This window comes from Lactuca virosa, chromosome 1, assembly GCF_052849685.1.
Source record: "Lactuca virosa cultivar CGN04683 chromosome 1, Lactuca_virosa_CGN04683_v6, whole genome shotgun sequence".
Taxonomy (NCBI): Eukaryota; Viridiplantae; Streptophyta; class Magnoliopsida; order Asterales; family Asteraceae; genus Lactuca; species Lactuca virosa.
Genome location: NC_136426.1, coordinates 24,191,105 through 24,263,193, shown reverse-complemented (window position 1 = coordinate 24,263,193; position 72,089 = coordinate 24,191,105). Strand labels below are relative to the sequence as shown.

At 37.5% G+C, this 72,089-nt stretch overlaps 2 protein-coding genes and 1 long non-coding RNA gene across 4 annotated transcripts; 2 read left to right on the top strand and 1 right to left on the bottom strand.

Annotated features, from left to right (window-relative positions):
• Positions 1-41,915: 41,915 nt before the first annotated feature.
• On the top strand, positions 41,916-44,305 carry LOC145150566 (cytochrome P450 Tp4149-like). The gene is made up of 2 exons (XM_079075285.1): positions 41,916-42,869; positions 43,461-44,305. Exons 1-2 carry the CDS (start codon positions 41,970-41,972, stop codon positions 44,064-44,066), a joined length of 1,506 nt encoding a protein of 501 aa, XP_078931411.1. The 5' UTR covers positions 41,916-41,969; the 3' UTR covers positions 44,067-44,305.
• A 9,775-nt stretch (positions 44,306-54,080) lies between these two features.
• Positions 54,081-55,052, bottom strand: LOC145104088 (uncharacterized). Its single transcript, XR_013707000.1, has 3 exons — positions 54,960-55,052; positions 54,779-54,868; positions 54,081-54,444 (listed from the first exon to the last, which is right to left on the bottom strand). It is a non-coding gene; the product is annotated as an uncharacterized LOC145104088 (long non-coding RNA).
• A 1,494-nt stretch (positions 55,053-56,546) lies between these two features.
• Positions 56,547-59,066, top strand: LOC145104080 (uncharacterized). Of its 2 annotated transcripts, XM_079041363.1 has the most exons (5): positions 56,547-56,679; positions 56,774-57,392; positions 58,349-58,543; positions 58,634-58,832; positions 58,919-59,066. In XM_079041363.1, exons 2-3 carry the CDS (start codon positions 56,958-56,960, stop codon positions 58,469-58,471), a joined length of 558 nt encoding a protein of 185 aa, XP_078897489.1. In that variant the 5' UTR covers positions 56,547-56,679; positions 56,774-56,957; the 3' UTR covers positions 58,472-58,543; positions 58,634-58,832; positions 58,919-59,066. The 2 variants fall into 2 exon arrangements, with proteins under 2 accessions (XP_078897489.1, XP_078897493.1); XM_079041367.1 differs by lacking the exon at positions 56,547-56,679 and having other exon boundaries at positions 56,697-57,392.
• Positions 59,067-72,089: the final 13,023 nt, after the last annotated feature.

The window sequence follows — 72,089 nt, the reverse complement described above, 5'->3', positions numbered from 1 at the left end:
CGGATACACATAACCGATTGTTTGTTTACTCTGGGTTTTATATAACTTATATCCATTTAGTACTCATAGAAAGGATTGTAGAGTCATTTTTACTTATCTTTCACCAAAGCTGGAAATATAGGATTTTCTGGAGGAACAATCGAACTTTTCTAAAACAGAACTTACAACTTACTACAACTTTCTTACAACTTACATTACATCACTAAAATCTTATGAACTCACCAGCTTAAATGCTGATCTACTCTTTCAAAATAACTTGTATTCTCAGGAGACCAGTAGACAGATACGCGCTCTGGGATTTAGAAGTTGGAGCATAATAGCTTCATGTCTTGTTTGTTATTTACTTTGTAGTCTATGTTATGTGAACCACATACTTTGTAAACACTTTCTTTCTAATGAAATGGTTGTTTATTACTTTGATTACTATCATGCATGACTTGTGATAGTAAACATGACGTCCTCCGCCCCCGAACGTTTCCGCCGTTCCGGTTTTGGGGTGTGACAGATAACTTGATGAGGTTTCTCTAAATGTTTTATGAATCATTATACTAAAATGAAATTTTTGGTCTTGAATTTTAGGATGTTACAAGTACGCCCTGCGTACTCCTAAGTATGCCCGGCGTACTCGAAGATCACCCGCGATCAAACTCATCACTACGTGTTGCATACTCAAATGTTACGCCCCGCGTACTAGCCTAAGTTCCAAAACACCCCTAACTTCATTCAGTCATAACTCCTTCCTTCTAAGTCCAAATTCGACGTTCTTTATATTCACAGAATGTCACGAGAAGCTCTACACTTCTATCAACTCATCCTAGCCTTAAAACTTTCCGAACTAAAATCCAAAATCCATAAAAGGCCGATCTGACACTTTACCGATATACCCTTTGGCTCCAAAACAGAAACCAAACTCCTGGGTCATCAAATCTACATTACCGACACCCAAATGGGTCTAAATCCCTCTTTCCCAAAGGCCCTAATCCTTATGATAACCGATCTGCAGTTCACAGCCCCAAATTAGGAGACGATTCGGAACAGGGTGTTACAACTCTCCCCCACTTAAATTAGACTTCGTCCTCAAAATCACTACTTACTATCTTCCAGCTACTTCAAACAACTTGGACACTTCCTCCACAACCCAAATACGGACGAAGGAAACAACTCAAGCATACAATAATAATCCAAAACTACAACTGAACCCAACCTTAGCAGGGATCTCGACGGATGGATCTTACCCCACTAGCATTCAACCCCAAAGAATAACCATTAATACTTTTCCCGAAGTCCGAAATCCTAAAACCCCGTCCGACTCCCCGATAGACAGCCCACTCTAAAATACTGCCACTTCAACTCCACTCTGAATTCCAACTGATCATAACACTTCCAACCCTTGGTTATCTTGTAGATTCTACTGAAAACAGAATCACTGACCATTTCTTGCTGTCGAAAACTTTTCACTTGACAGAAGGCTTAGATAATCCTTCGAAGAAAAGACTCATCCCTACTACAGTTAGAATTAAACGAGAGCTACGCAGTAGGGTCAAATCAATTACTCTGAGATTATTTAACCCATCCACCAAGTGACTTAACATCTTCACTTAGTAACAAACGACTCCAAACATGAGTCCCAAACACTAGTACCACCTTAGGCTCATCTTGCTGTCCTATAAATACATTCCAGATGGAATCGAGACCTCCCTGGTCTCATACTTACCTACCAATTAACCACGAGACTAATAGTCTCACACAGTCTGTCACACCCCCAAACCGGAATGGCGGAAACGTTTGGGGGCGGAGGACGTCATGTTTAGTATCACAAGACATGCATCATAGTAATCAAAGTAACAAATAACCATTGTATTAACATTAAAGTGTTTACAAATGAAACATGTCACACCCCCAAACCAAGGATGGCAGAAACGTCCGGGGGTGGAGGACTTCATGTATAGTATCATAACAACATTTGCAATAGTGATTAAAGTAAACACAACCAACATATATATAATTGAAAGAGTTACATCATCGTATGAATTACATGTTTCCAAATCAATTACAATATGTTGACAAACTGTAAAATGTTTGACGCCTTAACGTCCCATCCTCAAAAGCACTTGGTCATCTGTTTAGTGATTTCCTGAGAATACAAGTTGTTTGAAAAAGTGTCAACACAAAGGTTGGTGAGTTCATAAGCTTTTGTTTTGTATTGATAAAAACCTCTCTCTTGTAAATGTAATGTTTGTTCCAGAAAAATCCGATATTTTCCTTAATGTGTAATTGTAGTCTTAAAACCCAAAGACCGGAATGTACAAATGATTTATCATATTTATAGTACAACAATGCAAGTTTAAATTGACATAAACTCGTTCGATTTCAATGAAATCCCCGTAAATTCCTATGTTTGTTAATACTTTCTGTGAGTTATTATAACCGTGCTATGACCTAGTTGGCCTGAAACGACGTTCTTCAGGCGTCGGAAATGTTATGACATTTGTCACCCCAGACCTGCCGGTCTAACTGTTGCATGCAGTTAAGGTGTAGGTTTGTCAGACCCAATATAGATCTATACGCAACTATCACGCTCTCCCTCCAGGAGACTTTGGTTACAAAACAGGACTTATTTGTAAAGTGAAGCGAATCTCTCACAAAGTCATTAACGGAATTACGTGTTGTGTAATGAAAATACTCTCTGTATAAATGTACCCTTTTGAAATGTATGCATTATGCAATGTATCATAAACTATACCTATTATAGTTTATCAAAACAAGGGTAGTAGTAGTAATGTATGTAAACTATACTTAACATAGTTTATCCAAATGTTTGTATGTAATGGATGTACTTTGATTATAACAATTTATTATTTCTATGCTTTATCTAGCAAAAATCCATTTGTTAACTGTTGTATGTCCTTATACTAAGACAAAATGTCATATAATACAATAACATATAATCACATAAAGATATACACCTTGCTCAACATGTTACAAGGTGTAATGAAATTGATAGCATTTTTCTGTTGTTAACAATTTCTATTACTGTTCTTAGAAAATTTGTAGAAAAATCATCAAAGGTCCAAATCCGAATCCGTAAATTCTGAGAGTTTGGAAAATGAGTCTAGTTTGTTCGTAAATTTTCTCACGATTTTTAGTGACCTTCAACTTAGGTGAAAACGTCCATAATCACAGACTGGTCCGGATTGGTTCTTGAAATGATAGGCAATTTTGTAAAAATCACCATAAATTGTAGAAAAATCTTATGGAGATGTGCAAGTACCCATTTTAAAGCTAAGAACTTGAGCTACTTGAAACTTATATAGTTTTGAAAACAAAAATGTTTAAGTTGACCAAAACAGTCCGTGAATGGAGTCCAACTTTTCTGATGAAAGCTGTTAGAAGAATTTAGTTGTGTTCTTGGTGTTTTAACTTGTATTCCCCCCCTTAAAACATAAGAAAACATGAAAATGTAGGGGTATGAACTCACCTTATGTGATTTCAGTAGATGAATGTTGGAGAAGGGAAGTGTTCAACTCAAGAACACTGGAAGATGCCTTGAAGATTTTCGAGAATCTAACATCAAAGTGATGGAGTTTGTGTAAGCAATCGATGATTGGAGTAGAATGAAGTGTAATAATCACAAGGAGGATGAATTTTACTTACCAAGAGTAGAATAAAGCTTGATGATCAGCCTTGGAGTCTCGAATTAGAGAGAAAAAGTTTGAGAGAAAACTTGTGTTTGATTTTTGGTGAAATGAGTGCAAGTGAGTGAAAATGAGGAGAGAGGTTGATTTGCTCCAGCTCTTAGAACGTGGGAGGGGCTGATGATTGATGGAAAAGGACAAGGAAGTGACTAGGGATGGTGGGGGAGGTGTGACTGGTCATAGAGTGGGTGTAGGTGGTTGCTTGTGTCATAAACTAAGGAAAAGTCAACACTCCACCTCTTGTACTTTACCCACTAAATCTTGGATAAGATTTATCCCGAAAAACGTGATTAATTAATAAATATGGGGCCTTATATGTTAACATAAAGTTTTGGGTGAAAATCCCGCGTTAGAATAATTAAAATCGGGCTTAGAACGCAAAACTAGTCGAAAACCGGGAAGAAAATGGCAACCTGCGAGACCTCTCGGTGCTAGGCCGAGGTTCGGTCCCAAGGCTGCTGGGCCCGAAGGCGAAACGAGGCGAAAGGAGTAAGAAGCGAAATGGACCGAAAGGCTTAGGAGCGAAGGCGAAGGTAGAGTTCGGTCCGAGAGGCTTCGGGTTCGGGTCAGGCGAGGTTCGGTCCGAAGGGCAGGTTCGGTTCTTGGGGTTCGCTTCTCAGCAGTTCGGTCCCTTAAGGGGACTTTCGGCCCTAAGAGGCTTCGGCCCTATAAGGTAGGTTTCGGGTCCTTAAGGGTATTTTAGCCGTTTTTACCCCGTTTTAAGCGGTTTTTGACCCGGTTAAGGGTCGGGATGGCCCAAATGATTACAAAAAGTTACGGGAACTTTTGAGAGAGATTTGGGAGAGATTTCGAATAGAGAGAGATAGAGTGAAGGACATTTAGAGAGGTTCCATTTATGACCTTTTTGAGCATCCGGCTTCGCAACGCAAGGTACGTAAACCCCGTTAAGCCATGATTTAGTGTCCTACACACTCCCGATGAGTGTGCAATAGTGTTTTATCGCTTTGTTTCATTGTTTAGCACTATCGAGGCTAAGGAAAATTAAATACACGAATTTTCCAATTGATGTTTTCTCTTTAAATTAGCGAACTGTTCAGTGATTACATAGCGTAAACCCTAATATACAAGGGTTGACTGAGTTGACTGGTTTGACTTGTTGACTTAGTGTGACTTTGACTTGACCAGAATTTGACGGTTGTCACAAAACATCCCAAAAACACAGTCTAAATATTTCGTTTTTAATTCATTGTGAAAACCATAATATCCAATCTCATAATAAAAACTATAAGTAGTATGTCTCAAAATATCATAACAAATGTCACATATCAAATATCGTGTCAAAATATCGTATTCAATTATCAGAGTCTGACTCCCAGGCTGAAGACTGTGGTGTGTGCCATGCGATCATCCCGAGCCCTTCCCAGTGCTAGTGGAAGTACCTGAAACCAAAACTGAAAACCGTAAGCACGAAGCTTAGTGAGTCTCCCCAATCTACCACATACCATCTACACATAGCATGCAACTAGGAGATACGGGCATCGCCCACACTCGTGGAGATACGAGCCTCGCCCACACTCCGCTAACTGGGAGATACGGGCCCCGTCCACACTCCGCTATCTAGGAGATACGGGTCCCGCCCACGCTCCACTGACTGGGAGATACGGGCCTCACCCACACTCCACTATCTCTGAGGTACGGGCCTCGCCTACGCTCAGCTACTTCAAGATACGTGCCTCGCCCACGCTCGGCTATGATGAGATACGGGCCTCGCCCACACTCAACTACTAAACCCAACATACAAGTATCACACAGACAACATGTAAAGCTAATCTATTGTTCATACTTCATAATCAACTACTACTATGAGATACGAGCCTCGCCCACACTCTGCTAGGATAAGACACGGGCCCCGCCCACACTCAGCTACTATCATATCATACTACGGGCCGGCCTTGGTGCCGTAGACCCGTTCCTACTGAAGGAGAACTCACCTCGTATAACTGGCTGCTGATATCCCGAGTGAGAAATCCCTAACTGCTGCACCGGCAACTCCCGGCTACAATCACATCACACTCTGAATCAACTGATGATTCCTCATGGAGTAAATGACCAATTTATCCCTTGGTCAAAGTCAAAGTCCTGGTCAAAGTCAACTTCCATTTGACCTGACTTGCCGAGTTGGGCCACCAACTCGCCGAGTCCCTATCCTTTCTTCTATTCCTCAACCCGACTCTACTCGTCGAGTTTAGCAAAGACTCGACAAGTTCTCATTCTGTACTAACATTGAGTCGTCCTTCATCTGACTCGCCGAGTTGTATGAACAACTCGTCGAGTCCTCCTCCATCATAAGACCAAGTCCAGTCTATGACTCGCCGAGTTGTATGAACAACTCGTCGAGTCTGTTCTTGCGGGTAAGGAGATTGCCCTGGACTCGCCGAGTGTGTTCTTGCACTCGTCGAGTCCCATGATTCCTAGATTATGACTATATCTTAATACATTGAAACACTCCTCTGGACATGTCCGAAACTTGCTAACACTCGACTGAGGTTCTTTTGAACCACAACAGAAAGGGGACTCAAACACTGGACTCGCCGAGTCTCAAGAACAACTCGCCGAGTCGATAATGTCCATGCCTTATATCTCGATTTCTGACGTACAACACTAATCCAAAAGGTAGATCTGGGCTTCTACGACTGATCTGGCATGTAAAGTTATGAACTTTACGTGTATGCATGGGAGTATATGCTTAAAGGACCCAAAAATGAGGTCTAAAGGGGTGCATGGGATATCATGGCCATAAAGCTTGCATTCTCATGCCATGAAATCAATTCCAGAACCTAGATCTAAAGGTGAATCGACTTGGGACGACCAGGTCTCAAGGATTAAGCTAGTTGGACCCAAAACTCCATAAAAATGACAAAAAGAAGATCTATAGAACTATAAGTCAAGTTTTAAGCTTGATTACCAGAAAGTGTAGCAAAAGAGGGCTAGCTTCTGGATCCACTTCTTCTCCTTTGAACCTTCTCTCTTTCCTTCTTCTCTACCACTTCAAGAAAGCACAAAATTACTCAAAATAGGATGGAAACACTCAAACTCACCAATGGAGGGCTAGGGTTTTAAGGAGGAACGCTCTAGAGGTGCTGGAGGCTGGGATGGGGGTTATAATGACGTTTAAATAGGGTCCAAACCCTAAGAATTAGGGTTTCATCCAAGCTGGCAGACTCGCCGGGTCGGGGATGGACTCATCGAGTCGCCCCACTAAGTCCACGTGTAATCCCGCTTCTACTCGATGAGTCGGGGCTACTGACTCGTCGAGTAACACTTAAGAAAAGGAAATTCATTATTTAAATTACATACCAGGAACGGGGCGTTACAATTCTCCCCCACTTATCTTAGACTTCGTCCTCGAAGTCTACTGTCTCTATAAACATCTCTGGGTAGTGCTCCCTCATCTCCTCCTCAAGCTCCCATGTCCACTCCGAACCTTTTCGGTGCTGCCACTGCACCTTCACTAGCTAAACCACCTTGTTCCTTAAGGTCTTCGTCTTCCGATCCAAGACCGAAATGGGTCTCTCGATGTAATTCAGGCTACCATCAACCTGAATATCCTCCAATGGTACAACTGTTGACTCATCCACCAAGCACTTCCGCAACTGAGAAACATGGAAGGTACTGTGGATCTGGCTGAGCTCTGCGGGAAGATCTAATCGATAAGCAACCCGACCCACCCGGGCCAAAACCCTGAACGGACCAATGAACCTGGGGCCCAGCTTGCCCCGCTTCCGAAACCTGATAACACCCTTCCAGGGTGACACCTTCAGGAGGACCATATCGCCCACCTGAAACTCCAAATCCGAATGCCGCTTGTCGGCGTAACTCTTCTGCCGACTCCGAGTAGTCTGGAGCCTGCTCCGGGCTTGTTGAATCCGCTCTGTGGTCTTGAGTACTACCTCCGTACTCCCCATGACTCTCTGACCGACCTCACCCCAGCAAATTGGGGTCCTACACTTCCTCCCGTAGAGCATCTCGAAGGGAGGTCGGTCTATACTGGAGTGGTAGCTGTTGTTATACGAAAACTCTACTAACGGAAGATACGTATCCCAACTGCCACCGAAATATAACACACATGCTCGAAGCATGTCCTCGAGAGTCTGAATCGTCCTCTCGCTCTGACCGTCCGTCTGAGGGTGGAAAGCGGTGCTGAAATGGAGACGAGTACCCATCTCGTCGTGAAACCACTTCCAAAACCTGGAAGTGAACCGGACGTCTCGGTCTGACACCACCGAGATAGGCAATCCATGACGTGCCACTACCTCTCGCACATAAATCTCGGCCAACTTCTCGGCCGAGATACTCTCCTGGATCGGTATAAAGTGCGCGCTCTTGGTCAATCGATCTACGATGACCCATATCGCATCAACCCATCGTGCGGTCATGGGAAGCTTAGTAATGAAGTCCATAGTGATATCCTCCCACTTCCACACGGGAATGTCTAGCGGCTGCATCTTGCCGTACGGCCTCTGGTGCTCCGCCTTGACCTTCCTGCAGGTCAAGCACCTCTCAACGTACCATGTGATGTCCGGCTTCATGCAGGGCCACCAATAATGCGGACGAAGATCCCTGTACATCTTCGTCGCGCCTGGATGGATGGAGAACCGAGACTTGTGGGCCTCATCCATCAGCACTTGCTGTACTCCTCCCCAGTACGGTACCCAGACCCTCCCATGCAGGGTCAACAATCCCCGACTGTCATAATCAAACGAAGCCACTCGACCAACTATCCTCTCGCACTTCTGGCGCTCCTCCTTTAGGCCCTCGACCTGCGCCTCCCTAATCTTCTCTAACAGTGGGGTAACTACTGTCATCCTCAGACATATATCTCGAATCGGAGCTGCTACCGCCTTGCGGCTCAGGGCATCGGCCACTACGTTGGCCTTGCCCGGGTGGTAGAGGATCTCACAATCATAATCCTTTACCACGTCTAACCATCGACGCTGCCTCATGTTCAGATTCGGCTGATCCATGAGGTACCTCAAACTCTTGTGATCCGTGTAAATGGTACATCGGACCCCATAGAGGTAATGCTGCCAAATCTTGAGGGCGAATACTACAGCCCCCAACTCCAAATCATGCGTCGGGTAGTTAGCCTCGTGAGGCTTCAACTGTCTCGAGGCATAAGCTATCACATGCCCCCGCTGCATCAACACTGCTCCCATCCCTGTGATCGAAGCATCACAATAGACTGCAAAGTCATCTACTCCCTCTGGCAGGGTAAGAATCGACACTTCGCACAGTTGCTGCCTGAGCGTCTCAAAGGCTGTCAGTCGGGTCAGCATAACTGCTATCTTGGAGAAATCCTGGATGAATCTCCGGTAATACCCTGTCAAACCCAGGAAGCTCCGAATCTCGGATGGAGTCCTCGGGACCTCTCACTGCATCACAACCTCTATCTTGGCTGGATCAACTAATATACCCTTCTGTTTGACAAGGTGTCCCAAGAACTGCACCTCGCGCAACCAGAACTCGCACTTGGAGAACTTTGCGAAAAGTCTCTCCCTCCTCAAGGTCTCAAGCACCTCCCTCAGGTGTTCCTCATGTTGCTCCTCAGTCTTGGAATACACCAAGATATCATCAATGAATACTATCACAGACCGATCCAGCATCAGTCAGCACACACTGTTCATGAGGTCCATGAACATGGCTGGAGCATTGGTGTGACCAAATGACATCACCACGAACTCATAATGACCATAGCGGGTCCTAAAAGCGGTATTCTGCACATCATCCTCTCTGACCCGCATCTGGTGATACCCGGACCGTAAATCAATCTTGGAAAACCAAGATGCTCCCTAAAGCTGATCGAACAAATCATCTATCCTCGGGAGTGGGTAACGGTTCTTCACTGTTACCTTATTCAGCTCCCGATAATCAATGCACATACGGTGCGACCCGTCCTTCTTCTTCACAAACAGGATCGGGGCTCCCCATGGTGAACTACTCGGCCTGATAAAACCCTTGTCTAGCAGCTCTTGCAGCTGCATAGACAACTCCTGCATCTCGGGAGGAGCTGACCGATACGGTACCTTGGCTATCGGAGCCGCACCAGGAACCAGATCAATCCGAAACTCAACCTGTCTCTCCGGAGGTATTCCAGGAAAATCCTCTGGGAATACGTCCGGGTACTCTCGTACTACTGGCACATCGTCGACTGTCGTCTTACCCTTATCCCGGGTATCCATGACATAAGAAACATATCCCGCACAACCTTGCTGAAAATAGCGTCTCACTATCGCTGCCGAACAAAGAATCGGTCCGCGCTGTGGCCTCTCGCCCTGAATCACTAACTCTCCCCCACTAGGAGTGCAAACCCTCACTAGCTGCAGCTCACAATCAATCACTGCCCCATTAGGGCTCAGCCAATCCATACCCACTATAACCTTATTCCCTCGCAGGGGAATAGGAACCAAATCCACTGAGAACTGCTCATCAAATAACTGTAGTGTACATCCTCTATGAACTCTCGCGACCCTGACGGTCCTGTCATCGGCTATCTCAACCTCAAGTGGGCAATCCAGCTCCCCTGGAGCTCTGCTAAACCGCTTGCTAAGCGCAAGCGAGACAAATGACCGGGTAGCCCCCGAATCAAACAATACTGTAGCTGGAATGCCACTCACTAAGAACGACCCTATACACAAACACATAACATAAGCAATAATTAATAAGATGGTAATAAGAAGATGGAGAAGATACATACCAGTAACCACATCTGGAGTCGCTCGCGCCTCCTCTGCTGTGAGCTGGAAGGCTCTGCTTTTCGCCACTGGCGCCTCAGCCCGACCCTGACGGCCGTCTGTAATCCTCAAAGTAGCAGGGGCAGGTGTCGCCACCTTCCCTGCTGCTGCTAAGCTCGGACACTGGGACCTCTTATGGCCCCTCTGATTGCACTGAAAGCAAATCAGATTAGAAAGTGATGTGGTAGTAATGGTAGAAGTAACAGTACAATCCCTGCTCATATATCCTGTTCAGCTGCATTTGAAGCAGCCTGAACTCCCTGCCCTGCACGCCCCATCATGCGACCTACCACACTTGCCGCAGCGGCCTCGGCCCTGCTGGCCCTTCCCTCAGGAATCTGTCTTGGGCCTTTTTCCCAAACTATCCGAACCAGACACCACCTCTGGTTTCCTCTTCCTCTCCATCTCAAGATCAATCTCCCTCTCACGAGCCCTCGCAATCATGTCATCCAGCGTTTTACAGCTGGACCGACTCACAAACTGTCTGATATCACTCCTCAACATCTCATGGTACCGGGCCTTCTTCATCTCCTCGTCTGCCACGTACTGAGGAACGAGAAGAGCCCTCTCCCTGAACTTGGCGATAATCTCTGCCACTGTCTCCGTCGTCTGCTGGAGATCCTAGAACTCCCTAGCAAGCTGCTACACCTCAATAACAGGTGCGAACTCGGCCCTGAACCGGGCCATGAAATCCGTCCAGGTCATAGCATCAAGAGCTACATCATCCCCAATGACATGTCCGACCTCCTCCCACCAATCACGTGCCCTGCCCTTTAGAAGACAGGACGCAAGTCGGACCTTGTCCCCCTCGGGACATCTGCTAGTACGGAAAGCGTTGGCCACATCATCCAACCATCTGGTACTCGCAATGGGGTCCCGTTCCCCATGGTAATCCGGAGATCCACAAGCCTAGAACTCCCTGAATGTCAAAGTACGTGACCCCATCATAGTCACCATCTCAGTACGGAATGCACTCAACCTCTCATCCAACAGCTCCAGAATACCCTCCTTGACCGATCAAAAGATCACAGGAGTCTGCTCAAGTATGCTACGTGTGACCTTTGAAGAGATGAACTCTCTGGTCTGCTCATCCAAATGCTCGGCTCCCGAGCCTGAACCTGATCCCTCTCCGGCACCTGAACTGCCGACTGCTGGTCTAGGGCGTAAAACCACCATTCTGAAACACATAATAACATGTTGGATTAATGTCTAAGTCCATAACTATAATTGGTAAGACTTGACCCGACCCGACATGGTCCATTTGGGTTGCATGGCATCATGCATTTGGATAGACTATAATGAGAGAAATAACACTTAAGGTTGGTTAATATATTATAAGTTCTAATATATTAATAAGGTTATTTAATTAGTATTGATCAAGAATTAATTTGGAATTAATTAAGTGATCAAAAGGAGACTAATTAAATATATGGGTTGATTGTGTAAATCATTCATTCTTATATATGTGGGCTTGTGATCCAAGATTCCTTATGTCGGACTAAGTCCATGGGGTGACCCATGTATACTCCATGGAGGTTAAAATCCATGGAGCATAAGGAATGGGTAAAGTTATGAGTTACATGGTGTAACCCTAATAGCCACCATATAAAAGAATCCCATGGCTCAAGAAATCGTGCACTAATGTGTGAGTGTGAGGGCTAGACGATTTCAAGGAGTGTTCAAGTTTCTCTCAAGTTATTCCAAGTGTATTTGGTGTTGTGTGAACCATTTGAGGTGTCACACTTGGGGCATTAGGCACTCAAGCTTCATGAAGACATTCTACATCAAAGAGGTATGTATTCTATCTTGTTATATTTATTATTTTGTATGCTAGATTAGGATAATACCTTGGATGTTCATAATTGTATGTATAATAGAGAAAACATAGATCCAAGGTATTTAGGGTTGCATGTACACTTAGGAGTGTTAGAATGCTCATAACCCAACAGTGGTATCAGAGCCTAGGCTTGTTTTCTTGTTATACTTGCAAAAGTAGCTGAAAAATCGAGTTGGATGCATATATTCGATTGTTTTGGCTGGAATTGGACTAGGAACATTACCCTAAGATGTTTTTGGACTTATAAACTTGTTTTTGATGTGGTAATGTTCATGCTAATCCAATTTCTAAGATAATTGTCATAATTTCGAGATTTGTATTAGTTTGTATGTTCATGTTAATTTCTTGAAGATTGATGATTTGAATTATCTTGTTCTTATGAGGTTCTTAGATTAATAGAAAAGTTGTGTGAAATAGTTGTTTTCAATCCATTTTAATCTAAGAATTGATTCCAAAGTGTGTTTTTGTAACTTGTCCTCAAGTTATATGAAAAGTCACATTTAAGAATCATAAAACTCATAAAAGTTGGCAAAGGTTACAAAATGAAGAGTCTCTTCATTAAATTAAAAAAAAAGGTAACCTTAATTAGTTCCATAAGTTACAATAAAAAAAAAGGTTATTTTTTTTATTAATTAGTTTAAAGTCTTCCATAACTTGTCCTCAAGTTATGGAACTTGAAGAGTTTTTTTTTTTTTTTTTTTTTTTTTTTTTTTTTTTTTAATTAAAACTACTTTAAACTCATAAGTTATGGAATTAATTAGTTTTGAATAGTTTCAAAATTTGCCCTCAAGTTTTGGAATTTGAAAAGTTTTCACTTATGAATACTTTAATTCCAAGTTAGCCCTTAGAATTTTAAAAGTTAAAATTCAACCCTTATACTTTATAATATTATAAGTTAATAATATTTATATATATGTATAAGAGTAAAGTCAGTCTTACCGTTAGTAGGCCTCATTCACGAAGCCGATCTATAAGGGGGTATAAGGTTACTGCCTATAAAATGACAGTTTAATGGGTGTCCACTCTCACCCACCGCTTCCTTGACTGGTGGAGGGTCGTTAGCCGAACGGGTAGGACAAGGACTATAATTCTCCTTTCATTAAAAGTATTAATGATAAATACTAAGTAACTAAACTCTTATTAATACCCAATCTTAGTTACTTAGGAAAATGTGAATTTGGTGCTAACCCATGAAATTACACTTTGCACTTTGCTTAAGTCGTTAGTGGAGCGTGTGTGGTTAACCGGCACACTAACCTGGACTTAATAAGGTAGGCAAAGGGTAACTTAATATTTATCATAGTATCGGTGGAGCGTGTGTGGTTAACCGGCACACTGATTAAGGGGTAAATATTAAGGGTACCAAGTATATTTGCATGGTTATTCACACCTTGTTTTGTGATCCTCGGCATCCCAGTCACAAAACCTGAAGGGCACACTCGAGATTGAAACATGCCCTTGAACAGTTCAATGAATCTCAAAGATCTAGGACTTTCAAATCCAATTAAAACCTAATAAATTATTTCGTTTTTCATGGTGGAAATTGGTGAATCGTCATTCACCTACCTTCAAATATTTTATAGCTTGGATTACGGCATCCCTCTTCTAAGTTATAAAATTGTTTGTTGGGTCCTAGCCTTAATATTTCATATTGGGTGTCATATTAAGGACTTTAAATCAACTATCTTGAATATCTCCCAAAAAGATGTATGGTCTAGACATTTATGATCTTCCCAAATCTCTTGAAACAAGCTTTCCTAAATGAAGATGATGTCCCATGGATATCATACTTCTTTCACCTCCTCCAATTATTCTCCCTAACCCACAAGTTCCTAAAAAGTTTAAGGTCACTCAAGCCCTATTGGCAAGGCAAGGTCTAGGTGTGATCACATCTTGGAGATGTAGTCACATATTGACAAGCCGGGAGAGTTGGGTGTCAAAGTCTTGAGAAAGTTGGTGGCTCAACTACTTTCTAAGTCACATAGTGAGTTCTTTTGGGAATCCTATGAAACAGACTAAGACAAGACCCTTAATGATCTTATCTATTTGCTAAGATCAACTTCCTAAAACGCTATGGACATTGACAATGATGACATTGGATATCCAGTAAAGCTCTCTCTTCCCAATGGAAAGGGATCGGCCATAGTCAACTCGGTTGACCCAATGGTAAAGAGAGAGGCGGAGTCTGAGATAGTCCCATTATCAAGGGTCCATAGGTAACTATTGCCAAAGGAAGGGGCATTGGTTACGATGCTGCCAAATTTACCTAAGGATGTTAAAGTCAATAAGTTTGGCTCTATTTCAGGTAAAGTCCATTGTCTAACTCTATTAAGTACATGCTGATTCTGATCGCGAAGATGGATTTCAATCGCATGGTTCGGTGATCAGAATTTTGGGCTATTACTTAAGAGTTATGATATTTATATTGCTTAGGAATAGATAACAACAAGGTTTTCATATGGATTGTAAGGATAAGTTTTTCCGCAAAGTTTTAAAATAAAAGAAAAAGGTTTTGATTTTATTTATTTTAAGTATCCTTACAATGGCATTTGTGAAAAGTTGTTGCTTATAAGATTCCATTGGTAGCAATATTGAAAAAATGGATTTGATTCTTTCGGTTGTGGTAGTGTCTAATATTACCAAATAAGGAAAGATTCTCATCACCCAAGGTTCAATTGGACCGAAACTTGGAATCGTGCAAGTTGTATAGTATGATGAATGAGAACTTTCAGCTTGGAAAATTAAGACTAATTCCTTATGTGAATAAGGAAAGGACTAAGGGATCGATTACACATTCTTGTGCACTGGTCAAGTCCACCACAAAAGATCAAGAAGACTATTCGTCATGATTTACTTAAGTTCAGTAAATATGGTTATACTTATAAGTTTAAGTATAAGTCTGTAGCATTGGAGAAGTTTCAATGTGAGACAGAACGAACAAGAAGAATCAAAGTATGGCAGAAAGATAAAAGTTTCTCAAATCTGAAAAGATGGGAGAGTACTTTAGTTTCATGTTTATGATCATCTTAATGATTAAGATACCATATCACAATTGGTCCTCTAAAGTCATCTTAGTGCATTCTTATGACTAAGAAGAGGAGTCATGAATTGTTGAAATGGTTAAATCAAAAAGATGAGTCATACTTCGTTCCAAAACAATTCTTAGAGTCATACTCCAAGATTGTAACTTGAGTGACATATCTTAAAGAGGGTTTGTTAACACTAGTCAAATGTAAGAGTAAAAGGTTATCTACTCTTGTACATTTGAAATTGGTAAGTTGTGATGTTTTGGATAAAACAGAGACCAACTTAGGCCAATTGTGTAAAGTGTTAGTCTTGATAAAGAATCCGCACTATCTCTTGAATATTTGACAAGGGAGTCTTATATGTCAAGAGGACAGTGGGAGTCTTAAAGCTCTTGAAAGTTTCAAGACTTAATCAAGAATAAAACCTAAAGTCCTTCACTAGCACACGACTTGAGGTTTATAACCTATCGTGTTGAAATTTTTGTGCCTATTCAAGTTGGCTTTGCATAGGAGTTCTGAGAGTTCTCAATTGGTTTCACAACTACTTGGAAGCAATGGCAGGCACCTGAGCTGCCAAATGGCAAGAATTTAAGATTGCACAAGTTTAATCAATATGAGTTTGGATTTATCACTAACCTTGTCTTGTGATTATGGTTTTAACAAATTCACATGGATAAGAACACATACACTATTAAATCTAAGTGTCATAAGGTTTCTCTCCGATTCATGAAAATGATGGTGAGGAAACACTTTCACTAAGTAGATTTTAGCTAGATAGCAATTGTGATATTTGCATTCTCAAAGTCGTTAGTGGAGCGTGTGTGGTTTACCGGCACACTAACATGGACTTGTGAGAAGTGGCAAAGGTCTAAACAATTGAGACTATGATTACGGCATCCCTTTTCATAGTTCTAAAATTGTTTAGACATACATGTGAGCTATCTAAGAGAGGTGTATGATTTTGATAAAGTTTTATCAAAACAATCTAGTATCAGAAATCTGAACTTTGGTAAGAAAGTCAGCTGATTTCTGAGTACATGTCAAAGCTAGTGGGAGCATAAGTGTTATGCTAATAATCATCATGTTAGTGGGAGCATGATAATTATGACAAAGGTTGCAAGTTAGCAATGTTAATTATAGAAAACAAAAGTTTCAATTCGTGAGGTTGCAGGGGTTGAAAAAGTTGTTTTGCTATAATTAAGGGAGAGGAAATTATACTTCATTTCAATTCTAAAAGCTTAGATTGAGATTTTAATTGTATTTAATCAAGGATATATATATGAATTTCATGTTGGAATGGCTCAACATAAGGAAATTCTATATATGGGTCCATTATTTGCGTTCTAAAATTCGATTATGATTACGGCATCCCTTTTCATAATCTGAATTTTGAGAACTTGGCAAATTGAAATGGAAATATTATAGCAAAAGACTGGTTTAGTCTTTATGTGAGACATCATGAATCGTGTCCCATATGCTTCGGATATAGGATCGATTACATGTGCTATATTCATCCTTTCTAAAATTTTCCAAATGCCTGGGGCATTATGAAGGGAAAAGGTCTAGAATTGGATATGACTAAAATGATTAAGCAATTGTCGAGGACAATCTAAGGTTTACCAAAGATTGGTTGCTCAAGGACAGTTTGAAGTATAATGTTAATTCTGGAAGGACCATATTGACATAATCTGTAAAGAGGCAACTCTTGTTCAGAAGTGATAGTCAAAATGGAATATGGAAATGTTTCAAAGTTAGAAATTATTCAATCTGTGTAAGATTAGGAAACTTAATGAAAGAAGGATGTTTCCAAGGAGCTGATCTCCTTTGGAATGCTCTGTAATGATTGTTGTCAAGTCTTTCTGACTTCGTGCATAATCATTAAGAGGATCAATGCATATAAGTTTAGAATCTAACAGATTTCAGTAAATGGCATGAATTTGGAATTCTTGCATTTGCAGTAAGGATTTGGGACTGTGAAAAGAGGATCATTGGAGTGATGTTCAATTGATCTATTTTACAAAGTAAAGATCATAGACAAACATAGTATGCATACTTGGTGTATGGCATGACTAGTGTTTAGAAAACATAGTGTACATGCTTGGAGCATGGGACAACTATTGTTTTAAATTCAAGTATAAAGTTGATAAAACCGAAACAATGAATAATGAGTAATCAGTATGGTGATAAATAAAAGTGTTTATTTATATTCATAGGGTTTGATACCATATTTGATTCATTTATTCTTGTGTTTCACTTTGCATGTTTTGACTTCCAGAATAACTAAGTCGCTCTTCCTGAATAATTAAGTTATTCAAACCATCCACAGTCGGTCATATGTTGGAAGTAGATATGAATCAAGACTGTCATGGGTTGGTTTGTAGAGGTCCAAGTTGGTGGACAAAGTGGTGCTACAACACTCATGAGTGCTCATAAGTTCTGAGTATTGGATTCAACCCGCGCTCATTTGAATCACTTCATGGATTTTATCACGAGTGATCATGAGACGATAAAATCTTATATTCTTCAAACCTAGAGATATGAGTTGTTACTATGAGTTGGTTATACATTGATTGCACGAAAACGCATTGGTAACTCGATGTTATAAAACGTGCCTTTGTGTATGATTCAACAAGTAGTAGAACAAGCCATATGAGTCGAAGTTTATCCATTCCTTTTACCTTCGGGATAAAAGCGATATCTGTGGGCCCCTCGATGATTTAAAGATGATACATGTGAGTGCTTGGCCAAGCCAGGACTGATTTGATTTGTTCAATTAGTCAGTCATCATGAATCGGAAATCGGGAAACAACAAATGGACAGAGAGAATGATTGATAATCCATGTCTCAGTCCATATGATATCTAGAATAGAGGAATATATGATCCCTTATCTAATGGACAAGTCATTGACAAAGGTCAGAGTTCATCGACAAGGTCAGAGTTCGACAGAAGCTTTTGAGAGCTACGATTGCTGATCGGTTCCTGAAGTCATACGCAATAATAGTTTTAGACTTATCCAAGTGGGAGACTGTTGGATTAATGTCTAAGTCCATAACTATAATTGGTAAGACTTGACCCGACCCGACATGGTCCATTTGGGTTGCATGGCATCATGCATTTGGATAGACTATAATGAGAGAAATAACACTTAAGGTTGGTTAATATATTATAAGTTCTAATATATTAATAAGGTTATTTAATTAGTATTGATCAAGAATTAATTTGGAATTAATTAAGTGATCAAAAGGAGACTAATTAAATATATGGGTTGATTGTGTAAATCATTCATTCTTATATATGTGGGCTTGTGATCCAAGATTCCTTATGTTGGACTAAGTCCATGGGGTGACCCATGGATACTCCATGGAGGTTAAAATCCATGGAGCATAAGGAATGGGTAAAGTTATGAGTTACATGGTGTAACCCTAATAGCCACCATATAAAAGAATCCCATGGCTCAAGAAATCGTGCACTAATGTGTGAGTGTGAGGGCTAGACAATTTCAAGGAGTGTTCAAGTTTCTCTCAAGTTATTCCAAGTGTATTTGGTGTTGTGTGAACCATTTGAGGTGTCACACTTGGGGCACTAGGCACTCAAGCTTCATGAAGACATTCTACATCAAAGAGGTATGTATTCTATCTTGTTATATTTATTATTTTGTATACTAGATTAGGATAATACCTTGGATGTTCATAATTGTATGTATAATAGAGAAAACATAAATCCAAGGTATTTAGGGTTGCATGTACACTTAGGAGTGTTAGAATGCTCATAACCCAACATAACAATCATCAGAAATACTGACATAACTAAAGGGATCACATCTACCACAAGTTTACTCGTCTTGTCTCAGCCTTCCTCGATTCGAGTACAGATCATCTGCTTTCAGTAGTACGGGCCCATACTACCTTCCACATATATCCGTACTTTCCTCAAGAACTGCCTTGACTCCACCAAGTCCCTTCTACTGCTACTGATCTCTGCTACTCTCATCCTAAGCTTGCCCTAGGGTAATCACCAACCCACTCTCCGCCATCAGCTGCGTAAGAAGTCCCTGCTTTCTTCCCCTAACTAGCCCGCAAATACTACTACATATCACTCAGACTAGATAATTCTTCGAATAAGAGATCCTACCCTACAACGGTTGGACTCAGACAAGAGTTGCGAAATAGAGTTAGACTTAACCTTCTGAAATTATTTAGTCCTTGCAATATGTAACTTAACATATTTGTTTACTGGTTAGTGTAAGATAGCTAGGACTCCTAAAAGCACAAAGGAAGCAACATTCGGACATCGAGCGCACATAATCAAGTATATACTACTCAGGCTATCCTCCTGACTAATTTGTACTAGCATGCAGTTCTCATAAAGCTGGAACACATATAGCAGGCACATAAGGCATCCTTCCTAGATCCTTAGTCCTAATCTAGTATATTGTTCTACTAAACTGAAAGTCATCACATAAACTTGTATGGGTAAATTGGGAGTACTTACTTGAGCTCGGCTGATTGCAGGCACATAAGGCATCCTTCCTAGATCCTTAGTCCTAATCTAGAATGCTCTTCGAAAATGATTTTCTTTTGAAAACCTTATACCATTTCCTCAATTTGAGATTGCCTTGGACTCGCCGAGTCTGTTATTGCGGGTAAGGAGATTGCCTTGGACTCGCCGAGTGTGTTCTTGCACTCGTCGAGTCCTATGATTCCTAGATTATGGCTATATCTTAATACATCGAAACACTCCTCTGGACTTTTCCGAACCTTGCTAACACTCGAATGAGGTTCCTTTGAACCACAACAGAAAGGGGACTCAAACACTGGACTCGCCGAGTCTCAAGAACAACTCGCCGAGTCGATATTGTCCATGCCTTATATCTCGATTTCTGACGTACAACACTTATCCAAAAGGTAGATTTGGGCTTCTACGACTGATCTGGCACGTAAAGTTATGAACTTTACGTGTATGCATGGGAGTATATGCTTAAAGGACCCAAAAATGAGGTCTAAAGGGGTACATGGGCTATCATGGCCATAAAGCTTGCATTCTCATGCCATGAACTCAATTCCAGAACCTAGATCTGAAGGTGAATCGACTTGGGACGACCAGGTCTCAAGGATTAAGCTAGTTGGACCCAAAACTCCATAAAAATGACAAAAAGAAGATCTATAGAACTATAAGTCAAGTTTTAAGCTTGATTACCAGAAAGTGTAGCAAAAGAGGGCTAGCTTATGGATCTACTTCTTCTCCTTTGAACCTTCTCTCTTTCCTTCTTCTCTACCACTTCAAGAAAGCACAAAATTACTCAAAATAGGATGGAAACACTCAAACTCACCAATGGAGGGCTAGGGTTTTGAGGGGGAACGCACTAGAGGTGTTGGAGGCTGGGATGGGGGTTATAATAACGCTTAAATAGGGTCCAAACCCTAAGAATTAGGGTTTCATCCAAGCTGGCAGACTCGCCGAGTCGGGGATGGACTCGTCGAGTCGCCCCACTAAGTCCACGTGTAATCCTGCTTCTACTCGACGAGTCAGGGCTACTGACTCTTCGAGTAACCCTTAAGAAAAGGAAATTCATTATTTAAATTACATACCAGGAACAGGGCGTTACAACAAAGTATGTGCTTCACATAAGATAGACTCCAAAAGTAAATAACAAAACAAGACATGAAGCTACTATGCTCCATCTTCTGAATCCCAGTGCACGAACCTGTCTACTGGTTTCCTGAGAATACAAGTTATTTTGAAATGGTAGATCAGCATTTAAGCTGGTGAGTTCATAAGTATTTTAGTGATGTAAAGTAAGTTGAAAGTTCTTTTAGAAAAGTTCGCATGTTCCTCCAGAAGACCCTATATCTTCTGATATGATGAAAGATAAGTAAAAATGAATCTACAATTTCTTCTATGAGTACTAAACGGATACAAGTTATATACAATCCAGATCAAACAGACAATCGATTGTGTGAATCTGCCCTAAGCCCACATCCAAACAAGGAACATGAAATGAGGCGGAAAGCACACATCCCATTGTTTGTTAGATCTTCATTGTATATAACCCCGGTGTATTCATTTGGTACTTACGGAGTTAACTGTAATAGTTCCTTTATATTTGATGAAAACATTCTTTAAGAAAAACCCTTATTTTCTTTAGTAAAAATGGTAACCACAATAGTTCCTTGTATAATCACTTAGTTTATACTAGCTATATATAATCTAATATCGAACAGATAGTTAATTGTGTGAATCTGCCCTAAGCCCACAACCAAAAAAGGAACAGGAAATGAGGCGGAAAGCACACATCCAACTACCTATCATATATTAATTATAAATAACCCTGATGTATAAACTAAGGTATTATAGAATTAACCACTAAAGGTCCTTTAAGTTATACTGGTTTAATAAAACGGATTAAACCCTTTTACGGATAAGTTTCTAGTTTTGTCTACCAAATGTTCTATTTGAAAAGTATGTTTTGTACTAGAAAACGGTGTATTGAGTTTGTATACTATGACCTGACCCATACCTGGTACTCCTTGTGATTACTTGGTGTATACGGAATATATATATATATATATATATATATATATATATATATATATATATATATATATATATATATAAGATCGAATAGGTAGTAGACTGGGTGAATCTGCTCTAAGCCCACAACCAAACAAGGAACAGGAAGTGAAGCGGAAAGCACAGATCCTACCGCCTGTCGGATCCGATTAATATATATCCCTGATGTATCTACCGAGGAATCATAAAGTTAGCATTATAGGCCCCCTTCTAACTGAATGTACTAAGACTCGACTGTTCTGATTGTTGTTTGTAATGATGTAAGTTTTCCCAAGTTTAAGACTATTTTTAATAGTTGGCATTACCTTTTATGTGAGGAGATCACAATAAGTATGTAATGGGAAAATGAAAGTATTCAGTAATGTTGTATAAAGTGACTACTGAAGCACTAACTACCATAAAACCAGTTTGTTAATTAAGGTTTAAAATGTGATGTGGTTATAACCATACTGATACGACATGTGTTTAACACGACGACCTAATGGCGCCGAAACTGATGTGGCGTTTGTCACCCATAGACTTGCAAGTCCCACTGTAGCTAGCAACAAGATGTGGGGTGTCAATCCCGTATAGATCTATACACAAAGTCATGCTCTCCCTCCAGGAGACTCTGATTACAAAACGCGACCTAAAAAGTATATTGCTAAGTCGTGAAGTAGTGGTTTCACATTATTGTTATGTTGTTCTTGTTATTGTATGTTCCTTCTGTTCTAGTGTATAGTATGTTCCTTCTGTTCTAGTGTATAGTATGCCCCTCCCTGTTTCTCTTTATAATATGTTCCTCCCTGTTTCTCTTTATAGTATGTTCTTTCTGTTCTTGTTATCATAAGTTCTGAACCCCTAAACTATACCTATTATAGTTTACTAGTATGTTTGTTTTGAACTGTTTCTGATTTGTAGAAAAGACTCGATTATCTACTGAGTTATGCTCGTACTTTAAAAAATGGAGTTTTATAAACAATAAAGTAACATAACTTAAAAGAGTTTTTGAAATGATTTGATTACTTATAAAAGCATAAGAAATCCTTTAATGTGATGGTTATCACAAATAACATTTACACAATTATCATTGTGTTCAACTTGTATCCCCCCCCTTAAAAAGCATTTAAAACATTTAAAAGATTGATTATAGGGGTATGAACTCACCTTATGTGGGTGATTCAATTGAAGATTCACGTAAGGATGAGAAATCCCACGAATGAATTCCCAAGACACAAAGGAGTCCTAAATGACATATAATGGCATATATATATATATATATATATATATATATATATATATATAGGCATGTAATTAGTGTTTATAACAACTAACATGCATGGAAACAACCTTAGGGACTAGGAAACACTTGGAATGAAGTGTTACAATCACATGTGATTGATCAAAGGGAGTTCACGGCCAAAGGAAAGTGTTCACGGCCTAAATGGATGAAGGGTTCACGACCCATTGGAGTTCACGGCCAAATATGATGAGTGGTTCACGACAATGCATGAAATTATGAAGGGTTCACGGCCCTATGAAGGGTTCACGGCCGTGAACACTTCAAGCTCATGAAGATTGTGATGAAAGTGGTGAATCTAAGGTGTAAACAAAGGGGGTTTCAAGCATAGACAGGAATAGATGTGTTACTAACCTTTTTGGGGATGATATAAGAGTTCTTGGTGGATGATACTTGAGAGAGTTTGAGAGAGTTTGCGGCCAAAGGGGAAAGCAATGAAGAAAAGTGAATTGATCTTATATATATAGGGGAAAAGATCACAGCCAGAAGAGAGTTCACGGCCGTGAACTAGGTTTGCGGCTGTGAACCTCCAGTGTTGGGTTCCCTGGTTCGGGTGCAGCCTTCTGATCTCGAGCTAATACTTCCTAACAGTCAACCCTTGAGTGTACTAGGCTTAGAACTCATTAGAATGACCCTTAACAAGGCTAGAAGGCAGTGGAATTAAGTCTGACTTCTGGTTGATTGGCTGGACTTACAAGATAAAAATTTTTGGGTTGTCACACAGTCGTACCATGAGATCTCCGAACGAGGGTCTTATCGGGCATAAGTTGTCCTAGCTTACATGTCATAACGGTTCTAACAGCCCTCCTGATCCAATCGAACATAACGAACTCTATTTTTGACGATCTTCATATCTACAGAATCGTCTCAGAGTGAACTATCATTTTCTTCCACTAATTCCATCTTATTTTTTCACAGTAATACCTTTTATGAAAAACAGGTGTTACACGGACCCCCGTATTTATGAGTTCACATTTATCACTCCAAATGTGCCCCCCACGCCTCCAGTCTCAGATAATAAACTAAACTCATCCTGTCTCGATAACAATACTAACTACACTGAAATATGTTGATAACACTAAAATCACCGACATGGAACATTTACGAGTTACATTCATCATATATGAAACACATATACATATCTCTTAGTCTATATAAACGAAAATACCAATATAGTATTAGGATATTGTCCTTGTAAATTAGACAAGATTTATGTCGAAATGGACTCAGACACAAAAAATCTTGATATATTCATGATGACTTTTAGTAGCTTGCATACCTGTTGTTCATAGGCAAGAACTGATTTCCCCAAACGCTGAGAGGAAAATCCCCGATAGGTCGGATGACATCCTCTTCTTGAAAAAACATTTTCTATGACATATTTAATTCAGTTTAATTTGATGTACAACTAAAAGGTATATGCAGAGGATAGCGACAACATTATTGCATCTTATGTGTAAGAGATGCTGGAAAATTTAAAATTAACGTGCCACATAATCCTATTGCTTAAACACACCCCTCCTGGTTGAGAAATATAACATATATTATCGCATGATGAGGAGATTCAGTTCTATCCAAAAATATTATAGGACCAATGTTTTAAAAATTGCTTTTTTAGTTTAAATTGTCTAATAACCGATGCCCGTTTGCACCGCCGATTCAACTAAGAATTTTCTTACATCTAGTGGTGGTTTGTGTCAGTCTTCGAGTTGTGTGCATTCCGTAAATATTCAATTTGCTTTGAAAATGAATTGTTCTTTTAACATGCTAATTGAAATTCAACTATATAAGTCTAATAAACTGGTTCAAACTGTTTTTACCGGTTTTTTATCACACTGGTTCAACCCAGATTTTAACAAAAAACCGTCTGGCTCGATCCGGTCTAGAAATCGACATAAAATCGGTTGTTATTGAACCACTTTCGTCTCTGGTTCTAGGTCCAACCAGTTCAAACCGTTTTTTAAAACATTATGTAGGACTGTAGGTGATGTTATACATGGTTCAAGTAGAAGACACGTCTGTTGTACCGCTAATAAACTGTAAAAGTGTAGAAGTTATATATATATATATATATATATATATATATATATATATATATATATATATATATATATATATATATATATAATTTCTATTATTATGTATATTTGGATATCTTATCAATTAATTCTTTGAGTAAATTATATGAATCGTTCCTCGTGGTGGTGCCAAAATGCACGTTCAGTCCCTATTTTTAAAAATTAACTCGAAACGTCCCTCGTTAGCTAAAAATTTACGCGCTTCATCCCTCCGGACATTAAAAGACCATTTTACCCTTATTTATTTCCTTTTTGATTTACTTACTAATTATTAATTATTAATCTATTAAAAAATTGTTTAATATATATGGTCCTTCACCATTGCTATTGACCAACACCACCACAACTTGCAATTGACCAACACTACCACCACTTCCGTCCACCACCACCACCACTACTTTCAACCACTCGCCTTAGACGATTCTCTCGAGATTCCAACAACCCCCGTCTAGCTCGTCAGAAAACTCCAACAATAACCTCTTAATCGGTGGCTCTGCCATCAGAATAAATTACCACCACATCTACCATCAAAAATAAACAGTCTATCACCATCTTTGTCATCGGAAAAGCAGCAATCAATGTTCAAATCCAGAAAAAAGAGACATATTGAAACATCCCAAAAATTACCACCCAAAAATTTTGTTTTAAAACAATATTAAAACCATCGTTTCAATACCAAAGTATAAAAATCATAAACTATGTGTTCAAAATCCCATAATATCCATCACATGTCAAATCTCATGTCAAAAATCATTTCAAAATATCAGAGTAAAACTCCCAGGCTGAAGACTGTGGTGTGTACGATGTGATCATCCCGAGCCCTTCCCTTTGCTAGTGGAAGTACCTGAAACCAAAACTGAAAACTGTAAGCACAAAGCTTAGTGAGCTCCCCCAGACTACCACATCCCATACAATAACACATAAAGCACATACCGGGCCTTGCCCACTGCATCGGGCGTCGCCCGACATCAAACCGAAGTCCGACATACTCTGGGCCCTGCCCACTGCATCGGACCGAAGTCCAGAATAACTTGGGCCTTGCCCACTGCATCGGAACGACGTCCGGAATAACTCGGGCCTTGCCCACTGCATCATACTGAAGTCCGGAATAACTCGGGCTGTGACATCCCATTTTCACGCCCAGAAAAGACCGATTTTGTTTATGCTTTATAAAAATCAGAGTACTTCTTTTAATAAAAATGTTGCGGAATTTGTTCCCAGAAAAACATGATAAATACGTTATCAAAGCATTTTCGAAGAAATGTATTTTTATTCATTTAAAATATTTGGGATGTCATCGTCAATACAGAAACATAAGCATAAACAGAACTTACATTCATTTACACTAGTGATCTACATCTCTTTTAAATCTCTCAGTGAAAAGTAGCTTCGTATCGACACATGTGATACAATAAGCTGGAGTGGGTCAGGTTGGGAAACCTGGTGAGTACATAGGGTTTTCAACCCACAATAATATAATTATTATATTTAAACATCAAACAATCAACTCGATTACCCATCCCCGTTATCTTCTTTAATATTCCTTAAAGAATTATCTTAAGGGTCATCTCCTATATCATATTTACCTCTCATCTTTTTACCTCACATTTCCGTATATGCTCATTCCTAAGGCATGAATACGTAGTTACAACGTCGCCTGAACTCGTAATTCACAGTAAGGGTTAGAGTATCATCACATGAATATACAGTCACAACATCACCTGGACTCGTAATTCATCACCTACAGGTTATAAGTCTGCTGGTGTTTCCACGGGTTGTCTAGAATAGTCCGTGGTCGCCATCTATACTCTAGTAGATGACTACATCTCCAAATTGCCGGACAAGGTTATAGTATCTTTCATCCTACATCACCGATTCATCATCACCTATCCATCACCTAATTATCATCACCTTCCTATCATCACCTATCTCTCATCATTTTATTTCATCACACATCAACTATTTCATCTACCCATGTTTTATCCCAACATATTTGTAGATATAAAATAAATATATATTTAAATCATTTAAAACATGTATAAAATCATTCATCCATCATAGACAGCAAGTATTCAGATAAAATGCACACATAACACGTAATTTATATAAAATACTTCATATCTATGTGTAAGATGAAAGGGACCATGCACTCACTTGAGAAGGTGGTGACTCGGCACTCGGACAGCACTTCGTTACTCTTAACACAATTTTCCTCGGACAAAACCTAGTATCATTACCACTAGAGTTTAGTCTAATATTCACCGAGACTAATTAATAGTCTAGCTATTATTACTATTATATAAGCATTAAACGATACTTATATAACCCATAATAATAGCCCAAGTACTTATTATAAGGTCCTAATAACATTACTATATTAAAACATAAGCTATACTAAAGATAGGTTAGGCGTAGCTCACTTATAGCGGGTTTATAGAAAACCGGACTTTGCTTGGAGCAGCATTTCCGAACCGAAAGACCCTTTTTATCGGGACTCCGGGAGCCTCGGGGATTCCTTCGGGTGCTAGGGGGTTTACCTAGGCTTTAGGGGGGTCAGGGAGGCTTAGAGAGAGGTTCTAGAGAGAGAAAGAGAAGTTGGAAGGTGTGAGAAATGAGGGTGCCCCGACACCCTTTTTATAGGTTGGAAATCACCAAAACTCGTCGAGTTGACCTCCAACTAGTCGAGTTTCATGGCCAGGTGTCACCATCTGGTGGCTAGCCTTGGGGAGGAAGCAACGGCCAGGATTTCGCCACGTCACCCAATTTCGCACAGCAACCTCCCAACTTAGAAAAATCACAACTCTCGCATACGAGCTCCGTTTTCGACGTTCTTTATATCCACGCGTAGGTAAAAACAAGATCTACAACTTTCATTTTGACTCCGTCGGCTAATTCTCGACCAATCTTAAATTTAACAGTAGGAGGAGATTAGACTGTTAAACGACCGCGAAGAATTCGTAACTCCTTCATACGGACTCCGTTTTCGTCTGTATTTTTATCGTTGAGTTCCTATTAATGAAATATTCAACTCTCATTTAGGTCGCGTAGGCCAAAAACCGCTCGAACTAAAATTCGAGTTTCGGGCCGTGTACTGCTATGCCAAATCTTAAAAAATTCATAACTTCCTCATACGAGGTCAGATTTGGGCGTTCTTTTTTTGTATGTTCTAGGTTTAATGTATACTACAACTCTTGTTTAGATTAGTAAGGCTAAACACTCCTCTATCGTAAATTCACTATTTACGTCTCCAGGTGCTGTGCCGGTTTTGCCGTAAAACTTCGACGGGCCATAACTTCTTCGTTATAACTCGGCTTTCGGCGTTCTTTATATGTACGGAACCCTTGTAACATATACTACCACTTGGTTAAGATTATTCCTTCTAAATAATCTTCCATTAAAAACTCATTTTTGATGCTCATTGTCTCTAAATTGGCTAGCCCGGATCTGCGGGCGTTACACGGGCCTTGCCCACTGCATCGGACCGAAGTCCAGAATAACTCGGGCCTTTCCCACTGCATTGAACCGAAGTCCGGAATAACTGAACATAACATATACGCAAACATGTGACATAAACATATAGTTACTGCATCGGGCTTGCCCGACATCGAACCGAAGTCCGGAACACAAAGCACATAACATGCATGAATCATAAAGACATCAGGCATACATACTACTTCTCGGGATCACCCCGACATCAGACCGAAATCCGGAACTACTATATCTAAATGAGTCAGCATTGTGACCGTAGACCCGTTCCTAAAGGAGGAAACCCACCTCGCGTAACTGGCTGCTGAAACACTGAGCGAAAAAATATCTGGCTGCTGCTCCGGCGATTCTCCGGCTATAAATTCCACAATGACACTTAGTCAGAAACTAATAACTATCCTTAATGTGAAATAACCCTTTTACCCCTGGCTAAAGTCCACATCATGGTCAAAGTCAACTTCCCAGTTGACCGGACTCGCCGAGTTGGCTCGACAACTCGCCGAGTCCCAATCTTCTCATCTACCCCCAACCCGACTCTACTCGTCGAGTTTAGCAAGAACTCGATGAGTTCTCCTTCAATCATAACATCGAGACAATCTTCATCTGACTCGCCGAGTTCTTCCTGAACTCGTCGAGTTTATCTTCATCTTAATAATGTGTCTAGTCCGTGACTCTCCGAGTTGTATGAACAACTCGTCGAGTCCGTCTTCATGAGTTGGGAGATGGCCTTGGACTCGCCGAGTACGTTCTTGTACTCGCCGAGTCCCATGGTTTCCAGATCCATGGCTATGTCTATTTCGTTGAGTCCCTTCCCTGGACTCGTCTAAATCCCTTCTAAACTCTGCTGGGTCTCCCCTGGATCGTAACAGTTTTGGGAACCAAGCCACGACTCGCCGAGTCCCAAGAACGACTCGTCGAGTCTATGCATGTCCAAGTCTATAACTCGATTTCTGATATGCAAAACTCATCCAGAAGGTAGATCTAGGCTCCTAAGATCGGTATGACGCGTAAAGTCATGAACTTTACGTTCATGCATGGGACTTTTATGCTCAAAGGACCAAAAATGGGGTTTATTTCATACTTGGGGTTCTCATGGCCATAAATATGGCACCTTTATGCCATGAGGACCCTCCAAGGTTCCAGATCTGAGTGTAAATCGACTTGGGACGTCCAAGTCCCAAGGATCAAGCTTCTTGGACCCAAAACTTCATAAAAATGACCACAAGGAGATCTAAGAAACTACAAGTCAAGTATGAGGCTTGATTACCAGAAAGTGAAGAGAAACTGATGTTGTTCTTGGATCTACAATCTTCTCTTGAAGTCCTCCTTCTTCCTCTTCTTCCCACAAGCTTCAAATTACACAAGATTACTCAAAAATGGCACTCAAACACTCACAAGGCTAAAGGTGACGAGTTAGGGTTTTCTGGACGTTGAGGGAGTGATAAAGGAGGCCACCATGGTGTCAAGTTCTTTAAATAGGGAGACAACCCTTAAAATTAGGGTTTTCATCAAACAGCTCCTACTCGTCGAGTCGGTCATCCGACTCATCGAGTATGTCACTTAGTTCCTCGACCCGGAGTCGATCCTACTCGACGAGTTGCCCCCAACTCGTCGAGTCCAAGAGTAAAATATGAAGTTGACTCAATTAAAAGCATACCTGGAACTGGGTGTTACACATATCACGTAATTCCATTCAACTGAGGTATCAAAACAGATTCAACCCATAAATTAAGTAAACAAATCAATTATTGTATCAACAAATCAAATATCTAATGTAACTGTTCCAAAAAGTGAAGACAACAGTGTTAGTTGTGGTGGATCTAGAACGGATGGTCGAAGGTGCTCCATAGGTCTTTGGTGACAGCCACCACACTCTCTAAACCATCCAAGCTCTGATACCCAGAGGAATCTAATAAGATCTGATGTGTCCGACTTTTAATTTGATGTAAGCTCCAACATTCGTTAAGCTATTTATTGAGGTCTGATTTCCAGATCTCACTCACGTTCTTCTTTTTCGATTCCATATACCATTTTTAGTCTCTGAGAGCAATGTTTTAAAAACTGGTTTTTAGTTGAACCGGTATGGTGACCGGTTTCCGGTTCAACCGGTCCAACCGGTTCGACCGCCGGTCAACCGGTAATATTTTTCATGTTTTTTCCTATTTTCCTACATATACATACATATATAAATCATGAATTTGATGTTTACAAGTTCAAACATTAAAAATACATATAAACATAAGTTGTACATGAATCCAAAATAACACATAACCTTAAGTTTTAGTGTTTTACATCAATCCATATACGTCAAAAAGAAAATAAAATATAATACCGAAATAAAATATAGTTTTAGATGAATACAAACACATAAAAAAACTTTTTAATATTTATCATATGTTTTTATTTAGAGAAAACTAAATAGATTTGAAAAAAATCACCAAAGTTTATTATGTAAATAGTTATTTTTAATGTGTTTTTATTCGGGTTAATCGGTTCAACTGGTTTATTTTGACTGGTTCAACCGGGTTTTTCTAAAAACCGGCTGGTTCAGTCCGGTTCAGAAATCAACATAAAATTGGTGATAATTGAACCGCTCCCTCTTCTGGTTCCCGGTCCAACCGGTTCGACCGGTAGGTTCAAACCGGTTTTTAAAACATTGTCTGAGAGAAAGAGAGAGCATTTATGGTGTTCATTGGAGTTGAAAAGGGGCATATAAGAAGAACGATGAGATATTATAGAAACATAGATGGAGGTCTGTGACAGCTTGGTGATGATGGCAAGGAAGACGAACAACTATGTAAGAAAGAAAAGGAGACGAAGGTCGTCTGCTATTTCTCTTTGCTGGTAGCGGTGAGCCGTTTCTGAGTTGAGATTCCGAGTTGCAAGCAAGTCATATCTCGTTTGGAATGTCAAAAGAATTTAAACACAAAGATGATGAAAGAAATATAGGTGGTGATGGATTGTCGGTCGGCAGTACCGGCCATGGTGGTTTGACCGTCATGTTCTGATTGTCGTTGTTTCTATTAATGCTTTTAGCTTTAGGTTAAAATTTAGGGTTTATCAGTGAAAAGAAAGTAGGGTGGGTGGGGACGTAATTTACTCTTTATTTTTTATTTTTAATAAATACAATTTTTTATAAATAAATTAAAAATATAATAATAAGGTTAATATAGTCTTTTTATTATGTTTGATAAAAGATGAAGCGTGTACATTTAAACTTATGAGGGATGAAGCGTGTAGCTTTTAACCAAACGAAGGACGATACTTCTCTAGCACACGAGTTTTGAACATTTCCCAGGATAAATTCTCCTGGTCAAACCCACTGAGAGCTTCATAGGTTGCTTCCCACCAGACCAAAGCTTCTCCGATGAGCATTGCAGAAGTATAATTAGCCTTGTCTTCATCATCTACATGAGAAATACGAAACACTTTTTCTGTGTTCTGGATCCAAGTAAGAACAACAATTGGATTAAGAACACCAGAAAACTCTGTAGCACCGCTACTCTTAAAATCTTTGAACGAGGGACGCTTCACCTCTCCTCTCGAAGATTCTCCAGTGGCTTTCTCTTTTCCTTTATCACCACTCTTTTTGTGTTCTTCGAGAGTCTGTCGAATAACACCGGTAAGTTTACCCAAGAGTCGCTCCTCACGAGGAGATACTGGAGTATTCACTTCCTCAGGTTGAGGACCTCCACCAACCTCAGGGGTATGGCTACTAACCTGTTCAGCCATTGCTCTACAATATGGAGTAACTTTGTATTTTAGAATATTAAGGTTTATTATTTCCTAATACTTTTATTTATATATTTCCTATGGTTTGTATCCCTATACTTACAATGATTCAGTTCATATATTGAACTTCCAATAGTTTAAGTCTAAATACCAATCCGTGGCATTTAGTTCACTTAAACCACTGCTCTGATACCATGATTGAAAGACCCACACTTTCATATTTGACAATTGTTACTCCGAAACATGCTACATGCATATTCATAAAAACAATATTTTATATTGATAAAGTGATTACAAACTACTGGATACAAACCCACTATTTCATAGTGTTATATATTACATAACTTCCCAGGATTCTATAGTTTTATACATATGGGAGTGCAAAATACGATAGTTTCAAACTATTCGAAAATCTTCTACCTGTATATAACTATACTGGATGCTTATCTCCTGCAAATTAGTTAAACATTGAGAGGGGTAAGCGGTGACGCTTAATGAGTTCAATAATAGATACAATATAACGTTATGCCATATATATACTTCACTATGGCAGAGGCAAGGAGGATCAAGGAACAACAAAGGCATATGTGAATCATGTGACAAACTTTCCATATCAATCAATGATTTGATTCAAAGATATACAATCAATGAGGCATAATAATTTCCATACTTGATATACATCAATAAAGCTTTGGCCCAAATGGCACAGAAGACATACAACTTCAGATTAACCTTTTGGTAGATTTCAGGCTTATAGCCCTGTCTAACCTTCTGCCAATACCATAGAATAGAAATCATTCTCTTACGGAGACATGTTCTACATGGCCAGAGGCTACATACCAGTACCAATATGAATCTAAGTCCTTTCACTGATCACATGGTCAAAGGTATTACTTTGCTATTAAACATAGCAAATAAAAATTAACACGGGAAAATAAACCGGAATAATAACACTGAAAAACACATAGCACATATAACACATAACATACAATTGTTCCTATATATTAAACTCACCGTGAAATAACCGGGGGTTAAAATAATAATTTGGGCAACACTTCGGCTCTAAATATGACTTTCTTCGTTGAAAACCGGGAGTTTTCTTGAAAACCGGGCCCTGCGAAGGTTGGGCTTCGAAACCGAAAAGATAAATTTTTCGGGCTTCTCGGGAGTCTCGGGGCGTGTTTCGGGCGTTGGAATTAATACCGGGGCTTCGGAGGAAGTGGGAGTAGAAGAAATATAAGTTTAGGGGTGAAAATTGCCAAATTTCAAACACTTACCCGGGAGGTCTCGGACCCCTTATATAGGTGCGAGCCTCGGATCCGAAGCAGAGGGAAGGAGACATGTGTCTCGGACAGGTGGCGAAATGGTGGTTCGGTTCGGACAGGTGGCTTCGGTTCGGATGGAAGGCTCGCAGCTGGCAGCTTCGGATAGGACCAGCCTTCGGTCCAATAAGAAGAGTACATGCATGCGAAGGGGTGTCCGAGGAGCATCCGCGGGGTGTCTCCTGCGAGGCTGTCCGAATGCGAGTGGACCGCGGACCTGGTCCAATCAGAAGACAACACGCGAAGCTCGATCCTATCAGGAGGTGCCACGTGGAGGCCTCGCATGCGAGGGATGACGTGTCCGAGGTGACTCAGCGAAATTTCCAGGTTTTCCACATTTTCTTGATTTTTGTGCCAAAAACTTGCGAAAATCATAACTTTCGCATACGAGCTCCGTTTTTGACGTTCTTTATATGCACGCGTAGGTAAAATCATACTCTACGACTTTCGTTTAGATTTCGTCGGCTGATTTTGACTTTAATTTTAATATTATTATTTTTAACAGACCGGGACAGGAAATCCGTTAAAAATTCATAACTTCTTCATCCGACGTCCGTTTTCGTCTGTCACTTTACCGTTGTACTGCTAATGAAGAGACCTTCGATTCTCGTTTAGGTTGTGCCGGCTAAAAATCACTCGATCTAAAATTCGAGTTTTTAGCTGTCTACTGCTAAGCTAAAACTTAGAAAAATCATAACTTCCTCATACGAAGTCAGATTTTGGCGCTCTTTTTATCGAACTTCTCGGTTTAACGAATACTACGACTTTTATATAGATCACTAAGGCTAAAAAGTAGTTTATCAAAAACTCACTTTTTACGTCATACGGCACCGTGCCGGTTTTATCGCGGATCTTCGATTGGTCATAACTTCTTCGTTATAACTCGGATTTCGACGAGGTTTTCGCCTATATGTTTCTAACGAGATTATCTACAACTTTCAACAATAAAATTTTACTTATTTCAAATTTTATATTTTCGCTAAATTTCACTATTTAGCTTTTAAATTGGAATCTCATAAGACTTCCAATAATTTATGAGTGATTCTAAACATAGTTTTACCTTATTTCTAGTAAAACTATTTGTTAGAACTCAATACACATAATATTTCATAATATTATTTACTTAAAACACGATTTCAAAACGTGTATGTTACAATATATATATATATATATATATATATATATATATATATATATATATATATATAAAAGGAAGAATAAACACAAAAGTTTTGGAAATAAAAAGGTTGAAAGTAAGATATTACAAACCTAAAAATGGACGTGATAAAAAAACAAAAAAAAAAAAAAAAAAAGAGCTACATTGTCAAGTAAAGATTACGATGAAAAAAAATTGAAATTATCAAAGTATAAAAGAAAGGAAAAAAAAACTGATGTGACGAGAAATTCAATATTCTCCTACTTTTTATTTATCTTCTTATTTATTTAAAATCATAACAAGTATATTAAAATATAATTAATATTATCTAAATATCACACTTGTCAACATTTCACATGAATAGAAATAATATATATATATATATATATATATATATATATATATATATATATATATATATATATATATATACTATCTTATTATACAAATCTTACTATTTCTAAAAATAAATTTAAGACGTCCAAACCTTTAAACTGAATGAACAAACATTTATCAACAAATTACAAAATACAATGCATTAAGTACAAATGTAAAATTAATATTGAAAAATTCAAACCTACATCCTTATCTTACCCAATATAGAGGATTTAAATTTTAAAAAAATCATACTTTTTGACTAGAATGAGTCAACATAACTTTTAAAATCTCTCTCTCTCTCTCTATATATATATATATATATATATATATATATATATATATATATATATATATATATATATATATATATATATATATATATATATATATATATATTGTGTGCATTTAAGATTGATTATGGACCAATCATTTTAGTTATTTCAATAAAGTAATTAATGCATATTATATGTTAAAGATATAATGAGCATTAATTAAACTTTCAACATTTAATATGTATTAATTACTTTATTAAAATAACTAAAATGATTAGTTCAGAATCAATCCTACAAGCACACAATAGATAGTAAAAACATTGAACCTAACTATATATATATATATATATATATATATATATATATATATATATATATATATATATATATATATATATACCTTAAAAAGTATTTAGCTATTTTAGGACAAAAAAGTCTTAATTTTAAGTAGTACAAAATGTTAAACACAATATACAAATATCTAATGCATGGTATCTCTTATCCCTACCAAGACCACCTTAAATTGTTTCCTCATCTTTTCTTATCTTATTTTGACGTGGTCTTTTATTTACATTTAATTCCCTAAATCATATTTAGTCAAAAATTCGTATCACGGCAACAAGAACGATTCATAAGGAATATAGTTACATTCAACTTAGAATCCCAAAATTTTCAAATATCTCGGGCCCATCTCTTTATATGATGATTAATTATGTCCATCTCTACAATTTCTCTCTATAAATCCTTGAATTCAACAACTCGATGCTGACGTCACCATCCCTCTCTACAAAATCTTTTAACTCGATGGAGGTGCTTCCATCAACACCCACCGGCAGAAGATATAGACGTGGTCCACCATTGCTATACCGTCAATAATCATCTCTCTCTCTCTCTCTCAAACATAGACCACCGTTATTCATGCTATTTCTTATTTTTTAATCGATTGAAGGTTAGGTTTATCTCATACATCTTTAAATTTTTAAGGTTACACGTACTTTGAATGTTTCTATTTCATGGCATATAAATTTGTATGTTAACTCTTTATTGGTTCAGGTTGTGTTTATCTATTATGTTTTGATCGATTACAGGTTAGGTTTATCTATTATGTTTTGATTGATTACAGGTTGTGTCTGATTCATGTTTTGATTCCAGTTTTTGGTTACAACCATTGACATTTACTGGTTCACAGGATCAAATTTTGATATTTTTACAACAACCTGATTTTTTTTTTCAGTTTACTGCCATCGACTTCCCATACTAAGATTTATACGTTTATAAAATTTTGGATAGGTTAAAACAATATCTTTTCATTTCTTTCATTATTTGTGTTTTTGTTGACATTATTTTTTTGGCAGATCCGAGCATAAGTGATGTATCTGAGGTTTTCCTTTCGATGAGTTTTCTTACAAGTTCGACCTGCACCACTCGCCAACTCTAAATAGTATCTCAAATAACAATTATAACAGATTTGTATTTCTTTTTCCTTTTCTCCCAACTTTGTCTTCCCTGTCTAAACCCTCTTTCTAGCTTTATGTGTGTGCTTTTAACTATTTATATGATAAATAGTCCATAGTGCATGTTTTTGTTTAACCATCATATATTTTTATTAAAGAGGAATGACAAGATTATTTACTTTCTCTCCATTTTTCTAGATTTAGTTTTTAACGTATTGTTGTTTACAGGTATTTTTTTTGGAACCAGAATGACCATAATAGATGAGATACCAGGAAGCTTCCTGACCTGAGTAAAAAATGCTTAAGGACTTTTATAAGCTTGGAAAATCGGTAATCTATTAAGCTAGCTATATGTTAATTTATAGTTTTAAAAGTTAAAGGGAATATTAGTCATTGTTTCTTAGTAGTGTATTTTGCCTTCATGTAGGTTCTTATTGTTTCTTGATACATGACATGAGATTTGGGTGCCATTAAGTTTTCCACGCTCGATGTTGATATTAATGTCAACATAACCTCAAGTTTACCTCATATTTTAATTTAATATGTGAACATTAAACTTTATATAGTAGCTATAGATAGTTTTTGAAATTTTTTTATATTAAGTATGTAACAGAGTTTTCGAATAGCAATAAAATCTGATATCTTTGTGTAAAATTTTACATATATCATTCATCTCCTCCATAACTTTAATTTATTATTCATATAAAATTTGATTTATTATATTATTTAATATTTTTTCTCAGTATTTATGTTGAATTCTTTTTTAATGTTCAACTTTTTATATTCTAGATGGATTAATGATGTTTGTTAAAATTAGCCACACTTTTCTATAGGCTCATGAAGAGGAGGATGCATCTGAAGAAGCAGTAGAAAATCCATTTATAGTCTAGATGGATTAATGATGTTTTCAGTTTTGGCCCATAGAAAATTCGGATTTATGCTCTAGCATCCTACTTTAATGTTGGAGTGATAGAAAATTCGCGATTTTTAATATGATTTTGAATGTGGACTAATAGAATCGTACTTTAAATCTGTAGCAGGTCTGTGGGATGCTTGAAAATTGAAGAGTTGTGCATGAAAATTGACGGGTTTATGGGTTTATGCTTATACAGTTATACTAGGTGTGTTTTTATACAATATTTTCTTGCATTCATATTATTTTAAGTTGTGAGGATTTTGTTACATGTGTGCATTTATCAAGTAAATTTGAAGCTTTTATTGCATCAGACGTGTATATATATATATATATATATATATATATATATATATGACCTATATATTTGATTGGAAAGGTTTGAAATTGTTTTTATATTGTTGTGTCATTTGAACCATAATAATACATCCTCTAATGAATCATCAGTCTAACTTTTTTTAAGTTGTACGAAGAAATACTCTTCAAATGTAATTTGTTGCTGATGTTGATGTCATTTACACACCAATGTTGGACATGGTGCTTTTCACGTGAGAGTTTATTTGACCTAGAAGCTAGGCATTATGTTTATGTTGCTTATTTTTCTTAGAAAATGTACTTTGAAACCTTTAGCCAAAACCAAAAACATGAGTACAATGTTAATGTCACCTTTCACCAAAATGTGTATTATCATAGGCTTCAGAATGGTCAATCTGCACTTTGGTCCTGCTTTGGAAAAAATTTCTCTTTATGTTGATATTGTAGTCTTTTGATGGGTTTGTTGGAATATGGGAAATTTTGCCCTTGTCTTCATATAAGATATTCATTTTTCAGTTGGGGTTGCTATTTATTCATTTTAATTAAGTGTTGACTGATGAATTTTAATTTATATTTTTTGTAGCTTGTGGTGACTGTCACTTGGATATTCACATACATGTGGTGATTGTCACTTAGATATTCACATAGTTTTGCAAATTAATTCATGACATATATTGAAAAAACTTTAGCAGATTATCATGTGAGTTTCTAAACGATGTATGTGACTTCAAGAACATTACAACTCTAAAATTTTATAGAAAAAACAAGAAACCGAAACTGAACAACTGATGATTTTGTATACCCAAATTGAAAAAACAAAATGTTAGGTTTCGTTTTAGTTTTAGTAAAAATCGAACCATCCACACTCTAGGGAATAACAATATTCGTTCATGGTAAAAAAAAATTACGTTATGTTCTAAAATAAAATTTATATATAAAAACCAGAAAAACAATTATTTCACTAGAACACCAATACCCTCATGTTGTATTGACTAATTAGATGTTGTATACTATTTGCAAAAAATAACTATTAGTCTTTATAAACTAATTTTTGAAAGAAATTATTCGAACCGTCACTTGGCGCGGGTAACGGCTAGTATATATATATATATATATATATATATATATATATATATATGAAGATATTTAATTTCTAATGTAACAACTAAAATCACCACCAAGTTGCTAAATAATATATAGTATAACTTATTTCATTTTGGACATATCTTATCAATTAATTCTTTCATTTTGGATATATGTTTATACTATCTTCTGGACACACGCATGTTTTTGTGCGCTCTCATTCTCTTAATTAATAATTTGTGAACGCTAGTTCAGTAACGAACATTAGTATGGACTCATTCATCTCAACATTATAAATTACCATATAATTTGTGTACTCCATATAAACAATTATATAAAACTAATTTATGAAAGACCATGTGTAAAGTGGTTAGGGGTGACATCGTCCACTATGCTATCAATTAGGTTTACGGAATATTCAAATTAATAAACTTTTAATTAATTAATATTCAATCTATTAAATTAATTAATCCCAATTAATTTCAAAATAGTTTCCAATTAATTTATCAATTCATAATAAATTAATAAACTAATTTCTCTTAAACTCTCTTTGTCTATTAAATTTTAATTGCTCAAATGGTTTTGAGGAAAATATAAAAATACATTGTTATTATTAGAAATATTAACAATATTTAATAATTTTGAACATTCTTTCCAAAATTAAGAAGACCTTGAAATTCCTACCTATCAGCCTTTAATGATCTACAAGCACAGCATAAACCTTAGCTATAATCGGGTCTGAGTTATTTAATCAATTATCTACAAAGTGCAACATAAACCTTAGCTAGAATCGAGCCTCATTCAGTTAATCGACAACCATGTTAACAGAATGTTAGTTAGCTGCAAAACAGTCAACTAACAATCAACTAGCTACACCTACATATTAGTTAGTGGTTCATCAGCTAGCTACTAGTAATCAATTCTCAAGTCACATTAAATAATATTGTTCTCATTTTGAATATGACAATATCTTTGTAATCTATTAAGAATTGTACATACTTTTTTGTTAAATGCTTATAAAAAATCTAAAAAAAAATAAATAGGTTTATGTATGGGTGTTATAAAAGGAATAAAGTGTCCGAACCAAATACTGTTTCATTTGTTTGGTTGACTTTAATTTGTTTTCAGCTTGGTGTTTGGTTTAATTGATTAAACCGAATAAGGTTTTACGATTGTTTATTTTTATTTTGACCATCCATATATATGACTTATTTATAACGTTTGACTTTGCCTAATGTTAATTAGTATCTGATAAATGTTTTTTGTTCTAATATTCATTTTCTTTTTTACGTTTTGTTTCGAACTTTGCTAATTTTGGTTGCTATTTGATATGAGTTTAGTTTCTTTGTCGGTTGAAAAAAACGTTTTTAAAATGGACTAGTAGTTTTAAATTTATTGTCAAATAAAGTTATTTCATAGACTAATGTTTAGCTCCATACTTATCAAAGAAAATAAAAAAATTGATAAACCAAAAGAAATTTAATATATTTTTTGATTTAACCATAAATCAAATAAATCAAACCAATTAAATTGAATCTTATTCGTTTCGATTTTAATTAGAAAAATACAATAAAATTGAAGAATAAACTAATATCTTATTAAAGTATCATAATAATAGTCTGGTTAATGTACATTCAAGACAACCAGATAAAAAAATAAAGTTGTAGGTGGTTCACATGAATTTGGGTTCATAATTGTTGACAATGTCATTCTACCCCCGACGAGGAAACCCAATTAATCGGAAAGTGATTTTGCACAACAGCTTTGAGCAATGAGCAATGAGGCCAGGAAGCCGATGAATGATGATGGCTTTGGGTCACTGGTCATCAAACTAAGAATAATTAGGGATTGTATCGACAATGGTTAATAGTGGGTTTTAGATGTACAACCTCACGACGCTACTCTGGCAAAGTTATTCCCACGGTTTCTTTTAGAAAAAAAAAATCTTAAAAAAATAAATTAAAAGTGTTTTTATTTAAGCTATTATGTTCTCTTAACTAAATATAATAGTACAAGGTTTTAGTAGTTATTTTTTCTAACTATTACCCTCTTGTAGAAAATTCGGAGAACTTCATAAGTCACAATAAAATAACGATGAGTTAAATTATAAAGTTTTGAAAAATTAAATAACTTCATATTTTATTCATAAAAATTATTAATTGAATCTACTATTTATTTTTACTTTTATTTAATATTGAGATTTTTCTTAGAAAAATAAATAAGATAGATAATAACGATAAAGAAATATATAATTTCTTTTTTTCTTTTCTGATTTTATTTTTTGTTATATTATCATAACGTCAAATTGTCCCCTTCCTTTTGTTTGTTTTATGTATGGGATAATATTTTGAATAAACCATGTGGGTCTATATTTTAATCTTATGTATTAATCATTAATTTAGTATTTATTACATATATATAACAACTAATTAAAGTTAATGGATAGTATATATATATATATATATATATATATATATATATATATATATATATATATATATATATATATATATATATATATATATATATATATATATATGTGTGTGTATGTGTATATATAGTCCTTTCATGAGACATAAGAAGAAACAAGTTTCTAGTTCATTTGCTTGCTTATAATATCATGGAAACATTCTCATCCCTTCAATTGTTTCTCCTTTCATTCCTCGCATCTATCATTTTGATGATATTTACTCGTTTCAAATTCTTTCCATCTGGTTTGAAGATCAAGAAATGTTTACCCCCATCTCCACCAAAGCTTCCAATCCTTGGAAACCTCCACCAACTAGGATCACACCCCCATCAGTCTCTACATGCTTTGTCTAAGAAATATGGTCCACTCATGCTCATTCACATTGGTAGCATACCGACACTTGTAGCCTCATCTGTCGATGCAGCCCAAGGAATCTTGAAAACCCATGATTCATCATTCTCAAGTCGGCCCAGTATGTCTATAGTCAAAATTCTTTTCTATGGCGGTAAGAACCTAATATTTTCTCCACAAGGGGAACATTGGAGGAAGATGAGGAGCGTTTTAGTCACCCGACTTGTAAGTAATGCACGTGTTAAGTCATTTCGAAAAGTAAGAGAGGAAGAGACAAGGAATCTGATTGGCGCGCTTGAAGAGAGTCATGGCTCTTTGGTTGATTTGAGTGCATTAATAGTCAAACTTACAAACACCATAATTTGTAAGGTGGCATTCGGAAGGGTACATTCTGGGCCAAAGTTCACAAACTTATTAAAAGAACACGTCGAAATGATTGCAACTTTTAGCGTGGGGAGTTATATTCCATGGTTGTCTTGGGTAGATCGACTGACTGGCTTAGAGGGAAGAGCAAAAAAAGGTGCTGAAGAATTTGACGTGTTCATTGAAGGTGTTATTGAAGAACATGTGAATAAAAAAGGAGGAGTGGAGGCTAAAGGTGATGATGTGCAAGACGTAGTTGACATCTTATTGGAATTCCAAAATGAGAACACAACCGACTTTACCCTTGACAGAGATTCTCTTAAAGCGGTTATTTTGGTATGATTTCTATTTCTTTCTCTTCAAGATAAAGTGTCATTAATTATTATACTTAGAGCATCCACAATGGATTAAACTCTATCATTGTGAGATGCTATCATCGTGGGATGTCATGTGGGCATTAAGTGGATATAGAGTTCCATATTTATCTATTAGCTAGTTGCTTAGTAACTTCCATCGCATATAAATTATTGTGTCTTGATATGAACAGTATATATCACGTGGGCATATATATATATATATATATATATATATATATATATATATATATATTACGTGGGCATATATGTATGTACTGTGCACGATCTAGCAAATGAGAATGATATGAACAGTATTGTGTTGGACATAATTTACTTGGTTTCAAATGTATGTATGTAGGTACGTAAAGCATCGATATCAAAAAAAAAAAAAAAAAAAAAAACAAAAAAAACTCATGCATGCAAACGCTTTGATTCAATTCATTTTTTAAGTTGCGACTTTACATTGAAAAAACACTTAACTTTTTAGTTGCTTGCTTGTAGGTGTATAGTACATATGAAGAAAATCAAATTAGAAGTTAAAACTAATAAATTTTTTGTTTATTATTTATAGGATGTATTTGCCGGTGGAACGGATACCACATTCAACACTTTAGTATGGGTACTGAGTGAGCTAATAAGAAACCCAAGAGTAATGAAAAAATTACAACAGGAAGTTACAAAAGTAGCACAAGGGAGACCCATGCTTTTGGAGGAAGATTTTGAGAAAATGGAGTACCTAAAAGCTGTGATAAAGGAGTCGTACCGATTGCATCCTCCAGCCCCATTTCTTCTTCCTCGGGAATCAGTAGAAGATGTGAAAATGATGGGTTATGATATTCCAGCAGGCACACGAGTGTTTGTCAATGCCTGGGCGATAGGAAGAGATCCTAATGTATGGGAAGATTTTGAGGAGTTTAAGCCAGAAAGATTCATGGACAGTTCCGTTGACTTTAGAGGGCATCATTTCGAGTTGATTCCATTTGGTGCTGGCCGTAGAGGATGCCCTGCAATTCATTTTAGTGTAACTATCCTCGAGCTTGTATTAACGAATCTCGTATACAAGTTTGATTTCAGATTGCCAGATGGAGAGAAAATTGAGGATATGGACATGAGTGAGAGAAATGGGCTTACAGTCCATAAGAAGGCCCCTTTACTGGTTCTGCCGACTCCTCGGTAGCTTCATTGTCTCTCAACTTGGTAATAATTTATTTGATTTTGGGTGTTGTTCTCTACTATCTTCAACATCTCCTTCATCTTATTAGCTGTTTGTGAAGTCGGCATCTGTTGCTTTGCTTAGCGTTCTCTTTGTTTGGGATTAATGTTTGTTTACATTGGTTTTTTCCTTGTGATGTTTTTTTGTTTCTGTCTTGTTCTCCTTCACCTCCTTGGTGATTTCTTATAATCCAGGTTTCTATATATTGTCTTCTTTGTTGTTCAGAAAAGAATATATATATATATATATATATATATATATATATATATATATATATATATATATATATATATATATATATATATATATATGGGCAATTTTTTTGTTTTCGCTTGAGAAGGTACAATGACGAAATCAGGTAGTTTTTTAAGTATAATGCCTTAACGAGAAAATATATTTAGATGTATAGGGTTGTAATAAAATGATCGCATACAATTTGAGGCTAGATTTGAATTTGAGTATTGTAGGGATCAAAAGAGACTCATAAAGTTGAACTCATAGTGAATCAAAATCAAACTGCTAAACCCTTAAAATGAAAATAAAATTTATTCTAATAGTTCTTGGTTTGCCTCGACTAAGAACAATACGACAAAATACAGTGAATGAGGCATTTTAACAGACTAATTCAGAATCATTATGGGACAAAGTGGTTATTTTGCCCCTTATGTGAACAAATTACTAATTTAGTCTAAAGAGTAAGAACAAAAGCAAAATAACAGCCAAAATAGTAATTTTACATGGGTTCATCACCTATTTTTACTTGGGTTTTTTTGTAGTGACTGGTGTGGAGCATACCAGAGCTTCCTTTTCAGGACATCATATCAAATTTCCCAGTCTTCCTAAGTACCGAAAGCCAAATCAAGTGTCAAGTAAGTGGATATAACCTTTTACAGGTTTTACCACATACTCAATTAGAAAAATTATAAGAAAATAGTTGCATTTTTATCCTATAGTTTAGCTGATTTTTGCAATACTTGTCCCATAAAAATGTTTCTTACAGTTTTGGTCCTAGGATTGTTAAATCTAACTCAAGGACGTTAAACTTTCTAGAATGACAATTTTGTACTTGGACACAAATTGAAAAACGGCATACCAAAAAGACCAAATTTGTAATTTTCACTTGCTTTAATCTACAGTTTTTATATGTGCATATAACTTTCAAATTTTATAATATTTGACAAATAATATAATATACTAAATATAAATTATTTATATCTTCTCGTATCTTAATTTTTAGACTAATTTTCTTGAATATTTTTTTGTTATTTTAACTTTTGCATTGCACAATTCACATATGAAATATGCATTTTAATAAATTTACATAACCATATCCACATATAAAACAGTATAGCCCTTAAACTAAAAAAAAAATTTACAAATGTACTTCCTATAGAATATTGATTTTTCATTTTTGGTGAGGGGCAATATGGTCATTTTCAAAGAATAACAGCTGGGTAGTTCATTTTATGATCCAAGAACCAAAAAACTTGGTCAAAGACGAAAATGCAAAAATCAACTAAACTGATGGACCAAAAATGTAAATGCAAGTAACACTTAAAAACATAATTGAAGTGCATACCTCTTATTGTGTTTTACCTATCGTACATATAAAATAGGGGACGTGAAACCTCTGTTTTTTAAGCGTGTGGTAAATGTAGAAGCTTCTAAATCATAGAAATTTGTTTCAGGATCGAATAAATAAGTTCAACATTAATACCAGGCATGAGGCAGGCATCTAAAGGGATCTTACTGTCTCCAACCAAAAAAGGGAAATCCCTAATCTCTACAACCTCCTTAAACTTTAATACCCATAAATTTATTATCTTTCATGATTGCTTATCTTTAATACCCATAAATTTATTATCTTTCATGATTGCTTATATTTTCCTAGCACAAACAACATGACATCATTCTGGTGCATTATGAGAACCGTATGTAGCTAATACACAGAATTTGCAAGAACAAATGACAGAAGAAATCAGGTCATCACCATCTCAACAAATGGTTCATGTGTCATCATTAGGATCATCTCCTTTGACATCAACAAAATTAAATCTGATAGTATTCAAATCTTCCTCTTTGCTCAAAGATTCTGGGAGAAAAATTAAAATTTGATACATCCATAGTTCTATTTTAACAACTACAATGAATCCCATTAGTCTTGGTTCTTCTTTTAACATTAGCAAAGGCTAGGACTTTTCACAAGCACTAGTTAACAGACAAATTTTAAGACAGTGGTCTAAAGTAGAGCAAGTTCTGCCACAAACACCTATATTACAGAAGCAGCAGTGGCGACCATCAAGGTCAATCATATCACCCAACCCACTGTAAGAAAAAAAAAAAAAAAAAAATTATATATATATATATATATATATATATATATATATTAAAGAGCAATGGAAGAATCAAGATTAACTCAGCCCTAAGGTAGACCTACTCAAATTCATCCTTACTTGCAACTTGGTAAAAACACTTCCTTTTGTTCGTTTAGAAAAGAATACAATTTAATTTCTAAATTAATACTTTTTTAAATATTTTACCTCTATAAATTTCAACACATGTACCCTTGTTTAGCAAGCTCTTGGAGAAGCAGTCAATAGAAAATTAGTAGAAACGAAGGAACTAACCTTATAAAACTTCCAACTTATTAATCATGTCTTATTTAGTCTTTTTCATCTGGCAAAGCACAACCGCCTACACAAATGAGACGATTTCAGATTAGGTTGTATCAAAAATAACTGAAAAAGGGGAAATCAAACCTTTCAAGATCCATAATTGGAGTACACCCGGAGATTACTTCTCGTAACAGGTTATTGTGACCAAATTGCGCTTCTGATGTGTTTCCTAAGTGTGTTCTTCCTAAACAAACTGAAACAATTACTATGATGAGTTGTTATTATCGCCAATACCCCCCTTCAAGCGGAGCGGTGGAGGTCCAACACGAAGCTTGGCTCGAAAAGTTTCAAAGAGAGGCCGTGGTGACTCTTTGTAAAAATGTCTGCTAGCTGTAAATGAGTGGGAATGTGCTTGGTTTGAAGTTTGCCAGAGGAGACTAATTCACGGTCGAAGTGATAGTCGATATCAATATGCTTTGCCCTCTTATGAGAGATCGGATTTTGGCTCAAGAACAACGCACTCTTGTTATCACATAAGAGAGTGGGAATAGATGAAGGCAAGGCATGTAGCTCACGTAGCAAGTGAGTAACCCATATGATTTCTGCGGCTGTATTCACCATAGCCCGATATTCGGATTCACAACTGGAGCGAGAGACTGTAGGTTGCTTCTTGGCACTCCAAGAGACCAAGTTACCGCCTAAAAAAATAGAGTAGCCATACGTGGATCTGCGTGTTTCAATGCAACGAGCCCAGTCAGCGTCAGAATAGCCCAAAATAGATGCGGATGGTGGTCGACGAAAGTGTAAGCCATAAGAAAGTGTGCCTTTTACATAACGCAGAATTCGTTTAACAGCCTGGAAATGATCATCAGTTGGTGCTTGAAGAAACTGGCTGACCTGATTAACCGTATAGGAAAGGCCAGGTCTAGTGATGGTAAGATACTGAAGAGCACCAACCAAGGAGCGATAAAGAGTGGGGTCGGAAAATAGATTGCCGGCTGTTAAAAATTGGTCGGTTGGAGAAAGTGGTGTGGTGGTGGGTTTGGCATCAAGCAGCCCGGCACGGGTAAGAATGTCATGTGCATACTTGGCTTGTGTAAGAAAGAGTCCATCATCGATATATGAAGCTTCAAGACCAAGGAAATAACTCAAGGTTCCAAGATCCTTAGTAGCAAAATCATTGTTCAAACGAGAGATAAACATGCGAATGATAGCAGGATCATTACCCGTGAGGATAATATCATCGACATATACCAAGAGATATAGAAGTGTTGATCCTCGTTTGAGTACAAATAATGAAGTGTCGGCACGGCTACAATAAAAGCCAAGAGTGACCAAGAATGTATTAAGCCGTTGAAACCACGCACGAGGGGCCTGCTTAAGACCAAAGAGAGCTTTCTTTAACCTGCACACATGAAGTGGAAACTGATCATCAATGAACCCCGGGGGTTGTTCCATGAACACCGTGTCAGTGAGACAACCATTTAGGAAGGCATTTTTGACATCCAGTTGATGTAGAGGCCACCGTTGCATGACTGCTATGGATAACACAATACGTATAGTGGAGGCTTTAACAACGGGACTGAATGTATGAGAAAAATCAAGTCCAGGAACTTGAGTGAAGCCTTGAGCGACAAGCCTCGCCTTGTACCGTTCGATAGTGCCATCAGAATTAAATTTAGTTCTAAAAATCCACTTTGAACCTACAACATTTGAATTTTTAGGTCTAGGCACCAAGTCCCATGTGTCATTTGATTTTAATGCTGACATTTCTTCCTCCATTGCCATGAGCCACTGTGGGTGTTTAGAAGCTGATTTAAACCCTTTGGGGACTGTTGAAGAAAAAAGAGTGCTGATGAGACACGTATTTCCTAGAGAAGCTAAATCAGCAAAATGTTTCTTTTTAGAAATTCCATCTCGTAAGCGTGTGACCATAGGATGCATAGAGACAGAAGTTGTGGTGACTGGTGTGGGACCAGCTATGGGCTGCTTTAGTGGTGAGGTAGGAACAACAGTGCATTCATTATTGATGTCCTCCGGTGGAGGCTGGAATGGAGCAGCAGTGGCAACCGGCTGATGTTGAGGCACTGGCAAAGGAAGGGTCGGACACAGTTTACATGGAGACGATGTTGTAGAAGGTACAGAAGCAGATGATGAGCTGTTATTGATATTAGGGACTGTCGGCATAGATGGAGTACCTTGATCATCAAAGGTTGTGAAAGCCATGGTGGCAAGATCTGATGAGGATGTGACACCGGTATAGGGAAAAATACTTTCATCGAATTGAGCATGCCGAGTGGTGTAAATGCGTTGTGAAGTAGGATCTAAGCATTTATAACCTTTGTATTGAGGGCAGTAACCGAGGAAAATACATGGAGTACTACGAGGAGCAAGCTTATGAGGTGCATAATCTCGTAAGTATGGAAAGACCCTACACCCAAAAATCCAGAATACCTCATAGTTAGGTACGGTATCAAAGAGGACCTCAAATGGACTTTTATTGGAGAGGATTGGGGTAGGCAACCTGTTGATTATATAAACTGCAGAACTAAATGCATGAACCCAAAGATTTGCTGGTGCATCGGCATTAAAAAGCATAGCAAGGCCGGTTTTAGTTACGTGTCTATGTTTGCGCTCAACACGACCATTTTGCTGAGGTGTATAAGGGCATGAGATGCAATGATGTGTGCCATTGGTACTGAATAGTTGACCGACTCGTTTATTAAGAAACTCAGTGCCTCCGTCACTTTGGAATTCTTTGACTTTGCAACTAAACTGTGTTTGCACAAATGTAAGGAAAGTAGAAAGAGTTTATGCAAAATCAGATTTGAGCTTTAATGGGTAGAACCATGTAAATCTCGAGTAGTCATCCACAAAGATAGCATAGTATAAATATCCATCAGTTGATTCAATGGGAGCCGGACCCCACAAATCACAATGAATGAGATCAAGAACATGTGTAGCTCTTTTTGGATTATCACTGAAAGGTAAACGTGTGCTTTTGGACATTTGACAAGCAGTGCATATACCAGGTTTGGGCAAAAGAGAAGAAATAGACAAAGAACCATATTTATTTAACAAAGAAACAGTGTCAAAAGCTACATGTGCTAATCTACTATGCCAAATTTCAAAAGATGCAATGGTTCTCTTATTCCTTAAAGCTGCAACAAATGCCTTGTTTCCTTGTTCAAGCACGTAAAGCCCATCCTCATATGCGCCCACGTCCTCTGCCACCAGAAAAATTACCTCTGCCACCAAAAGAATTGTTTCTGCCACGCCCTCCAGAGAAATTGCCCCTATTTGAAGTTCCACCACGAGATGATGACTGCGAGGATCGGTACTGTTGAGAGTTGAAAGCAACAGCAGGAGGGTTAGAGGATTGGTGGATCGAGTTAATAAATAACTCGTGACTTTCAGCTTGTGAAAGAAGGCTGCGAAACGGTGGAGGTTTGAGGGCTCGATGTGTGGTAGCAAAAGACTCATAACTAGGCCCTAAGCCAAGCAAAAACCAATGGGCCTTGTCTTCTTCATCTATGGGCTGTCCAATGGCAGATAATTGGTCGCATATGGCCTTAAACTTGTGGCCATACTCAGTAACAGAAGAGGAACCCTTCTGAAGTTGTCTCAACGAATCACGAAGACTGTGCATTCGTTCCATCGAATCCAAACTGTAGGCATCTTCAAGTGCCTTCCATATGGCGTGAGCAGTTTTTAAGCCAAGGGTTTCTGCCATAGCTTCTTCAGAAAGAGATGATTGGATGAGAAGAAGAGCCTGTTGATCGGCTTTCTGCCATGATGGATGAAGAGGATTGGGAATAGATTTACCTTCAGCTTCAGTGGTGCTTGAAGGCTCTGGAGTGGTGCCGTCAATATGACCCAACAGATCCTGGTAGGATAAAAGGAGATGAATCTGATTCTTCCATAATAAGTAGTTTGTGGAGGAGAGTTTGATGGTGAGAAGATGTAGAATGGTGTTGAGAGAGATTGGAGATTCAGAGGTAGACATCGGAGAAGCAAATTGATGAAAAAGAAGAGAGGTGAAGGGGAGACGGCTAGGGTTTATCGTGCCTGCTCTGATACCATGAAACAATTACTTTCCCTTGAATATACTTCTCATTATTATTTAATATATATAATGAATTACATATATACATATACAACTAACTAGCTATATAACAGGGAATTTAAAATTACACAATTATCTAATTATGATGAGTTGTTATTATCGCCAATACAAACCAACAAGTTGATGAACCTTTTGTTCTCAATGAAACTCACCTAGAAAATTAAACAAAAAAACAACAAATGAATAACTGAAACCAAGAACCCTAATTTGAACAAAGAAGATGGAGATGGTCGATGAAGTGATTATTAGTGTTTACAAGGGATATATATGGAACCTATAATTGGAGCAATACCAAAAAAAACTCTTTCAATCTCTTCTTTTTCGCTCCTGTCAGTTTAAAAAACTTAGAACTTGAGTCCACTGTGTGTGAGAGAGGGATGTAGAACATGCCCCAGATTAGCAAATTGATTGAAACAAGCCTATATAGACAATTTCAAAAATCCTTATCAAGACAAAGTTAAACAGATTGAATCAACAAACCTAGAATTTTGAAAGTCGCCCTTGTTTGAGGGTCACGCATGTCGCTCATCCTTCTGCAGTTCTGCAGGTTCATCGTTCAATCCTGGAAGCAGAATCCAGTTGCGATTAAATCGATTTTTGAAGGTGTTAAGAGTATGAGACACTGGAAGCGGTGTGAAAATGTCTTGGGAATACAAAGCTTCTCCGAAACTTCGAGTTACAACCATAATATTATAGTTTCAAAAATAATATTACCATTTAGTGTTCTTTCAAAAAAATATTTACCAAAATGTATTACTTTAATTTCAAAACTAATATTATTGTTTACGTTTTTTTTATTACCCTGGAAGGTTGGAACGAGAACAGAAAAGAAAAAAAATCGCAAACCCAAACTAAGGCTCCACCAGTCGTTCGTCTTCTATCATTGTCGCACTTCGCGGCCGCCTGCGGCCTCCTCCATCCGTCGTCGGCGACCTGCAACCTCCTTTACCCTTCACTCCATTCAAGATATGCAAATTTGTTATCGATTTTGATTCTTCCTGGTCGTTTTCTGTTTAATTTTTTGCTTCTCTATTATCAAATTGTTGCTTCTCGATTCCGATTCTTTAGTTTTCTGTTTGCTTTTTGCTTCTCTGTTCTGTTTTTCTCGATTCTGCTTCTCGTTAGGACGAATTGTTGATCAATTTTTGCTTTTGTTTATTTGCTTTTGTAGATGGAAAATCACAACTTGTTTTTTTTTTAATCTTTTTGTAGATTGAATTGATTGCAAACATGTAAATTGATTGCAAACATGTCATTATGTTTCTTTTTTCTTGTTATCACAAATTCGTATGATCATTTTTTGATCAATTTTGCTTGTTTTTGTTTGTTTTGTAGATAAATTCTATTGTAGACATGATTGACAATGATAATTTTTCTATAATCTCTCAAGCTGTTGTTGTGACTAATGTGATGAATATAGACAATGAAGTTGAGTTAAATGAAATATTGGAATATGGAATTGGAGATGAAGATGATGAGGAAACATCTTTTGACAATAATGTTAAAGTACCTTTAACTTTTACTAATATGAAAGGAACAAATTGACTATTGATGACAATTGGATTATGACACAATCAACGAGTAGAAATGATTTTACGCGAGAGTTGGGAAAAGATTCTTTCAAGGATAAAGAAGAACTTGTTAGAGCAATCAAGATCCATAACATTAGGACACATAGACAATTTGAGGTCATTGAGTCACGCCCAACTATTTGGACTCTAAGATGCAAGTTGTACTTACAATCTGGTTGCAAATGGAAACTTCATGCATATCTTACATGGTTTGATATACTTAGTTCACTATAAACAATGCTTTGATATCAATCTGTCACACCCCCAAACCAGGATGGCGGATACGTATGAGGGTGTATGACTTTCATGTATTGTATCATAACATAATGAATAATAGTGATCAAAGCAACACAGCCCTCATAATTATAATTGGGAAAATTACATTGTATCCGAATGTTGTTTGTTTCAATTCCAATTACATTACGACAAAATGAATAGTGTGACGTTGTAACGTCCATCCTCACAACTTTGTAATTATCTTGCTTAACGATTCCCTGAGAATACAAGTAGTTTGAAAAAGTGTCAACAATTAAGTTGGTGAGTTCATAAGAGTTTGTATGAAGAATTGTAAGCCTTTCCTTGTAAAATGAAAGTGTTCGTTTCCGGAAAATCCAATATTTTCCTTAAAAATGAGTTGTAGTCTTAGAAACCCTAAGACCGGAATGTATAAGTATTTTTATACTTAAAATAGTAATATGTAGTTTTAATCTATATAAAACCATTTGAATGTATGTTTCCCCGTGCTAAATGTATCGTTGATCTTGAAAATCAGTTATAGTCTTAGAAACCCTAAGACCGAAATGTATAGGTATTTCTATACTTCAAATAGTAATATGTAGTTTTATTCTTATATAAAACCATATGAATGTATGTTAGCCCAATAAACCAAATGTATTGTTAATACCCCATGTGAGTTATTATAACCATGCTAAAGACATAGATGACATGTTACGACGTTCTTCAGGCGTCGGAATGTTATGACATTTGTCACCCCAGACCTGCCGGTCTAGCTGTTGCAAGCAGCTTAGGTGCGAGAATGTCCGTCCCGTATAGATCTATACACAAGTATCATGCTCTCTTACTGGAGATTCTGGTTATAATACATGACTTTTGTAGGTACTCTGGTAGGTACGGTGAAGACTATGTCTCACAAATTTGTATTAACAGGTTTACATATAGTGTAATGAAAACCTTTTTGTAAGTGGAAATATTACCTTTCCATAGTGATTACATAGTGTAAAATAATTATACCTTTAAATAATTATTTGTTCCTCCCAAAAATGGTAAAATAGTGTTAATGACCCATAAACTATACCCATTATAGTTTATCATATATGTTTTGTTGTAATGAAAACATTTGTATGTGTAATTATCACTTTACCATGATAATAAAACAGTAGAAAATAATTATATATGTCTTTATATAATTATCTACCTTGTTCAAAATGTTACAATAGTGTTAATGTCTCATAAATTATACCTATTATAATTTATTATAATAGTTCATTTGTACCCATATATATATATATATATATATATATATATATATATATATATATATATATATATATATATATAGAGGCTAACATGCTTAGATATTCATAAATAATAATTATTTTACATCAAGCACAAATAAGTGAGTCCTTAGTATGAAAATGTCCATTTTTCTAGTTTTTGACTTTTTCATAGAGAAATCTTTGATCAAGGATATAACAAGATCCATTTTGCATCATATCTAAGGGATTCCTTGGTTCGGGTCGAAGAAGCAATGTCACTCGATCCTTATCAAACTGACTGCATGTCCGTGAGGATCCCACCAGAGCGCCTTCCACTTCTAATAGGCCACGAACTAGACCAGAATCATTCTCAACGAGTCCATAAGGAGTGATCTCATTTTTTTCATCGGGTCCGGGTAGAGACCAAAGATCTTGAGTGACCGATCCGGCATTTGGATCCGTAAACTCTCAGAGCTTAGAAAATGAGTCTACCAGAGTGAAAATGTTCATTTTTACAGACTGGTCCGAAATGTTCTGAAACGATAGACAATTTTGTAAAAATCACCATAAATCGTAGAAAAATTGTGTGAATGCGTGCGAGTAGTACTTAAAAAGCTATAGACCTGAACTATTTGCATATTGTACAGTTTTGAAATCTATTAAGTTTAAGAAGGGTAAAACAGTCCGTGAACAGACCACAATTTTTATGTAAAAAGTTGATTTTTAAGCTTAGATATGTTTTAGTGACATAACTTGTATTTTAAGTTTGCAAAGCCTTTAAATCATCCAAATAGGATTTGTTTACTTGTATTCCCCCCCCCCCCCCTAAAACTTGGAAAAACTCGAAAATGAAGGGGTATGAACTCACCTTATGTGTGTTTTCTTGATGAATGAAAGGTTGTAGATGGAAAGATTCAAGTCAAGAACACTTGAAGAACACTTTGAAGATTTGAAGATCCTATGAATAGTAACACATGATAATGTGTGTAAATTGATAGAAACTAGTTTATAAGGGTGTAGAATCACTAGATTAAGGAGGAAGTACTTACCAAAAACTCAAGAATCAACTTGGAAGAACTTAGCTATGGAAGATGAGAGCTTATATTGGAGAAGAAGATGAAAAATGATGAAGATGGTGGTGAATAAAAGGCCTCTTGGCCGAGTTTAAGAGAGAGAAGAGGAAGGAGGGTGGATGAGGTGGGTAGGGTGAGTTATGAGGGGTATTAGATGGTGTTGCAAAAAGAAGAGACCAACTTGTCTAGTTTTGGGGTTAATGTAATGACATAAAGGTTGTTTGTTTAGGACGGGGGACATTATATTAACTACTAACTTTTATTAAAAAAAAAAGTCAAACCTTTATAAACTCTTGACATTTTTATAAAAATGATGTGTTTTTAATAAAAAAAAGTATGATATAAAGGGTGCATAAGATATTTAATTTGAATTATAAAAATTCAAATTATCATAACAAACATTATTATTAAAATAATAATACGTTATATGAAAGTTAGGTCGAATTTCCAAGTTCGTTCCGTTAAAATTGGGTGTTTAGCCGAATATAGACTTTGTCGCATTTGGTGACGAATTCACCAAAAAAATTGTGTTTGTAGCCTTTGCTATGAATTTTCCCCGTAATGTAAGGTTTATGAACTTCACTACATTGAGTTATGAATATTATTTATACTAAAATAATATAAAATTGAATTACCGAATTGTTACGATACTAACCTTATTTCGGGTTTATATTCGATAATTTGCAACCAGAGAGGTGCTTTGTATTATAACTTGTCAATGGTACATTAGAAACATTAGAGAATATCACATTTCTCCTAAAATTCTAATATGATTTGAGCTAACCTGGTTGACTTTTATTGACTTTGTTTGACCAAAAATTGACGGTTGTCACATCATCCCCCCGTTATGAGGAATTTCGTCCCGAAATTAGCATTCCGAGTGGGTCCTCAAGGTTTGGGGAAAAGATGTGAGTATTTTTGTTTCATTTGGTCCTTGCGTTCCCAAGTAAACTCAGGTCCTCGCTTGGCGTTCCAACGGACCTTCACTATGGGTATGCGGCTTTGTTTCGTCCTTTTGACCTCCCTGTCCATGATTTCCACTGGTTCCTCGATGAAGTGGAGACTCTCGTTTATTTTGATTTCGTCAAGTGGAATGACGAGGGTCTCGTCAGATAGACACTTCTTTAAGTTGGACACATGAAAGGTGAGATGCACGCTGCTGAGTTTCTGCGGCAGTTGAAGTCTGTAAGGTACCGGGCCAATCCTGGCAAGGATCTCGAATGACCCGTTAAACCTTGGATTCAGTTTCCCGCGTTTCGTGCTCCGGATGATTATTTTATAAAGAATAAGATTGATGAATGTTCATCGGTAATTTCCTATAACTCCTTCAATATTGAGATTACTTTATTTTCACCTTAATTGATTTAATTTTATTGATAATTTTGACTTTGCCCTTTGGAATATATGTATCCAGATGTCCTGCCTAATTAAACATTTCCTACTTTCTGTTGGTTGATTAATAATATCCACAAGGAATTCTAATGATTTAACACTTCTGAAGATATTTCACACATAAATCTATCGTACCCATCACTGCCAACTATCCTTCTGAAATCCATTAAAGATTTTTCCTGTTTATTTTGAAGGTATATCATAATTTGTGGGATGAGTTGCTGTGAGACAAAACCAGATTCCATTTATATGAAGAATCTTTTGCTGAGGGTATCAAATATAAGAAGTGGGCTGAAATTGCTAGGTTTTTATAATACATCACTGTCCAATTGTACAATCTTTTACTTTTTTCGGTTTCTTGATTTATAAATTATTTATAAGATGTATCCGAAATGCAGTGATTGGAGATCACATGAGAGGGAAAAAAATAAAGTCGCTTTGCAATGATGTGCTCATTGGAGGATTATGTTTATCGATGTGCTCATTGGAGGATTATGTTTATCGATGAAGTTTTTCAGCTTAAAACATCAATGGCTGACAAGGTCTTGGTTTTTGGTTAATATACTTACACAACACTCATAGATGGGGATATCCAAAGCGAAGAGGTTGGAAGAAGCAAAGACAGTTCTAGAAGATATGTCAAAGGTAGGCACATATCTTGACCATGTGGCATATAGTGCTTTGATTGATGGGTTCATGAAACAAGGGTGTGTAGATGAGGCTTTGAAGTTGAAAGATGAAATGTTTGTCAATGGAGTCAAGTTAAATGTTTTCACATACATTTCAATCATATTTGGGCTCTGTAGAGCTCATCGATTTGAAGAAGCAATTGGAGTATTGACAGGTATGAAAGAAAGAGGTACTCCACCTGATGTTTATTGTTGCTATAGTTCACTTATAATCGGTCTTTGTAAAGAAAAAAAGATGGAACAAGTGCAGTCAATGTTAATTCAAATGAAGAATAACGGTGTTAAACCAAATGCTTTGCTTTACTGCAAGATATTGCCCTCATCACAGGTGATTGTTTCCCAATTTAAATATTCATATATGATTACGCTTTCATGGTCACTTATGTATAGTCAGTATCTACATTAGAATGCAATTGGCGATGGATTTCTAGCTTAACAGATATGATACACTGTTGCATGCCATAATTTGTTACATCCTTTCTAATGAGATGATTAAATGGTGGGTTCCTTTAAGTTAGAGATAGTTAATTTTACATTTATCTCAATAATCTCTTACAACAACTTCTTACTTGGTTTTGATATCTAATGTTTTCAGTGATTAATACTAAGAAGGTCTATCAATTATTCATATATCAGATGTGTGAAAATTTTCTTCTGTATGGATGAATTTTTACAGTGGCTTTAGGTTAGGTGAAAGTGAGACTCTTTTGTATCTTTAATTCTTTATTAAACTAAATTTGTTTGAAAATAACACAAAGCCGACCAACCCACCTGACCCGTTCTGAATTCGGGTTATTTGGTCGGTTCGATTGGGTATCGCGTATGGAAAATTGGGTATTCGGTTAACCCGGTATTTAATTAGTTCGGGTATCGGGTAGACGTAAAGAAATTCGAATATACCCAATTTTTTTAATTTTATTTTTGAATAAATTAGCTATAATAACTATTGAAGTTGTCTTTTTTTTTTTTTTTTGTCAAAAGAAAAACGAACAACCAGACAACTGTTGATGCATTCATTGTACATACATACTTCCCTCCTGTGTTACGAAGTTTTTATTGCCAAACCATAATGATATTTAAAATATATTATAAATGAGTAATCTTTCATTATGAATAATTATCATATGCATTTTCCGGATGTTACCTCTAAAATAATTTTGTTAACAAAAGATGGCCCACACTCATTGTTCATAAGGTTGTAATAAACGAATAAATGAAAATACATTGCTATTTCTTGTATGTAACCCTTTGATTTTTTTTTTTCCTTTTTTTATAAAATTTCAGGTGGTGGCGGCGAGTTTTCTACCAATTCTTGCCCCTACGGAACCTTGTGCTATCAACAAAGAACAACAGATAGCATTTCATGAATTGCCAATTGCACTAACCTCCATTGAGCTAAATATGTGATGAAAGAAGTTTATAAAACGGTCAATAAAAAATTGGGGGATGTATCTTTAGAATGCTGCAAGTGATAGGAAGGTACTTTAATTTCTTTTTTTTTGTTATAAAGTTATCGATTAATCTTTTGTCCATTAAATCCTTACATTTTTTATATTTCTCTTATTGAAGTGTTGTACTTAGAAGACATGACAATGGCATCTCATGAATCTCTTTTGCAATATTTGAACTACGAAAAAATCTACGACAGTCCGATTTCTGTTGTAGCCCCAACAAAATATCAAGCCACAACAACCACAATGGATGCAGTAGTATCAAATCTCACCAATTCAGCAGCAGCCACAACATGTGTTACAGATAACAAAATGAGGTGAGCATTAATAATCCATTTCATGAAAAAGTACAAAAGGTTATTTCTTAAAGATGATGATTTTGAATATTTTTTTATGGATGCAGTAAAGATCTGCTGCACTAACAAGAAGCAGGGGTATACTTGTCTTTTTTTGGGATTTTCTATTGTTCTAATGGCTGAAGCGGTTCAGCCATTGTCTGATGGTGGTAAACAGGTAGGTGATGTTTGTTACAAACACAGAACCAAGTAAACATTTTGTATTCCTTTTGTTTTCGTTGATTTGGTAAATAAACTCACATGTCATGCCAGTCAAGAGACTTGGAATTTGCAACAACTTGAACGTTGGTATGTTACAAATGACAATTTCTGAAACTATTTTTTTTCAACTAACACAAATGCATTTCAAACCAACAAATCTGAAAACAAAAATGCCTTCGCATGGGTCTCTTCACTAGTTGAGAAAAAAATAAGGATCATACATTTCCAATTTAAATGTATAAAAATTAAAATAAAGATGGATTATAAAAAGGGTGGGGGAATAAATCATGTGGAGGTTCAAAAGAGGTTTTGATGATGGTGGTTATAAGGGGTATATTAGGTGAAACACAAATTTAATAAGTGGATAGATAAAAAAAAAAGGAAGTGGAAATATCACTTCACTTCACTTCACTTCCCATAATAAAAGAGTGGTATTGTCCACATGTCATCTCTTAAATTCAGAATTTTACAAAGTTAATTACCTATTTTACCCTTCTCCATTTTGTTTTCCTGCAATCAAATTGAATTACAAATCATCTATCGGTCGACCTATAATCTCTCCTCCAATTTCGCATTCTGGTTTTTGGGAACCAAATCACTCTCTATCTTTCCGGCGCTCTATAAGAAACCCTACATCAACGCGGTTTATATAAGTCGATCACCACCATTGCGTCGTTGATGGTTCTTCCTGTATATTGATCGGTCGATGGTTCTTCTTTGACCCAATTTTCTAGGGTTTTCTTTGATTTTGTTGAAGTTTGCATTTTTCTATTTCTACTTTGACTCTTATTGCTAAATCAGTTATTTTTCTAGGTTATTTTTTTTTGTTATTCGAATTCATTTATGGATTTTCTTCAGGGATTGTTTGTTCTTGCCAATTGTGAAGTTGGTAAAAGTAGTCTTCTATGTCGATTAACAAGGGTATAATTTTGATTTTGGTTTTATACGGTGTTACAGTGGTTGAAGGAGATGCAAGCATCATAAAGGGTATGTGTTTTAGGCAATAATTCTACCACACTTCTTTTCCCATTTTTTTATAATGCCTTCGTTTTCTCGTAGAAACAAAGCCCTCACCGGTCACCACCACCATCAACCTATACACGTCGCTTCTCACTAACTAATCCACACTTTTAATCATCATATTCTTCTTCTTCTTTCCATTTTTATGCACTTGGGATCAGATAAAGTGTTGCTCCTCTTCACTTCATTGTTGTCGGTCATCTTTTTTTGCACGGTTTTTTCTGCAAATTGCATCTAAGCCTGAAAAAATTTAGGGCTTAAACAAGCTCAATGTTTCCAAGAACAAGACATAGTGATTGTCATTAAATCTTAGGTAACTTTGTCTAATTCGTATGAGGTAAGAGATATCACATTTCAGTTGTTGCAGTGAGGTTAGAGATATTTGGAAAATTTATTGATGAGTGGAGTAGAACTTCTTCAAATAACAATCGATATGAATGATATTCAAAATGTTGCACAATGGATAGAGCAGATTCTTCCTTTCTATTTGCTTCTCTTATTTGTTTTAATGTGCCAACATTTACAAGGTAAATTTAGGCAAATTTACTTTTCTTTATTCGTTTTGGCAAATTTAGGGATTCATCCCACATAAATATGCGTCCATTTGTGTGGGATCTTTTAGGTTATTTGGGCCAATTTGGATATATGAAGACAAACATGAAGATAAATACAACACAGGGTAACACTTTTTATGTTACACATCTTTATGCATTGTAATATCCCATAAATAATGACATAAAATTTTCGTTGTTAAATTAATAGATCGTTAATACATATCGTTTCCACAAACCAAGTTAATAAAGATTTATCAAAACATCATTAAATGAGAGTAATTCACAAAATACGGAAACATGTGGTGTGTGCCCTGCAATCATCCCAGGCTCTTCCATTTGAAAACCGAAGTATCTGAAACATAACTGAAAACCGTAAGCACAAAGCTTATTGAGTTCCCTAACATACCAGATATCAAACATATACAAATAAAAACATAATGGTCCCCGCCCTGTCATCGGTCCCCGCCAGACATTGAGCCCCGCTCGGTATACAAATCTGTAAGTCATCAGGCCCCGCCTGGCATCGGGTCCCGCCCGGTATACATATAAACATATAACATGTAAACATATAACACACAACACATGCCAAAATCACAGAGATAAATAGCATACATACCCGACATCGGGGCCTGCCCCGCATCGGGTCGTACCCGGTAATCATAAAAACACATACAGATAACTAGCATACAAGATACTCATCAGGCCCCGCCTGGCATCGAGCCCCGCTCGGTAAACATAAAATACATAACACATGCAAGAGTCATGTAGACAACAAGCATACTAAGCATAACATACCATGGGTCGGCATTGGTGCCTTCGATCCGCTAAGTACAGTGAGGAGACTCACCTCGAACTGCTGAAGTCCCACGAATAAATCTCTGCCTTCTGGCTGACAGATCCCCGAACTGTCAACATCAAAACAAAACTCAATTAATAATTTGGGTTTCAATTCATAACCATAAATCCACACTTGGGGTAAAAGACCATTTTACCCCTAACCTAGCTTGGTCCAAGACCAAGGCCCAAAATCACACTCTAAAGGCCCAAAAGCCAAATAATCAACCAAGGCCCAACTATGGCCCAATTATACAAATTGGGCCCAAACCCCCTTACATGGGACTACTCTAAAGCCCATCCAAATATCCTAGTCCATACACTTGTTCTTAGATGGTCCATTAAGAACCCAAACACCTAAGCCCAAAAGAAAAGGCCCAACTCGAGCCAACACAATTAGGGTTTTCACATAAAATGACGATTAGGGTTATGTAAAAACACTTAACCCATTAAGGACTTAATCCATTAAGTCCATCACTCCACTATGTCAATCATACAATGTGGTCGGGCATAACTCAAAATTCCAATCCAACGGTCAAAAACGCGGGTCCCGGCAAGTCCCAAACAAAAGTCTCCAAGATTAGGGTTTTCTAAACCCTAATTAGGGTTTCCAACCCAAACACGTGCCAATTAGTCCAATGGTTAAGTTTTCGATTAATTTGGGTCTCACTAAGTTGAGCACCACCCACTGCCACCCCGCACGGTGGTGGTTGATGACGGTTCACGGTGGCAGCCACCACCTCTCGGTGGTCGTGGGGGGTTTTCCTTGATTTTCTCCGACCAAGAACACCCATACCACATCTCCTCTTAAAGGAAAAACACACACACACATACACACACCAACCATGTAACATACACAAACACCCATGTGGTGGCAGGCGGTGGTTAGAGATGACAGCCACCACCTCACGGTGGTGGTGGGTTCTCTGTTGGTTCCCTGACAAGCAAACACTCGCCAATCACACGCTAACATACTCAAAACACAAGTTCAACGCTAAAATGCGCACCAAATCTTAGCCACCCTCGTGGCGGCATAAGGCAGTCGGAGAAAAAGGACGTCAACCGTGACCACTGCTCGGATATCAAACTGAAAACCGAAGTATCTGAAACATAACTGAAAACCGTAAGCACAAAGCTTATTGAGTTCCCTAACATACCAGATATCAAACATATACAAATAAAAACATAATGGTCCCCGCCCTGTCATCGGTCCCCGCCAGACATTGAGCCCCGCTCGGTATACAAATCTGTAAGTCATCAGGCCCCGCCCGGTATACATATAAACATATAACATGTAAACATATAACACACAACACATGCCAAAATCACAGAGATAAATAGCATACATACCGGTCATCGGGCCCTGCCCCGCATCGGGTTGTATCAGGTAATCATAAAAACACATACATATAACTAGCATACAAGATACTCATTAGGCCCCGCCTGGCATCGAGCCCCGCTTGGTAAACATAAAATACATAACACATGCAAGAGTCATGTAGACAACAAGCATACTAAGCATAACATACCATGGGTCGGCATTGGTGCCTTCGATCCGCTAAGTACAGTGAGGAGACTCACCTCATACTGCTGAAGTCCCGCAAATAAATCTCTGGCTGTTGGCTGACAGATCCCCGAACTGTCAACATCAAAACAAAACTCAATTAATAATTTGGGTTTCATTTCATAACCATAAATCCACACTTGGGGTAAAAGACCATTTTACCCCTAACCTAGCTTGGTCCAAGACCAAGGCCCAAAATCACACTCTAAAGGCCCAAAAGCCAAATAATCAACCAAGGCCGAACTATGGCCCAATTTTCCAAATTGGGCCCAAACCCCCTTACATGGGCCTACTCTAAAGCCCATCCAAATATCCTAGTCCATACACTTGTTCTTAGATGGTCCATTAAGAACCCAAACACCTAAGCCCAAAAGAAAAGGCCCAACTCGAGCCAACACAATTAGGGTTTTCACATAAAATGATGATTATGGTTAAGTAAAAACACTAAACCCATTAAGGACTTAATCCATTAAGTCCATCACTCCACTAGGTCAATCATACAATGTGGTCAAGCATAATTCAAAATTCCAATCTAACGGTAAAAAACACGGGTCCCGGCAAGTCCCAAACAAAAGTCTCCAAGATTAGGGTTTTCTAAACCCTAATTAGGGTTTCCAACCCAAACACATGCCTATTAGTCCAATGGTTAAGTTTTCGATTAATTTGGGTCTCACTAGGTCGAGCACTACCCACTGCCACCCCGGGCGGTGGTGGTCGACGGCGGTTCACGGCGGCAGGTTTTCGTTGATTTTCTCCGGCCAAGCACACCTATACCACATCTCCTCTTAAAGGAAAAAAAACACACACACACCAACCATGTAACATACACAACCACCCATGTGGTGGCAGGCGGTGGTTGGAGATGACAGCCACTACCTCACGGTGGTGGTGGGTTCTCTATTGGTTCGCTGACAAGCAAACACTCACCAATCACACGCTAACATACTCAAAACTCAAGTTCAGCGCTGAAATGCGCACCTAATCTCAACCACCCTAGTGGCGGCATAAGGCAGTCGGAGAAAAAGGACGTCAACCGCGACCGCGGCTCGGAATAGCGATGATACAACGCATCGACAGAAAAGGCGGAGGAGAAGGAGTGGTCGCAACGGGGAACGGGGGTTGTGTCCTCACTGACGGACGACAGCAGCGACCACGTCTCACGGTTCCAACGACCCACATGATGCTCTTCATCTCAATCGGCAGTCGCACCGGCGGTTTGGCTTCGGTAGCTTCCGGATTCAACAGTGGCTAGGAGGCGGCGGTGGCGGCCGGAGGTAGGGGATATAAGGTTGGCTGTTGGAGGATATCATTAGGGTTACACTTCCAGTCCATCCTTACACTTCCAGTCCCTCCTCTTCAATTCCTTTTCAAACTAAGCCCATTAATTACCAAACAACGCCCAACTTCCAAAATTCATTACAATTCAAGTCCAAATGTTTCAATAAAGATCCCAAATTCCTGAAATTATATCATTTAACTCTTTATGGCTAACACTGATAAATTATTACGAATTTAGGGTTACTATTCATTTATTAATTTTATCTATTTATTTATTTATTAAACAGAATGTTACAATTCTCCCTCACTTAAATTGGATTTCGTCCTCAAAATCATTCTTTACCATTCCTGACACGCCAAACAACTTGAGCAACACAGTCACAACCCAGAGCATACCATAGCCTTCCCAAGGCAATCGAAACCAACCCAAGCAGGGCTCTCTAACCCGAAGACGCACGAATCCTCTCACCGTCCAACAATAATCCCTTGCAAAAATAGCCACATCTACTCAATCTAAAATCTAAAGTCTTGAAATGGTTTGACTCCCTGATAGACCGCCCACACTGAACCACCACCATTTAAATTCCACTAAGAATTCTAGACAAAACAAAACACTTCCAACTCTTGAGGCTTCCACTAGAAAACAGAATCACAGCCCAATTATCGTTGTAGTACACTTATGCTTGATAGAAGGCTCATATAATCCTTCGAGTAGAAGACTTAACCCTGCAACGGTTAGACTCAGACGAGAGCTGTGCAACCGGGTCAAATATTTTACTATGAGATTATCCAAACCCATCTGCAAGTGACCTAACATCTCCTCAGAATAACAAACTATTCCACACTCGAGTTCCAAATCAATAATACCGCCTTGACTTATCTTGATGCCCTTTACCAATAGAACCATTCCAAGTCACAATCACAAGAGCTTGATCTATCATCAAAACTTACTCCATTCATTACCCTTGAACCCTTCGATTGATGCCCTCGACACGTAGATACCCCAATCCTCAACCCACGGAAACAAAAATTATGCACAAAACACTCACGATACCCGACTCGAGATCTTACCCCTAAACCAACCTGATGCTCAACTCATAAACCGAGATCCACAGATCTGCACTTGCATTTCACCCAAGATCTTCTGATAACGACAACCCTTGCTAGACCGAGATACAAAGGTTCCCAAACCAACACTGAGACGACCAATCTTGCACCTGGTCCAATCACCAGGTTCCCAAGAGTCCAAATAACAAGGCTACCCAGCCTATAACCCCTCTGCACCACATACTGACCACTCACTTAATCCTGCAACTCCAGATTCGAAACCTTAACCCAACGGTCTCTATTAGGGTCCACCTGCATTACCATAAACACACGGGCCTCGCCCACGAGTCCTACCCAGACTATACCATGAAGCAGCCTCGCCCACGGGTCCCACCCATCTAAGGCTACACAGGCACAACTTCACCTCGGACCCCAATGGTCCTTAATCTAAAACAGGGAAACGTACCTCGGTAATCCCGTCTATCATGCCTACGGTACGAACTGATCCCCTCTAAACTCGTGACCACCTCCTCGATAGGCTACCTCCACTGATAAATGCTATGATTCCGTCACAGTCTCATAACACCTCTAACCAACCATGATTACCACCCCAGGTTTCATCACAACCCAACCATCTCAACCCCAAACATCCTGAATCGAACCCGCATTCGACTGAAATCAATCAGGTGTTCAAGTAATGCTTCAAACCCCAAAGCCTTCATCATACTAGAACAAGTAGTGAGGCTCTAACACAACCCTCGACCTAGATCCTTCCACCAACCTGCTATGCATAACAAGAAGATGCCAACCAGCTGCTGGGAGTTCCCTGAACTCCCACTTACACAACCTCAATCTAAACGGCCACTTGGGCCGTCTCTCTTCCTGACCACGATATGAAACTTGCCCTAGTTCCACATCTGATCCAACTCCCGGAAATTCTGATCGATTCTCCCCCACTTTGATTCGACAAAGCTCTTTCATCCCATAAGTCTGATGGATTTCCAACCAACCAAACCTCATATAGCATGACCTGCCTATGACCTGCGCTTACCAAAACTAGAATTCCATTCCTAGCCAATCTCAATGATTGCCCAACTCCTGAAACCCGAAATAATACTCTCGAGACCTTAACCAGTCTGATGATCCAAATCACCTCCCATGATACAATACTAATTCCTTGAGTTCTTATGCCTGCGACTAAGAACCATACCCCTGTCATGAACTGGCGAACATCCACTCTAATTTCCATCCTCAAGGAATCATTAAACTCTAACCAACTTCAGCCCATGCGAAAATACAATTCCGTTAACACATCCAATGATCAAACAATTCACGCAACTGACACAATCATCTTTCTGCTAGCGTTCCTTTCCTAGAAACGGTAGTGCCTTGTACTCCAAAGTTCTTCCAAAAGCAATTGTCGTTCATACCCGAACAGATGATAGAACCACTGAACCCTGACTTCACTGGAGAACTACCCTGCTAACCCTAACCAAAGACCCTCCAAGCAATATTCATGAACAGATCCCGACAAAGACTCGGAACAACAACGGAACACGCTGAACCCACTCCACAAGATACGACCATCTGAAGATTCATCGAAGACTCCCGACATGCATAATGGCATATCCCAATCCTTGATAATATAACCTGTAACATACACGTTTTGAAATCGTGTATTGTAAATTATAAAAGAGAAAAATATTATGAAATATTATGTGAAATTGAGTGTTGAGTTCTAACGGATAGTTTTTACTAGAATTGAAGTAAAACTATGTTTAGAATCACTCAGAAAATATTGGAAGTCTTATGAGATTCCAATTAAGAGCCAAATAGTGAAATTTAGCGAAAATATAAAATTTGAAATAAGTAAAATTTTATTTATTGAAAGTTGTAGATAATCTCATTAGAAACATGTAGGCGAAAACCTCATCGAAATCCGAGTTATAACGAAGAAGTTATGACCAATCGAAGATCCGCGACAAAACCGGCACGACGCCGAATGACGTAAAAAATGAGTTTTTGATAAACTACTTTTTAGCCTTAGTGATCTAAATGAAAGTCGTAGTATTCGTTAAATCGAGAAGTTCGATAAAAAGAACGCCAAAATCTGATTTCGTATGAGGAAGTTATGATTTTTCTAAGTTTCAGCTTAGCAGTAGACAGCTAAAAACTCGAATTTTAGATCGAGTGATTTTTATCCGACACAACCTAAATGAGAATTGAAGATCTCGTCAATAGTAGTACAACGGTAAAAGGACAGACGAAAACGGACGTCGGATGAAGAAGTTATGAATTTTTAACGGATTTTCCTGTCCCGGTCTGTTAAAAATAATAATATTAAAAATAAAGTTATAATTATCCGACGAAGTCTAAACGAAAGTTGTAGATCATAATTTTCCCTACGCGTGCATATAAAGAACGTCAAAAACGGAGCTCGTATGCGAAAATTATGGATTTTAGAAGATTGGGGCACACTTTTTGAGAATATTCGCATGGATAAGCTTCATCCGGACCAGCCACGTCACCCTCACTCCGAGCTGGCCACGTATTCGAAGCAGCTGCGTCATCCGATTCGTGGCGCGTCCGAGGAGCGACGCGTGTCGCACAGGTGTCCGAAGCCGATGACGCGTCCGAAGCGCTGGCACCTCGCATGCGCGCCATCTGTCCGAGCCACGTGCCTTCGCCTCCTGCTGCCTCGTGCCCTCGCTGCTGACTCACTCCTCTCGGCCGACCTTCGGACCTCCCCTATAAATACAAGGCTTGCGAGCCTTCCCGGGTAGTTTTGGAGATTTTGCCCTTTTCACCCCTTTTTCAATATTTTCACTATTTTGACATCCCCCGAAGCCCCGATATCAATTTTAACACCCGAAACACGCCCCGAAGTGCCCGTGAAGCCCGAGAAATTTATCTTTGCGGTTTGAAGCTCTACCTTTGCAGAGCCCGGTTTTTCAATAAATCTCCCGGTTTCAACGAATAAAGTCATATTTAGAGTCGAAATGCTGCACAAATTATTATTTTGACCCCCGGTTATTACAAGGTGAGTTTAATATATAGGAACAATTGTATGTTATGTGTTATATAATGCTTTCCTGAGTTATTTTGGTTTTTATACTCTTGATCATGTAGAGCATGTCTCGTATCACTTCTAGTATTGGCTTTGAGCCTCTGGCCATGTAGAGCATGTCTCGTATTATTCTGGTATCGGATTTATGCCTTTGGCCATGTAGAGCATGTCTCGTATCACTTCTGGTATTGTCTTTGTGCCTTTGGCCATGTAGAGCATGACTCGTTTAACTTCTGGTATTGGCATAGGGCTATGTAGGGCTGAAAGCCTGTATATTCTAGCAAAATTATAATCAGAAATTGTATGTTTTCTGTGCCATTTGGGCCAAAGTGTTATTGATGTATATCAAGTATGGAAATTGTTATGTCTCGTTGATTGTATATCTTTGAATCAAATCATTGATTGATATGGAAAGTTGGTCACATGATTCACATATGCCCTAGTTGTTTCTTGTTCCTCTTTGCTTCTGCCATATTGAAGTATATATATGTCATAACGTTATATTGTATCTATTATTGAGCTCACTAAGTGTCACCGTTACCCCTCTCAGTGTTTAACAATTGCAGGAGATAAGTAAGCAGTATGGTTATATACTGTCTGAAGATGTAGAATAGTTTTTACTATTACTTTTGTATTTCGGTTTATGTTTGTATAAAATTACAATATCCTGGGTAGTTATGTAAAATATTAAAACATAGTCGGTTTTTATCCAGTAGTTTCTAATCACTTTACCAATATAAAATATTGTTTTTATGAATATGCATGTAGCATGTTTTGGAGTAACAATTGTCAAGTATGCAAGTTTGGGTCTTTCAGAAATACGAAAGTTTAGAAAGTGATTCTTTCAATCATGGTATCAGAGCGGTGGTTTAAGTGAACTAAATTCCATGGATTGGTATTTAGACTTAAACTATTGGAAGTTCAATATATGAACTGAATCATTGTAAATATACGGATACAAACCATAGGAAATACTTAAGTGGGGTATTGGGTAGCGATAAACCCTAGTATTCTAAGATATTAAGTTACTTCAAAATTTTCAGAGAATTAGTTTATATGAACTAGGAATTTTGAGAATTTCTAGATTTAAACATGGATTGTTAAGTTAAGATGATACGATATGTATCTAGTATACTTTAGGTTGAATACCTAATGGGGACAAGCACTAGAATATTAAGAGGAGATATGCCTTATATTCTATTAAGTGCTAAATGAGAAGTAAATATAGCATGCTTTAGGTTTCATACCTATATTACTATTATTTGAGAAAGTTTAAGGTCTGTTGCCGACCGTGGTTTAGAAAATTTTATGTTCAGAATTCTAAGAATTTTCGTAATAGAATTTACATGAAACTTTTCGAAATGATAAAGAGACTTATGATAGTTGACATCGATAAGTTTATAAATAAACGATCACAGGATATCGTAAAATAATAAATATGAAGTGTTATCATAAATAGTGTATTAATACCAATAGAGTGGTATTATACATTTAAAGTATGTTTGATATATAATAACATCTTTGGAAGAAAGATGTGCGTTTGAAACACGTTTGGGCAAGATAAATGTATTGGTACAAATCCATGAAGTTGTTCCACCGCTGTCCAGATTGAAGCAATGATTGTTTATAGAGTCGGAAGAAATGAGGATGGTGATAAATACTTCGACAGTATTGAAATTAATGTGGTACAAGATTTAGAAGAATTAAATGAAGATCAAAGGAAAGGCTAATGAAGTTTTTAGACTCAATAGGCCAAGACTTTGTGATGTAGTATGTAGTTCGAGTAGTAACCCTATACAAGATATTTAGACTTAGTATTTAATAATATTGAGTGATGATTGACTTCTATCACATTCTTATGGAAGTTCCATTGTGTATTAAGCCGACTTTAACATACAAGATTGGGATGGTGAAATAGGTTATTTGGTTGTGAAAAGGCTGAGTGGCTTACTTTTAGAGTAAGGTAGAGTACTTAGTTGAAGAAGATATACACTCATATTATTATATGAGAAGAAATGTTGTAGTTAGGAATGACAGAGAACCAAGTTGAAGCTAGTAGAGCTTGCTGAGATGCAGCTATAATGCAGACTTCTTAGGATAGACTCCTATGAAGTAGACTTAAAAGATACAACCATGAGAAGAAGACTTACTCAGATACAGGAATGAAGATGTCATGGAAGGATAATGAAATGAACAAATGTGCATTACATGAGTTAGAAGATGATGCAAGTAGTTGAAAACCATTTGTCTCCACACTGCCAGAGTAAATTCTGGTATAGTGTATCTTGCAGAGTAGATACTACCCGAGAAAGAATTTATATGAAGAATTGGAAGTAAAATTTCTATCGACCTATGGAAAAGTATTAGAATATGCTAGATCGAGCATATGCATGAGAAGAATCCTAGAAGGCGAGTATAGGTAATCCAAGATATGTTTGATAGAAACGCGAAAACCCTAGTTGAGTCTAGGAGAAATTGTTGTATGTATTTGTTTAAACACGTTCATGTGTGATAAGTTGCTTTGCGATTTTAAATGGTGACTTGGATAACTGCAAGACAATACTTGGGACGAGTATGAGTAGATGTGAATAGTAGTAGAGGCCTATACTACTGGAAGCACATGACTTACACTTGGATCAGGGAAAGTCACAAGGTTACCAAGAAGCTAATAATTGATTCCGTTCTTGTTCAAGTATGTCATTACCTTTGTTTCGGTGATGACAAAGGAGACGATTTCCATTCGAACCTTAGTGGTCATATAGAATCGAGTCCGATTAGTATAAATCCGTGAAAGGAGTTGATTGGTTCAGAGAAACATGTCTTGTATAGTGACGAAACTTCAGCAGGAATATTGAAGAAGTAGATGGTCGAGGTAGTCGATAGAAATATAACGATCTTCATTGAAGGATTGAGCAATCATTAGCTAGAGATGTTACTTGCTATGCATGTGGTGTTACTGGTCACAAGAAACGTTTCTGCCCTACTCTTACTAGCCAAATGGCAGGGAGTCAAGTTTCCGTTCAACAATCAAAGAGTACTCCAACTAAAAAGGAGGAGGTGCCAAAAGCTAAAAGCTGTGTATTCCAGATTACCGTAGAAGAGGCACGCGAGAACCTGAATATTGTGACTGGTACATTTTTCATCAAATCTAGACCTGTTCACATCTTATTTGATTCCAATGCCTCAGATTCATTTGTGTCTCGAGAATTCAAATATTCTTTTCAAATTGCTTGTTACACATTTGTCCAATCATTTCATATAGATAACATGGGAAGTATATCATTACTTGCTGATAAAGTGTATAGAGATAGTGTCATAGGAATTGAAGGTTATAATCTTCTTGCTAACCTAATTACTATCTCCTTGCCCAACTTTGATATTATTCTTGGCATAGATCGGTTGTCAAAGAACCGCGCAAAATTCTTGTGCTACGAAAAGATAGTACTTATCCCTATCGAAAGGGAAGATTCTATTTATGTCTATGGTGAAAATAATAATTTCTTTCTTAAAAACTCATAAATTTATATCAAAGGGATATTCTACTTATCCGGCTTATACAGTTGATATCTCAAAAGAGGGGAAGAAAACTATAATTGATAATTTCGTCATTAATGAATACCTTGATGTTTTCCCCCGACGAATTGCCTGAACTA

Bases quoted from the DNA above. Each gene is read 5' to 3' on its own strand.
- LOC145150566 (XM_079075285.1), top strand. From the start codon at position 41,970: ATGGAAACATTCTCATCCCTTCAATTGTTTCTCCTTTCATTCCTCGCA. The intron at 42,870-43,460 runs GTATGATTTCTA...TATTATTTATAG, and splicing joins CTCTTAAAGCGGTTATTTTG to GATGTATTTGCCGGTGGAAC.
- LOC145104080 (XM_079041363.1), top strand. From the start codon at position 56,958: ATGGGGATATCCAAAGCGAAGAGGTTGGAAGAAGCAAAGACAGTTCTA. The intron at 57,393-58,348 runs GTGATTGTTTCC...ATAAAATTTCAG, and splicing joins AGATATTGCCCTCATCACAG to GTGGTGGCGGCGAGTTTTCT.